This window comes from Platichthys flesus, chromosome 3 (genome assembly GCF_949316205.1).
Source record: "Platichthys flesus chromosome 3, fPlaFle2.1, whole genome shotgun sequence".
In the NCBI taxonomy this organism is placed as follows: Eukaryota; Metazoa; Chordata; class Actinopteri; order Pleuronectiformes; family Pleuronectidae; genus Platichthys; species Platichthys flesus.
Genome location: NC_084947.1, coordinates 9,917,407 through 9,980,082, shown reverse-complemented (window position 1 = coordinate 9,980,082; position 62,676 = coordinate 9,917,407). Strand labels below are relative to the sequence as shown.

General features: G+C 42.3%; 4 protein-coding genes and 1 non-coding gene across 7 annotated transcripts; 2 read left to right on the top strand and 3 right to left on the bottom strand.

The window, feature by feature from the left end:
* Positions 1-12,987: 12,987 nt before the first annotated feature.
* On the bottom strand, positions 12,988-21,122 carry fem1c (fem-1 homolog c). The gene is made up of 6 exons (XM_062381803.1): positions 19,806-21,122; positions 16,952-17,121; positions 16,649-16,837; positions 15,758-16,269; positions 15,192-15,368; positions 12,988-14,954 (listed from the first exon to the last, which is right to left on the bottom strand). Exons 1-6 carry the CDS (start codon positions 20,347-20,349, stop codon positions 14,690-14,692), a joined length of 1,857 nt encoding a protein of 618 aa, XP_062237787.1. The 5' UTR covers positions 20,350-21,122; the 3' UTR covers positions 12,988-14,689.
* A 1,074-nt stretch (positions 21,123-22,196) lies between these two features.
* Positions 22,197-25,807, bottom strand: tmed7 (transmembrane p24 trafficking protein 7). Its single transcript, XM_062381802.1, has 4 exons — positions 25,710-25,807; positions 25,202-25,409; positions 24,103-24,348; positions 22,197-23,341 (listed from the first exon to the last, which is right to left on the bottom strand). Exons 2-4 carry the CDS (start codon positions 25,358-25,360, stop codon positions 23,105-23,107), a joined length of 642 nt encoding a protein of 213 aa, XP_062237786.1. The 5' UTR covers positions 25,361-25,409; positions 25,710-25,807; the 3' UTR covers positions 22,197-23,104.
* A 1,510-nt stretch (positions 25,808-27,317) lies between these two features.
* Positions 27,318-35,326, top strand: LOC133942433 (RNA-binding protein MEX3B). Its single transcript, XM_062381801.1, has 5 exons — positions 27,318-28,097; positions 29,194-29,432; positions 29,641-29,686; positions 30,537-31,285; positions 31,561-35,326. Exons 1-5 carry the CDS (start codon positions 27,485-27,487, stop codon positions 31,972-31,974), a joined length of 2,061 nt encoding a protein of 686 aa, XP_062237785.1. The 5' UTR covers positions 27,318-27,484; the 3' UTR covers positions 31,975-35,326.
* A 466-nt stretch (positions 35,327-35,792) lies between these two features.
* Positions 35,793-46,039, bottom strand: smad4b (SMAD family member 4b). 3 transcript variants are annotated; one of them, XM_062381798.1, is made up of 10 exons: positions 45,954-46,039; positions 42,919-43,298; positions 42,549-42,723; positions 42,195-42,449; positions 41,881-41,988; positions 41,738-41,788; positions 40,713-40,896; positions 40,103-40,271; positions 39,657-39,795; positions 35,793-39,116 (listed from the first exon to the last, which is right to left on the bottom strand). In XM_062381798.1, exons 2-10 carry the CDS (start codon positions 43,156-43,158, stop codon positions 38,905-38,907), a joined length of 1,533 nt encoding a protein of 510 aa, XP_062237782.1. In that variant the 5' UTR covers positions 43,159-43,298; positions 45,954-46,039; the 3' UTR covers positions 35,793-38,904. The 3 variants fall into 3 exon arrangements, with proteins under 3 accessions (XP_062237782.1, XP_062237784.1, XP_062237781.1); XM_062381800.1 differs by lacking the exon at positions 45,954-46,039 and adding an exon at positions 45,793-45,887; XM_062381797.1 differs by lacking the exon at positions 45,954-46,039 and adding an exon at positions 44,564-44,725.
* An 846-nt stretch (positions 46,040-46,885) lies between these two features.
* trnae-uuc (transfer RNA glutamic acid (anticodon UUC)) lies at positions 46,886-46,957 on the top strand. Its single transcript has one exon. It is a non-coding gene; the product is annotated as a tRNA-Glu (tRNA).
* Positions 46,958-62,676: the final 15,719 nt, after the last annotated feature.

The following is a 62,676-nucleotide window of genomic DNA, read 5'->3' as shown; positions in this document are numbered from 1 at the left end:
AAAAAAAAACTTTATTTATAAACTAGGGTTGCGAAGCAGCGCTGCGCGTGTTGCGTGCTTCACTTCCGGTGTCCCTCACGCAATGTTGAATACTCCATTAATAACGCATTACGGTCCACGTCATCAAGTGACGACCACGCGTTTAAAAAATGTCTTGCAAATCGAATTAAAGTTGTAAAAAAAGGCTTACTTCATTTTGGCAGTAGGTGGCGCTGTCAGGACAAACAGACTGAGATCTGTTCAGGTCAAATCTCTGTCTGGTTTCAGATCGTATACATCTTTCACATTTGCAACAGTCTAAGACATCGAAGGAATCACCACCACTGAAAATGACGTTAAAGCAAACTGACAAGGAATTCTTTGATTAATGAATCCTTGGAAGTGTTATTTTAAATAAAGCCTGGGTTGAGTTGTATAGTAACTCACAAATACCTGAACAACTTAACTCAACAGGAAACTAAATTGAGGAAAAGACCATTATGGTCTTTTTTATAAATATCTGTGTGTCTGGTCATGATCCACAGGTGTCTTGGTTTTTGTGAAGATCGGTGAAAGGTAACAGAGGGGCTCTCCCGAGATGGCGCTGCCGAGCCATTTTGTCACGCCCATTTCAATTTACTCCAGATTTCATTTACTTTTTGGGCTTTTGAATTTCCTGCCAACTGTGGTTACAATTTGAGCATTTGAGCGCTGAAAAAGATCCAAAAGGGAAATCAAAATCCTTTGAAACACAATAGGGCCTCCCACCTCCCTAAAAAGGAAAAACAGCACACATACAAAGATCCTGTAGTTCACGACTGACACCAGCAGTGGTCGCTGTGCACCACGAATCAGTTAAATGTAACAACTTGAGAGACTCAGTCTGGATCATGAACTGAAGATGAATTGTCGATTAGATGATTTGACAGTATATTTACTTCCTGATTTTACATTTTGTAAATCATTACTAATATGTTTTCTGTCTTTTAAGGTTTTTTTCAAATGGATATTGCTTTTTAATATTTGTGATTCCTCAATTTGTGCTGTGCCAATGATTTCAGGGATCAAACCGTTGACCCTATGGTTAGTGGACAACCCGCTCATTCTCCCCGATCAAGTGGCTACATTTTGGACAACTCATGAATTGTAATTGTGAGCCAAAAAAAAAGCCAAGACGTCCCAGAGAAGAGATTCTCAAATGTGAATAATTGCTAGTTTGTCGGAAATTCTACTTCAGAGATTCAGAAACAAGGTCAAAATCCCAAAACCAACTATAAATGTCACGGTCTTGAAAGTACAAGACTGAGTATGAGAGAAACATTGATAACATTGTACTTGAAACTCTAAATAAATTATCATTATGTTGACCCAGTTATTATGAAGTAAATTGCAACTCTCAGTGAATTTCACACTTTGGTAATCCAACCCAACAGACCTTATGTAAGTGTGTAAGAGTGCTTACACCCATAAAATCCCCAGAATGCATTTACACAAGTACATATCTGTTACCTTACTCCAAATTGATTAACTCCCAAATTTTCTTTAAAAAAACTCCCTTCATGACCTTTCAGTGTCCTCGGAGGCCACTGTAGTTCAACAGCACTCTGTGTTTTAAGCTGTTTCTACTTGAAAAAGACATGTGATATACTTTCTGCAGCCGAGACACAGAAACGTCTCCCTGCGACTTGCGTCAGCTCGGTGGTTAGAGTTACCTACGCATCTCACTCTCACATAACTGCCTATCTCTTCTGCAGAGGCCTTGGTTATTTCTGTAGCAGCCTTTTTTTTTTCTATGAAGAGCAGCAGCTATAATTATTATGAGAGCTGGCCAAGTGACAGTCAGAGAGGAAAAAAGGAGCGAGACAGAGAGGGAGTAAGAGGGAAGTATAAATAGAAAGCCGAGTCCATTATTGAGAGCAGATATCGGGGATGGTCTTTCCCGTGGGTGCAGAGGCAGAGTTGTGGCGACACAAATAGCAGCCGCTCTCCCTGATGAAGAGTGTAACAATTTCTGTCTTCAGCCAAGGGACTCACTTAATTTGATAAATGAGACGATCGGATGAGACACCGGTCGGTTGGCAAAACAGAGCTGAGAAACACGCTGCTACACAGAACAGCACTTCCATACCAGCCAGGAGTATATGGAGACAAAAGTATAAAGGACAAGGAGTTTTGATGTTGTAAATAGAATATAATTGTCGTAACATGAGGGAAAATAACGTTGACGTCCTATCTGTAAAAAAAACAACCGCTTTCACTTACGTGTCTTTTTTGTAGTAACATGAAAGTGTAAAAAATAATCAATTTAAAACTTAATTATATATAAAAAGATATACGATTACAGTTGCGATTAAATTAAAGCCCAGCCTTGTTCTGTATCTCTTGTGTCTCATTGTACATTATACTCAAGGACTTGAACAAGACTCAAGTTTAATCCACATAATGAAGCTCCAAAGACACAAGATAGAGTTCTGGAAATACTGTAACAAGAAAATGAATCTTGATTTTCAAATTTTGTGTAGAATTAATAATTGATATGGTTCTTTTTGATAATTTCTCTCAAAAGAGCAGAGTTTTTCCCTAATAAAGAAAAGAGACTGAGGTGAGACATCTATTTCAGAATTGGTCTTAAAAGTGACGTTACAGTGTGTAAATTAATAGCTTTCATGCTTTTATTAAATCTTGAGTTGAAACAGTACATCCTTGATCAGGTGAGTCAGATGGAAATTTGCTTAAACAAGCGAGAGAGAAAGAAAGTCGTGACCTTTGACCTCCCCCTAGCAGCTTTTTAGAAATGTTATGAGACATGATCCTGGTAAACTGAGAGGTCAGTTTCACATTCATGGACAGTGAAAGTCTGAGCTTCCCCCCGGACAGTTCTATGAATTAGACATGTTGATTTATGGCACCTGCCATTTATGTTTGTTTCAGTGTGTGTGTGTGCATGTGCGTGTGCACGTTTTCAGTGCGTCAGTGGTGTTCTCTATGTCACACCACAGGGAGTGTGTTTATGTGTGTAAACCTTGTGTCCCCGTGGCCGTTAATAAACGGGAGTATTTTCAGTAAACCTGTCTTCTGTAACGAGGGTTAACAACGTGGACACACACACACACACACACAAACTGACTTGTGCTGTAATTGTATATGGCAGAAAAAAGCAACAGCATCTGGCTACGTCCTGCACATGTTGTGCTTGTTAGGCGTTAGACACATGCATATGCATGTGCAACAGCGTGTGTGTGTGAGCGTGAGAGGCAAGTGGCAAGGGATCAGTTTAAGGGCTCTTCCTGCTGTGCCTCAGATGGGAGTCTGCTCTCTCTTTCTGTTTGTCTCTGTGACGTCAACACATCAACATTTCTCTCAACATCATTTTTCGGTCTGACTGAACGTGCCTCGTGCAACTCATGCTTTGACTTAATTATCGTAGGCACTGTTGTTAGTGTCATGAGACAAAGATGTGTCTGTTTGACTTGGTTTCCTGGTGGGGGGGGACAGAACTAGAAAGAAATAACTCTGTAGCGTTTGAACAGACTTCTGTGAATATTGGGCAGAGAGACTTCAATGGTGAGAGTTTGAAACCTGATTAGACGACGTCTGTGATACTCTGAACTTTCATCTAACACCAGGTCACACACACACACACACACACACACACATACACACACACGCGAGCGCAAACACAGTCGTGTCACCATGAGGGCATTGACCTAACGTTAATGCTAGCAATTAACATTCACATAAACTTTACCTTAACCTATACCATAATCTTAACCTTAACCATACATTAACCTATCCTTAACCTAACCCAACCTTAACCATACATTAACCTATCCTTAACCTAACCTAACCTAACACACACCCATACATTGCTACTATTTGGGTAATAATGCTGATATGATTGAACATTAGATAAATCCACAATCTCAGCCTTGATTCCTCTTACCTTTCACATTGAAACTTAATTAAAAATCTCTATATTGGATTATACATCTAAAGAGAGAGCTGTACTGAAGTGCTGTAGTGCTGTAACAGCACTTCAGCTAAATTAGTAGAAGCCTGAGAGGGTTAAAAAGCCCTCAATGTCACTGGTGTTGTGATTATCTGAGAGTGAGTCACATCTCCGGTCATATGATGTGTGATTGGTTGATTTGAGCAGGAAGACTATAGATTCAGATTATCATGAGAAACACCATAAATCTGACAGCAACTCAGCAGCTCTTTCTCTGTCTCAATCTGACGTTCTTATCTGGAATGACTCTCATCAACATGATGATCTAAACTGCTGTTCTCATACGACTGCTCCTCTCCTCACAGACGAGAGAGAGAGAAAGAGAGAGAGAGCGAGAGAGAGAGAGACTGAGAGAGAAGTCAAACTCATAATGTGTTTTATTACTTAACTTAGAACTACTTTATCAGTGAATCCTGGAACTATTTCTGTCCTTACATGAATAGTCACATTGTATCAAGTGTGTCATGTGACATTTTTTGTCTGGCTGTGTGTGTGTGTGCGTGCGTGTGTGTGTATATGTGTGCGTGAGAGAGTGAGAGAAAGTGATAAAGTTACAGAAATGACCTGTGGGGGTTAAGTGAGGAGTCGACTGCAGTCTTGACTCTCACCCTGATGTTATAAACGAGCCCCTTTTCCTAGAGACTCCCAAGTTCAACCCCTCTTCATGACAACTCTTCAAAGCAGCCGAGTATAAGACTACAACAACTTTTAAATGTCTGTTTTGAAATATGAAAAACTTCCCTTCTCACCTTTATGTGTCTTTAGAACTCGACTGCAGGCAGCCGTTTGCTCCTGTACCTGCTGTGTTCGTGGAGGAAGCTCTTTGGTAAGTCTGTGCCTTCTCTTATGCCTCAAGGGTTTTTCACGCTTAGAGGATTTTCTGAAACATCGGCCACAGAAAAAATGTAAATCATTGGGAGGTGCTTTGACTGTCAGGAGCTTTGATTGGCAAACTGGGATTTCTGCTTCCTGACATGTCAGCAAATGAGCTCTTGTTTATTCCCCTCCCACTGCCAGGCCAGTGATTCTCCCTCTGACCTTTTGTGTCTGTGAGAAAAGAGACAGAGAACTAACCCATCTTGACCACTGCAATTTGGTGCTTCACCCTTGATAATTGTGTATGGTGAAGAAAACCTCTGAGAAGCTCCCTACGTGTGATACATCGTCTGCATGGAAGGCCTTGTTCAGTCAGTAGCCTGTCAACCTGAGATGATGGACTAACTCTTGTGTTATCTAAAAATATCAACATGAGTAGAAAGTAGAATCAGATATTTGCTGTTATATAGTGGAGTTAAATGGAAATATATCTGAAAATGTGTATTTCTACGTCCACTGTTGATGTAGTGTTTCACAAATCTATCAGCGTCTTGCCCACAATAAACAATAATCAACGCAGCCGATCTTAACAAATATTTCTTTATTCAAGTGATTCCCCGATCTTGATAAAAACAAACAAACAAAAAACTGGGGCCTACATAATCTAGAATTCTACTTGAGCAAGTCGGTGCTCAACCAGCCCCAAGCAGAGGTGAGGAGGCTGCAGAGGTGTGATAACCTCACTTCCTACTGTAACTGTACATCTCTGAGAGAGACTTTACATATATGTAGTAAAACATCATAAACCTGAAAACTTGATGTGTTTGTCCATACAGGTAAAACACACTCAAAAAGAAAACAAAAGGATAATGAATAAAGAATAATGCTGGATCTGTCTCTGGCAGCTCAGAACCACAAACACTGTCGTCGCTCTTTGTGTAAATTATCAACCGCTGATGGTGTATGTGTGTGTGTGTGTGTGTGTGTGTGTGTGTGTGTGTGTGTGCTCTTGTACAGCTATCTCTGTGAGGTCCATCTTGAGCCTACAACAATTTGGAGACCTTTTTGGCCGGTCCTCACTTTGTGATCCACCTTTAATGAATTGTTTGGGGGTTAAGACTTGGTCTTAGCCTTAGAGTTAGAATTACGTTTAGGTTTAGGTTAGGGTTAGGGTTAGGGTAAGGGACTAGGGAATGCACTATGCCTAAAAGTGTCCTCACTAAGATAAAATTACAAACATGTGTGTGTGTGTGTGTGTGTGTATGTGTGTGTTTGCGTGTGTGTGTGTGTGTGTGTGTGTGTGTGTGTGTGTGTGTGTGTGTGTGTGTTTGTGTGTGACATAAATAGTAAAATGTCTGGATTAGGAAAGGAGAGGGGAGAAGAGGAGAGAAGAGAAGAGGAGAGATAGTTTATCAATAAGCTTTGACAGAAATCTACATTATGTGTTTAAACGTGTGTTGCAATGCTTCAGTTTAAGCCGTGACTGCTCTTTTATCTGCACTAACACTTTGCGCCCACGCTCTCAGGTCTGTGTTTGATTCAGCGCTGCAGAGCCACAGTGAGATACCGTGGAAGGTACAGCGCCAATGATTAGACAGAGAGGGAGGAACCTTGTGGAAATCATGGATTCTCAAAAGAGCGCAGGCGGGCCTGGTGAGTCAGAGCTGCTTTGTCGCAGATGGTTTGGCATTGGCAGCAAATGTGGGCACAGCCAAACATTCACAGTGATCAATAGGAATTGTTGTTGCACTAGGCACATTTGGAGTTTGAAAAAAGAGAATCCAATCGTGTTTTTACATCCTGGTCGAGAATCAAACATGTTCTTCTCGACCTGATGAATTTCATTGGAAAGAAAAGGAAAATATATATATATATAAGGTGGAGTTTTATGTTTTATTCAGTTTCCTTTCACATTGCTAAGTTAAAGTTAAATGATAATTTAATTATTATGATGTAATTTTGTGTATTTTGACATTGAGAAAGTCATTATAAAGGAACTTTGAAAGGTATTTGGGGATAATGAACACTAATCAACACATCAATGTATGAGTACTGATGTCGATACACTTTCAAATCTCAGCAAGCATTTGCTAATTCTTCTTTACATTTACAAATCTGATCAGGCACTGATTGATTCAGATATAGTTACACAGCTCTCCACACAGACACACACACACACACACACACACACACACAGAGACACAAACACTAATATACACACCCACACTGGATGTCCTGTCACACTCGGTTCTCAGGCTGGTACGCCAGGGATGATGAGCGCACCCTCTATTTGAGGACCATAGGTACAGTATTGGAATATAGGGGGTTGAGGAGATTGAGCAGATATACTTGGGGGGCCAGGGCATTGAGGGATATGTAGGTGAGGGGGAAATGTAGGTCGAAGTTTGCCTCTTGTAAACTCTCACTGTGATTATGTGGTTAAGTGGTATTTCACTAAATGTGTGTCAGGGAAACCCTAGGTTCAGATAAATCAAAGAAGATTCATGTCGGATTTATTTCTGATATAAAACCTCCGCTCTAGTAGCCATGGTTGACTCTAACAAGTCTGTGAGATACAAAACAGTCATGCCACGGTCGTGGATTACATAAACACACAATTTTAAACGGAACTCCTGAGCTTCACACACTGTAAATGAGCAGCACCTGTTTTCTGGATCGTAAAGTAGCAGATTCCTGATTAATCCGGGTGTGAAACGGCCACTGTGGCTGCTGCCAACAAACCAGACGGCCTCAGTCACAGGACGGCCACCTCGGTGTGGGTTTGTGTCTGGACTGGGACCACGCACCAGCTGCCCAGGTTACCCTGAATGCCCCGTGTGGCTACAGAGCAGCAGAAGAAGAAGAGCCATCTTGGTTTACTATCGCCTGAGCTGACTGAGGTATCTTGAGTAGAGAGGTGGCGACACCCTGTTGATTTGCATTCATCAGTATGAAAAGTATCCATGGCTCATAGGAGATCAAATCAGGCTGCAGAGGTGTTAGCGGTTGATCTGTCCTTACGGTTACATACTAATTCAGAGAAATTGACCTTTTATTCAAACTTTGATTGTGGCTCGTAAAGATTAAGATATGTTTATTTATACCAAACACATGCACAACACACTCATGCAATGGTAGGTAAATTTAACCTCTGTATTTAACCCATCTGTGTGCAGGACACACAGAGCAGTGAGCGACCATGTACGACACTCGGGGAGCAGATGTTGGGGGAGTAAGGTGCCTTGCTCAGGGGCACTAGACAGGGTAGGGAGAGTCTTGGATTTTTGGACCGATCAATCCAGGTTCGTCTTTTGTTGTCTCTCCGTGGAGTCGAACCAGAGACGAACCAGAGACCTTCTCTGCCCATAGTCCAAGTTTCTGCCACTAGACCACCGCCTCTCCCTAAAGTTATTGATAAAGAGAAATATACTAACAGACACGTTGCACAATAAACCAACTTTGATCCCAATCTTTATATTGGACATTTTGGAAAACACGGCTTATAGTGTAATTTATACTTTATTGTCTATTTTATTTATATTTTCCCTCATATTTGTATCCTTACTTTATTTCCCCTTTGTTCTGCTACTTCCTTGTGCTGCTGTGTCAATTGAGAATTTCCTCTATTGAGGATCGATACAGGTGCATCATATCTTTATTTAAATTATAATCTTACTATCACATGTAATTTTTCTCTTTTACAGTAGGAAAACAATAAAGTGGTAGAACTTCTCTGTCCGTCTGAATCATGTTCCAGATTGTATTAATTAGCTCCGGTGTCCGTCAAATGTCTGTAGAAGATGATCTGAGTGTGTGTGTTGTTGTTTGCATGTATGTGTGTTCAATGTGTGTATTTGTTGTTATAATCACTGCCATGCCAGCTAATTCTCCCTCTATTTATACGACTGTTGTTTAGACAGCTGACCGAAAGTGGAAAGTCTCTGGGCCAGCGTGTGTGTGTGTGTTTGAGACAGAAAGAGTGAGGTGCGAGGCAGTGGCTGTGGTGTCCAGTCCCAACCAGTATCAGATTCGGACCACAGTGATCCCCGTGTTAATACCTTGCCTTATCTATTTTAGCCGTAGGGTCTCTTATGTAATCAGTCACGTTCTCCCAGCAACGCTATCTCAGTCACCAGCTTCTTAGTTTACATCCAGCAGGTGTTTCACTCGTCCAGAGCGATGCACTCTCAGGGCATCAAAGGGCCGGAGCGTTGTCCGTGGAGCAAAGAGCACGGGCAACGGGTTCCGCCCTGAGTTACACGTAGAAATGTATTTGAGCTGGAGAGTTGTACGAACTGGATCCTCTTTCAAATTAAAGTGAGGCGAGAGAGTGTTTTTTCAGGAATAAGATCATTGTACAGTAAACAGCTGTATACTGTTCAGCTATCCAGCTATATATAGAGAGAGAGAGCTGTTTACTCTGATATAAGGAGACAGATGTTGGCTTCTGACAGCTGTAGACGTTATAAATGCTTGGAGCAGCAACAAAAGGAAGAACAAATAAATAACTGTCACAATGTAATTAGGATGGAACTAATGTATGTGTGAGTATTTCTCATTGGTGATTTATATGCCATTTTTTCTAATGCATTGATTCCTTGTTAAGCTTATGAAATAAATAATTTTGAGACACAAATGTCACAGAACTTATTTTGTGCAACCAACAGAGAACTCTAAAGAAAATCAATCCAGTTAATAGTGATATAACATTTGAATTGAAGAAACTAGAATCAGAGAATGGTAAACTTATGTTATAGATTTTCACAAGATTTGTACTGTTGGATAAACTTAATTCACTTATATTTCTCCATACCATAAATATCAGGTCCAAAGGGAATTAGTTTGTTAAAATTACATTTTTCAAAATCAACATCATAAATTCGATATTTATTATATTTCATGGCTGGACTTTGAATTTTGGTATAACGACAAGGTCAAAAACATCTTCCTTTCTTATAAAAACATTCCTCTCTTCTTCATCGTTGTACGTTTGCTGCTGAATGTAAAAATAAAGATGATTTAGTTTAGTTTGTTGAGTCGTGAGCAAATTAATTCATCCATGAAGAGAAATCTAATTCTTAAGTGTTTGAGCTGACGACCGTTTCTCCTGCTGTCGAGGATGTAGAGAGAGAGCGAGAGAGGAAGACTGAAGAGGAGAAAAGAAATAGAGAGTGAGGAGGTGGAGACTGACAAGCAGCAGACGATAACAAAGAGATAAAGGTAGAGAGACAGAGTCATGAAACATTGAAGGAGACTATAGGCCTCATGTCTTATTCATAATTGTCTACTTCCTCCCTGGTCTTGGGACTGTGCTGCAGCGTCGTGTCAGACACAAACTGATGTGGGCTGAGATCGACTGAGTTTTGCACGTGGAGACAGACGGGGGGGATGAGGAGAGGAGAAGGAGACTGAGGCGAGTTCACCTGCAAATATTCAGAGGAGCTCACTTAATGTGGGACAGCTTTCCAACAGGGCATTATTCCGACCTATATATAGACAGTGCCGAAGTAGGCTGAGCTGAACACTCTGCCAAAAGACCAGAAATATACGACATGAGGTTTGCGTAAAGGCGATATCAAGTGTCTTTTCATATTGTCCGGTAGAGATGTGTCAGGTGTGGTTTCATCAGTTGTTCATTGACCCTTTGACCTTTGTGTGTAGTTCTTTCTACCCGCTCATAGTTGACATGTAAACATTAGGGTTAAATGTATTTTCTCATAGTTCTGAATTTATTCAAATTCCAATATGTGGAAAAAATACTGAGGTGGCGATTCTTTCCAAAAAGACCTTGACCGTGCAAATACAAAATCTGAATCTAGTGAATTCAAATGTGGCTTCATAAGAGGACTCTTGGACATGTGTGCTCTATTGAGTGACCAATAGTTCTATTTTGCTCCCATCACTTTCACTGAAATTGCTTTAGGAGGAGATGTGGGCGCAAAACTGTGACACTATGCATCAGATATGTTCTTAGAGGATCCTAAACTAATCGCATGGGTTCGCACACCTTCCCGCCTCTGTCCATTTTACAACACAACAACAAATAATTACTCACCGAAAACCCTATTGACGCACTACACCACTTCCCTGCTGAGCTGAATATCAAGCTTTTGTTCACACACTCTTCTGACAAACACACCTTCCTCACGTGGCACAGATCTCCCTCCAGTTGTTCTCCCTTCACTTTCTCTGCTCTACTTTCAGTCTCTCCCTCATTATGCAAATATCTAGTCCGACACAGAGCTGACGTGCACCGTTAACCTCCAGTTTAAATGGAGCGGTGCCTCATGGACACTCACATGTTTTACACTGTGCCGTGACAAGCCCGGACTTGTTCCAGGTACGGAGACCCAGAAACACCTATGTTATAACACTTCACATTCATCCTCAGTGAGAGATGCTCACTTTACTGCCGGAGCGGACCTCGGTTAACTGAGCTGACAGAATAAAACTGAGGCCGGAGAGAATGAAGCTTAAGACGCAAGGTCGTAGTCGGGCTGATTTTCCAACTGATATCGTTGCCCCTCGTAAGACAGTCCCCACACTATGAATAAATAAATAAATAAATAACCACGTGTCCCCTTTAACTTCATAAAAACCTTTGCTATTTAGAGCAGCTATAATCCTGGGTGTGGTTATGATAAAGCCAAACAGCACAGGTCAATGACACTCCTCAGAAGTGGCTCTGCCTATAAACCGCCCAGACTCATTGTCTGTGGGAAACACACAAAAACATTTACACTCCTATATCTCTCTGGCCTTCTTTCCATCTAGTTGTCTCAGGTCGGAAGATGTAAGATCCAAAACTAGAAGACTGAGACGTTCTTTTTTTTTTTGCCAGCGATTAATGAATTACACTCTGGGAAAACTGCAAAAATGACTAAAACGATATATCGCAATGTTAAGAAAGTGAAAAAACATTCCTTGATCAAATCCCTGATCCACACTGCATCCGTTCAACAAGTTTCGGGATTTTTTGCGTCATCTTGTTCACAAGCAAACAAATTAACCAACAAACTGACGGATGGGAGTGAAAACTTAACCTCCTCTGCAGAGGTAACATATTGTTGTCCTGTTTCTGTTGTGTACTGTAAGAGTGACAGCAATGGTTTCAAATGGCTGCTTGTTGTAAAATGTATTCTACATTGTTCTGTTCAACACACAATCGTACATGCTTGAAAATGATCTACCCAAACCTGCTCCACTCGCCCTCTACTACCCCGTGCGCCTACATCAATGCTGACTCACTGAGAAATCCCCGCTCCCTGCTGGCGGTGACTCATCGCAGAACTTCCAGGAAAGGTGTGAGATTCTGGGGCCGACTGTCGCTGCGAGGGACCAAACAGGTGGCGGGAGCGAGGAAGGAGGAGGTCATCTTTTCTTTTAAATTCATTAATGATCAAGAGGTATTTCCATTAGTTTTCATGAAAACTATATTAATGAATAAATACTTTAGACAACCTCCTTTTCAGCTACTGAAGCAGATGAAATTGGTTGATGGGATGGTTCTATGTTTAACAAAGCTGAGGTTTGTGTTGCATGTTTGGATCGTTCATATGACTGAACGTGTAAATAAGTCAATAAACCGGTCATCAACGCAAAACAGTCCAAGATCTCTGCAGAGCCTCCAGTCAGACACGGTTGTTGCACTGCTTCTTCAAGCAACAGGGATTGAGCAAAACAAGCCATAAAAGGCCGGTTTTAATTTGGGACATACAAGTCTAGGCAAAACACGAGTGAGGCCTCATCAACGTCAAAGGTTTCTCTGGTGACATTCCAGTCCAGAGGCGTCCTCAGTGCACCCGCTGGCACTGCAGATATGGAGCAGAGGACTCAAGTGCTGAGTTTAAGCTGCAGGAGCAGGAGATTCAGTAAAGTGGCAAAACCAACTGGTAACTTTGAGGCAGTCATAGTATTTTTGCAAGGTTGCAACTCAAATATTCACAAAGCTATTCTGTAATCCACTTTCAATGTATTTTTGTATTTGTTTCAGTCAGGATTCAAAGCAGCGTTTTCTCTATGAAATACTTTTTTCTGATGGGAAGGATACAGTCTTTAATTTCAACGTGAAATTGAATCAAATTTGGACATCTACCCAGAACTATAAACAGCTTTGTTAAAACGCCATCGGCAGAGCTAACACAAATTTACAAAATGAGGAAAAAAGACATTTGGACAAGAACACAAGTGCAACATGGGTTTATTGTCAAATTGGTTATGAACTTGATTAATGCCATATCAAATCTTAAACTCCGCTGTAGTAAAGTGCAGATTCAAATCAAGTTGCCCTGGGAGTCCTTACATTTTCTATATCCGGTTTTAAACTGTCAGGTTAAATAAACTGCAATATGAAATCCTACATGTTATGAAAAGCCCTTTTTTCCTCTCATCCCACACATCTACAGCTAATGTGCAAACATGATAATTCACAAAGCTTTACTATTCTGTACGTGGACACATCCTCCCACTCGTCCATGTCTTCACGTCTCATACAATTGGACGACAGTTGTACAAAAGCAGAACAGGCCTTGCTCTAGTCGAGGTCGGCGTCTAAGAGTTCTCGTGAAAGGTTTTTCTGCAATGGTTGGTTGTCGATAATGTTGCTGCTGCACATGCAGTGGGCAAAGTTGGTAATTTACCCAGATATTTTTCCTTTTTGATTAAAAGAATGATGGCAATTAAAAAAAAAAAGGTCGGCCATGTATGAACGAAGGTCACGTCTTTGTACAGGCCTGCACACTTTCAGAGGGTTGTAGACAGTTATTTTGGCCGCAGTGGTGTCTAGTGGCAGTCGTGCATTATGGAATCTCCATGAGTGCCACTTCACCAAACTCTTGTCCTCAATAACTTTTGTGAGCTCAAAAACACTCCACATACAAGAAGCATGCCTTGTGGCACTCCCAGTCACACACAAAATCATTCGCTCTTCAACAATCAGTTCAATGGTTTTGTATCCCCCGCCACTGAAGTAAGCGAGAGATACTGAAGGAAACGGCAGCAATGAGGTAAACACAAAAACTCATGAGAGATATTGCACAGACAAGTGCCGGCACAGAATACAACAGTCTCTCTTTCCAACAGCCTAGCCTGTGCATAGGAAGAATAAAGCACTTACGGTGTTCACACAGACACATTAACCCTTCTTGTAAAGCTTTTTTTTAATACACTGAGGTGGGAACAACAAGTCCAGAATCCACAACCCATCTTGGCATTACCAGATTTGCAGATGACATAAGTACAAAAAAATGAAAAATTTTAAACCCAATGATGACTGAGGGAAGGTCCATGACTGTTGGCAACAGTGATGGGACAAACCAACAAAACAAAAAAAAAAATGTATATAACCTGAAGTCCCAGCATATGAAGAAACGCCTCAATCTTGCTTTGATAAGAGAATCAGGCAAAGTTGAGGCTGGGTTTAGAGCCAGCATGGAGAAAAATCTCTCAAGTTTCATTCAATAAATAGCATTGTGGAATATGCAAAAAAAAAAAAAATCCATGTTTTATAAAGCAAAAATACATAAACCCTTTGCTCAGTTCAATCCAATCCAATCCTAACACATCTCCACAGATCAGGCTGTGGCCGGTCAGAGCTGGGGTTCCATGAAACAGCAATGGAGGAAAGCGTCACTCACTCCTTCCGTTTACGCTAAACGTTTTTTTTTTTTTTTTTAAAGATCGTCCCAGTTGAATGAGGACGTCTTTGTGCACAGAGACGATGAAGTTCATACTCTCCCAAGGCCTTAACCTACTAAATGAAATTGTTCAGCTCCTTGAACAGAGAGTGGATCAGGTGTTGAACCGTAATGCTCGGCCGTTTCGTCCTTTCCACTCGATGTTACCACAGCTCCTCTTCTTTTCACCCCCCCACCCCTTTCACGATCATTATCTGTGGAGCAAGACGAAGGCCTCTAGTTTCTCTGGGATGTTTCCCCGGTAGACAAGGCCGTGCTTGACAATGGCCCTGGCGGCTAGGCACTGCAGCGTGGTGTGGTTTATGGGCTGGATGACATTCCTGGCCAGCTCCTTTTCGTCCAGGAGGTCACAGGCCGTTTGCTGGAAGGCGTTGGTGCTGTCGAAGTGAGTCCCGCAGGAAATGAGCAGGTTCATGATGTCGGGGTGACCATTGGATGCAGCTATGTGAAGGGGGCTGGAGGGGGGCATAGATATTAGATGCTTATACTGCACAATGAATATGTCCACATAAACTGATCTGGTCTGAATGTTTTGATAGTATTCTCTCTTTATTTTCATTTACCTTCTCGGTTTAAAAAGAAATATAAAACCACGTTCATGTTTTACTGATAAATTCAGCTAAAGCCTAAAACCATGAGCGAATAAAGCAGCAGTGAAACATATAAAAGATTTAAAAAAAACTAAAACAGACCTGTTGTCATCCTCATCTCGGCTGTTAACATCAGCCCCGCACTCGAGAAGGATGGAGGCGACAGTGAGGGAGGGGAACTTGCAGACGGGGTAGCGGCCCACGCAGGTGGTGTTGCGGTCGACGGCCAGGTGAAGTGGACTGTAGCCGTTCTTACCACATGGCTGGAGCTTCAGGAATCTGAAGATATGGAGACATGTTTCATTTAGAAGAGTTAACAAGGCGACATCATGTATCAGCACAGGTGAGCGCAAGACAATTTTCCAGCTAAGGAGGAGGTATGGAAGAACTACGACACGGCCATATTTACATACGAGATTATTTGGCATACTCACTAAAGGCCTGTGGCAGAGGCATCTGTAAATATGAGACCTCGGCTGGAACAGGTTCACATTACCAAAGCAGATACTAAGAATGTGACGTCAAAGAAAATCACCAACAAAATAATTTAACCCCCCCCCCCCTCAACTTTTATTTTACACACATGCATTTGCACAAAGATGGCTTCCACTAACATTTAAACATGGCAGGGTATATCTTTAATGCAATTCATTTTAAGAGAAACTCACTTATAGATGGTTTCCTTCTTGAAGTGGTCCTGCTCCGCACTACAAGGCACCTTCTCCAAAAGACAAATGAGGTGCAGGATGATTGACAGGGCCTTGCTGAGCTGGGCAGGGTCAGGAGGCATCGGTCCATTTTGTCTCACTGCCCGCTCAATTTCCAACACACTCTTGGACAGGATCCCCATTAAGTCCTCGAATGACACTGAAGTCCCCAGCAGCCCCTTGGCTCTGTCCTGTAGCATGAAGGAGAAGAGCTCAGCAAAGGACAGAAGGCTGGAGGCCGTCATGGGGCTGAGGGGGTCCAGGTTGCTCTGCTGCATGTCCAGCGCATATTTCCACAGATTGATGCAGCGCTCAAAGTTCCCAGAGTCAGCGTAGACAGCGCCTCTGTAACGGATGTAGTAGGATGTGTCTGGATGTTGTGGGCCGAGGATTCTCTCACGGATGAGCAGAGCCTGCATTCGCATCTCATCCGGGTCAGATATCAGCCCGTCCAGCTCTTCTCCATTAGTGACCTAGAGAAGACGATTCAAAGGATGGAGACATTCAGGGAGATTTCCCATGAATATGCAATGAATGTCAGATTTATCCGAAGCCAACAAAACCAAGCCAGGAATTCGGAGTGCTGCGGTAATGTAAGGTGATGGTTTTCTGTGCCTGAAATACATTTCTTCAAAGGCAGCATGCCCCTAAATGCATTTATCCTGGTTCTGTCCCTTCAAAAGCGACATGCACAGTTTTGTGGCCCGCTTCTAAGGTCGCTAAAGATCGCAACTTCCGAGGTTTTCCCTGCCCGGTCAATTGAACGCAGTCACCCCATTGGAATCTGTCCTACTGTCTTTTTTTCTAGAGACTTAAATAGAGTGCAGAAAAAAAATGAAAGGACAGACTCACCTCCCTGGCATAGTCGTACGCCATGATCAGCTGCTTGGGTTCTGGTTTATGGACAATGATGTTACTGTCCATGCACCTGAGGTCCATGGCTCGCTTCCAGTATTTCAAAGCTCCAAGCAGATCTCTCTTTTTGTCCACAAATGTGGCTCCCAAGAGCTCCAGGGCGTCAATTCGTTCCGTGTGCCTTGTCTGCAGAGAGGAGAAGATTATTTACTCATTTCTTCTGGTTTAATATTCCAGATTTTAAACATTATAGTAATCTATGAAGAAGAAATCATTTAAAAAAGGGTCACAAAGCCTGACCTGGTGATGCGTTGTCAGGTAGTCTACGATGTTAGTGTGGCCTGTGACGCTGGCGGATAGAAGGGGTGTCATGCCATAGCCATCCTGCTCCATAGAAGCTCCAAACTGAAGCAACATCTGCATGATCTCTAAACTGCCCGACTCTGCACAGTCATGAAGTGCTGTGTTGCCTGTGAACAGAGAGAACACACACATCTTACAATAGTTTTCTTTTTCAAAAAGGTACAGATGATAGAGATAAGCTGGATTTCAGGGGCAAATAGTCATTAAATGCTGGGCCTATTTTTAACATTACCTTGATCAAATACCCCTGGGGTAAACGTTATGGGCAATAGTTTATCTACATGTGTAGCGAGCAGAAACAAGCAGAGAACATGTAAAGACGTGCAGATAATTTGTACTGATGTTTGCCAGAGAAAGAGGTCATTGAGGACTTTGCTTTCAGTCAACAAACAAACCCACAGCCCTTTTATAAAGATGGAGAAAATAAAACTGTTTTGGGGAGTCATCACACGCCATACAAAATTTGAGAGTCTAATTTGAAGAATCTGAAGTTTCATTACCGTTTCTAAATAAAGCTGTACACAGGGTTACACAAGTGCAACTATTCACTGCCCTTTTACTTTGAAGATGTTCAAAACGCAGATCAGCTGACGCCAGGCTTACTGTGGATGAGCCCAGCGAGCCACTTGTGTGCAGATCATGTTGTCTATAGCTCCAGCTAAACTTTGAATGAGCCCAATGAAAGGAATCTTTCCAGTAGATCTTGGCTCAACCAATGCAAACTGGGGCCAATGTAGTGCCAAAAATCAGAAACAATGATTTACAACTTCCCTTTTGTTAAGCTTTACTCTCCACATAATCTGTTGCTTGTTTATGTATCCAAACAACGCACTGCGGGTACACGATTCAATCGCAGATAGCTGAAGGACATGCATGCAAGTTGTCAACTGAATTCACAAGATCAAGCTTGTGTTGCTGATCGTCAAGATTTCAAGATTCAAGATTTTTTTTATTTGTCAAATGCACAACAATAACATTAAGCAGTCGCTGGCAGTGAAATGTTTGAGTCTCCGGCTCTCTTCTAACAATGCTCAAGTAATTACACACTATATAATAAAATAAGAGAAATAGTATAAAATAGAATAGCAAAATAGGAAATAATGTATATATATCTAAATATATATGAACAGCTGAGGAGAAAATAAAACAACAGAAGTGCAAATATGCAAACATGTCACGGTGCTAGTTTGATAGAGTTATGCAGTTCAGAGGAGTTTAAAAGTCGTATGGCCTACTTCTTGCACAGCCTCAGAACTCCATGTAAACAAAATGTTTCCAGATCTGGTTCCTCCTGAAGTTAAGTGATTAAACATATGTATGTACATGTTCCAGGAGAGCCCGAATTGATTCTATTAATCTAAAAACAAAACCAAAGTCAATGTGTATTAACAATTCATGTCCATCCTGACCCACCGATCTAGTGTATAAAGATATTCTCTAGTGACTTGAAAATGTTTGTCATGCTGCTTTGCCATTACTCTAGTCTGAATTAGACTGACAAGGTAAGATGGTTTAACATTGTGAAATTTTTATAACAATGGTGTTTTGGTCTTTGTTTGGCTAAATAGTTCCAAATGGACACTTCTAAAGTTTATGTTTCAATATTTATTACTTCCGACAAGGAGGTTATTTTTTTTTGTTGACACAAGATTTTTAGAAGGACTACTCGAATTGTACTTAAACGATTTTCATGACATTTTGTGGAGAGGTGGAGCATGACTCAATTTAACCAATGACGTTTAGGAACAGATCTGGATAAATGGGCAGATTTAGAAAATGTCCTTCTTCTTTAACAAGGTGAGATAGGGTGATAACCGAGTTTAAAAAAACATTTCCAGGATAAGGTTAGGATTATTACTAAATATGAGAGCAGGGCACCTCACTGGTAGATCTTGTGCTGAAGAAATTGGGAAGTGTTGATTCATCTGGTGAGGAAAATAAGCTGACTCCAGCTCATTTATTTTTAAACATCCGATCAGCTGTGACTCTTCACACTTGTATGTCTTGCTTCTTTGTTTGTGGAAAATTGCCACCTCATATATCATTTATCATTCTCTCCTTCCTGTTGTTAAACAGATACTGGAATAGCAACAATTTTAAGGATGGGCTGGAAAGAACTCTTCCCGCTAAAGCATCACACATGATGCTGTCAAGTCTGCTTGCAGGCATGTGCAGTGGTTTGTGCAACCGACTCCTGCTCGTCTACTAGTCAGGAGAACCATGTGCCTAGACTTAAATGTTTTGGACATTGGTTAAGTGAATGTAGTCAAAGGGGGTTTACCTGGCAATAAAAAGGAGAGAAAAAGTGGACTATAGTTCAAGACGTTTCAATAAGTTGTCAAATGTTCCCTTTTTAAATCCACTCTTATAAAGAATTTAGGTTTTTAATGCAAATATGTGATCTGATGACGACAATATTGTATAATATGATGGACACTGACCTTTCAGACATTCTAGGCTTCAAAACCGTCAATTGAGAGTCATTCCAAATGGAAATGGAGCATGCAAATGATTGAGTTATCTCATGGTGTACTTCCCTGCTGGTTAAAGCCAAGAATGCATTTGGATCTTAGTATAATCCCCTGTGATGTATGTGGGTATTAGGCTGTTAACAATATAATCCTTATCCTTTGGTTTCTGCCATTTGTCTTACAACATTACTGCGTTTAAACTTTGATATGTACAAATCTACACCAGCAATCAGTTTCTCATGTCATGGTTAGAGATCCTGTGGATAAAGGATATGAGAGTGTGTCATTTGCTTGTTCCTGTGTGTGCGCTGCCCACTCACCTTTTACACTTTTCCTGTTGACATCTGCGCCTTTCTCCAGCAGGTACTGCGCTATCTCCCAGTGGCCCTTGTAGCAGGAGATCATGAGACACGTGTGGCCGTGTCTGTTGGCTACTTCCAGGTCGGCTTTGTGCTCCACCAGGTACTTCACAATGTCCAGGTGACCGTCGAAGCAGGCTGCCCTCAGGGGTGTGGAGTTGGTCAGGGTGGTGCTGTTTACAGAAGCCCCGTGGCCCAGCAGGGACTGGACAACCTTCAGGTGACCGGCCGCCGAGGCAGCCCAGAGCGGCGGGGCCCCCTCGATTGTCTCCCCGTCAAAGTTCACGGAGCCGCCGGCCTCCACGGGAGCGCAGCAGCACTCCAGCAGGTACTCCACCAGGTCCAGGTGGCCGTAGCGGGAGGCCATCAGGAGCGGCGTGGCCCCGTTCGTCTTCTCGCCCATCAACTTTGTCACCTCGTGTCCATCTTTGTTCTCCAAGAGTTTCTGGAGCAGCCGGAGCTTACCGTCCCTGGCTGCGTTAAACACCGCCGTCTTTAAATCCATGTCTGCGAGTTCGTCTCACTGACCAACGGACAGACAGCGATGTCCCAGACCCGATCTGCGGGGGCTACCTGGAGCGCTGCACACAGCAGGTGGAGCTCGGGACCCTTTGTTTACACCAGGCACTGACTTCCTAAGCTAACCGTCACGTTTGGGTTAAAATCAAGCGGCAATTCGCTACGTTTACATCTACACTCCAACTTTTAAATAAAAGAATGACACGAGCCACCAGTCGTGTGGGTAAATCACTCACTCTGACGCTTGAGTGTCCAGCCACAAATTTGTCGCCGAGCTAGCAAGCTGGCTATTCAACTTCCTCGATCCGTGTAGCTAGCTGCCTAGCTCCGCTTAGCATGAACCACTTTTACACGTCAAACCGTTTTGAGAGAAACTCTTCCGCCGACACGTCTTCCCCTCCGATGAGCTCTCCCCCATCACACCGGTCTCCTGCGCTTGTCATGGCTCCAAGACATCCTCCTCGGACGCTTTTACTGTTCACTTCCCGAGGGCCGACACGTAAGGAATCCACCCCCAACCGCTAGGCTGCTGCTGCTAGCTTTAGCCTGGAAGACGACGCTCGGTGTTCGGCTCGGGGATACCCCCCCTCTCCTTCGGGATCCGTGCCGCTCTTACTTCACCCACCACGTCGACAACCAACGGACAGAAAACTGCTACTAACAGCCGTCCACTGGGGCCAGGCGGCGGAGGCTGGCGGCGGGTAATCGCGGTGAAGAGGAAGATAAATAGGGAAGGTTCGTCCACCCACGTCTCCACCGGACGATCACGACTCGGTTTCTGTCAAATCACAAACGCAACGCAGTCTGTTTTCGCCACTACGGCGGGTGATTGACGGGTCAACAGCCAATCACGGAGCGGGGTTACTGATACGTAACCAATCAAAACACAACAAAAACATGAAAGGCTCCTCTCTGCCCCCGCAGGACTTTTCCTGTGTGGAAAATGTACACACCGCAAAATAAGATAATTAAATTAAAGTATTTTATATTTCCTATGTATCTCTAGGTAAAGCATAGTCTAAAATGATGCATGTTCACATCATTGACTGTGATGGCCTTGGTTATATCACTCCCTACAGGTTAGAAGCGTGAAAAGCATCCGGACATTTCCCCCCTCATTGGAATAAGTGTTTATTGATGGTGGTTGAATAAATTCACATCCTGATGTTATAGCAGCCATCCTAATAACTAAACAATTACACAGAATGCCTCATAACTGATTTTAAGTCAACAATGACCCCAAAAAGTGCACAAACCTAGAAATGAGCCAAAACAGAGGAGAAACATGTCGAGAGGGAAAGACAAGACGAAGCAAAGTCAATCTAGAAATTATAAATGGTTATTACTTATTTGAATCAGTTAGTGGTCTCTGGAGTCAGTTCTGACCGAGATACACAGCTAGTTTAGGTTTAATAAAGTATTACATCTTGGTATCTTTCAGTTGATTGGGTGTAGAAACATTTATCTAACATTACAACTTCGATATTATCTTTTAGCTCTATTCTTCAAGAGGGGATCTGGACTCATACACATTCACAGATGTTTTGTAATGCAAAAATACTTGCTGATCTTCAAAATGGCCAAATCGGCCATTCTTTTTCTTTTGGAAATTCACTCAATAGTCGGTGAGTGATCATCTCAAAATACAACTTCAACTCAAGGTACTAGAATGAACTTTAGTAGTACTGCATAAAAACCGAGCCTACCAGCCCAACACATACAACAGTTGTTGCTCTTTAAATAACAAGGGCAGTACTAGATATAATATTGGGAGGGAACCAGTGAAAGACAACGTTGGTGTATTTAAAACTGTTGGAATAAAGAAAACATGTCTATAAGCACACAAAATGTTTAATTTTCAAACACAATAATCGTACTAGGGGTTTCCCCCCAACAAATATGTATAATGACAACAGTGATGGTTCACCAAAATGAGGTCAAACTGAAGCATGACTTAACATTGATGTGTAAAAAAAAACCCAAATACAAACTGTGTTGTGCTTCAAGCTTGTATTAAATTAAAGGAGGACTTACTCTATGTACAGCAAACTCCCTTCAAATAACTTACTTAAAATGCCAAAGCCGATAAAAGCAAACACAAAGAATATTTTTTCTAACGTAATTCAGTGAACTTTAATAAACAAAGAAAAAGTTTAACACTTTTTTTTCATAACCAAATGCAATCTTTGCTTTACTGTGGTTTTAAAGACCCAATGTTTTGCAGATAAAGAAAGAAATCCAAAACACCCCAACATTTTGAGTTAATTAAGTTACAACAACTTCCACTCCCTTGATTATTTCAGTGCAAAGTTTGGGCTGAAAAATGGAACATATCATGGAGAGAGGGTACGAGATAACAGGGGGCAAAAGGACAATTAAAATAAAAACACATTTAGAAATAAATTCAAATATTCAAAGTATGTAAAGTTTGCTTTAACTATATGACCAGGTGCTTGAACTGCCTCAAATCCAGATATTTACAAGCAACACAATCATGCCTTTCTTCATGTTTTGTCTTTCTCGCCTCGAAAACATTTTTAACCACATAATCTTCTTGTTCAAGACTTATTTGCATAAAGTTGGTAAGGACCGCGGTGCTGAATGTGGATGACGTGTCAGATTGCATGACCTGGCAGTTTGATGTGATCAGATCTCAGATCAGCACTGCTATTCTAACCAACTCTATGCACACAAGCCCAGGTAAAGAAAGATTAATAGAATCCGAGAGCTCTGAGAAACTGTTATGATCCGACGCGTGTTGTAGTGGTTTTCCTGTCGGAGAAGAAGCTTCTCAGCAGGACCACCTGGCTGATGCTGACCACCAGAAGGATAATGGCCTCTCCGATGGACCAGAATGCAACACGAGTGTTGAGGTCCTCTGCCCGACTGCGGCCCTGAGCCTCACGGAGGCGGAAATGTGTCTGGTAGTCGATGACTGACTTCAGGGCCTCGTGGATGGACACACAGGCTGATTCCATCTAGAAATTATCGAAAAAGAGAAGCCAAGACAAATGTATGATATTTAGACTGTGGCTAGAAATCAACAACCAAATAAATGTTGGGGGAATTTAAGGAACAAGATAACTAACATCTTAAAACATCCCCCAACTTGTCAATGAATTCACTTTAAGTCTGAAATCATATGTGTTTTGAGATTATTGATCAAAAAATTAATTTATTGGTGGATGTAGTTTCATGTTCACCATATTCATGAGAATTTCCTGTTATTCCGTCAGCAGTAGAACATCTTTGATGATGTAATGGGCATGACAAAACATTATATATTGTGTTAAGCAAGAAAATCCAATAAATACAGGTAAATTATTGACAGATGTGGACTCAAAATGACTCTGTGGTTGCTAAATAAAACCATGTCAATCTTAGTTAAAACTATGAATGCTAGAACAGTAGATAACTAACACTGAGAACAGCCGGCGGAGATTTTGCAGCCTGTTAAACCTCTTTTAAAGTTAAGTTGGTTGGAGCTATGCTGGGAATTTCCTGCGATCAAAAATATGACAAGGATTTCAAGTTCCCCTGCTTTAACAGGTTTGATTAAATCCAGATGTAGAGAGGTTTATCATCTCGTGTTGCACCACTTGCTGTCTAGAAAACAAGCCCATTCTTTCTGTGTAATGTAAAAATCAGATTTTGTCTTATGTTAGTTTTATGTAAAGTGTTAGTTTCCCTAGCTTACACACAAATACATATGTATGCATGTCTGCACACACAAACTCACCTGGGTAAGAGCTGTGACTCTGTTCTCATTGGGGAACAGTGGGGGGTCATCGCCGACCTGGAAGTCAAAATAAACGGTCTTGTGCGTGAAGGTGGAGAACTCATTACTGAAGCAGAACTTATAGGTGCCATTCTTGGATGCTGTGAAGGTAAAGCTGTCATATTGCTTCTTCATCTCCTTGTACAGTGTGTTGCCCTCTGGGTCCTCCAAACGACAGTCCACATCATAGTGACCACCCGTCACCACCTGGGAAGACATAATGCCAGAGGGAACCATTTATTAGGTAACATAATAATGCAATTTTCTTTTAAATATTTTACTCAGAAACATACAAAGAAGAGGGGGGGACAATATATATGTATCCTATCCTTTTTTAGATTTTAAGATTTCTCATTATACTCACAATACATTTCTACATCGATGTAATAAAGACGCATCTCCAAAGCATATGACATACATTTTACACTATCCTCAAGTCTAAAAAATTTAATTATTAGGCTACATATAATTAAACATATGTATGCATTATATAGAAGAAATAATATACCAATTCAGTCTATCAAGTGCCAGCAAAGTTTATCCTTACCCAACGGACATTTCAACACGCATACCGTTCTTTACACTGTTTCCACAAAATTATAATATTGCTGTGGTGAAATTACGCACCTCCCCTAGAGTAGGTTGACGTTCCATTATGAGGGCGTGTATATTTCCCAATGCTTGAATATAAACTTCTTTAATAGAACTGTTGTAAAAATAATAATCCCACTCAGTGGATAAGTCACCATGTTCAGGGAAATTTCCAATAATATAAATTAATAGATTAAAGCCAAATGATGTCTCCTGTATCATTACTCACAGATTCTCTTTATCAAAATATGTATCTGAAACTTCCACATTTGACTACAGTATGTATCCCTGCATCTGTAGTTCCACCTTTGAAGCGTTTACCCAATATATTTTGATGACATATGTTACTTGATCTCTTGTACAGTGGGTTTTGTCTCCAATGGGACAGTGTGGGCTGTATTCAAAGCCTTGAAACATTAATACGACACAGGGGGCTAAGGGTAAGGGCTGCACAATGAGACCCACGCACCTGAAACTCCAGTGTACACTTGGTGCCGATGATGATGTCCTCGTAGAAACACTGCTTGGCGTTATCCGGCAGCTCGAACGTGAGCTCGGAGCCCAGCACCCAGCCCCACGGCAGCAGGGCGCACAGCACCTGCAGCAGCACCCGGAAGGATCCGCACATCCTGGACACTTAGAGCCGACAGCTTCCAAAACAAAAAACCTCCACGGACCTGCCGAGATAAACGTGAACGGACACGGAAATTGAATCAACACGTCAGCTGTTGAACAGGAAAAAATGGGGACATAGCCAACCCGGACATCGATACCAGCGACATGTAATTAGCTTGATGCTAACTAGCTAGCTGGCTACTCTTCACATTCTAAAGTCGAAACGCCACTTGTGATTTCTAACGTGTGTGTATCTTCAGTGTATCCGTGTTTTATCGTCTCATTCGTGTTCATACGAGTTAAAGTAAAGTCAAACATGTGAATGTCTTATTTCATTGTTTCAGTCAGCGTTAGCCACTCACCTCAGAAATGCTCACCAGGATAATCCTACGCAACGCGTCGCAAGCGTGACACGGCATTGGCTGTCGTGTGACAAAACCCGCCCCCTGTGCTCTTTCTCATTGGTCAGAAATAGACAGGAAGTGTGCGTATGAGATCACGTGTTCCACGTCGACATGGCAGGAGGCGTGTGTTCCTTTTTTTGTGTCAATGTTCTCCAACGTGGCTGATACTGTAACAATACACTACAGTTATGTAAAAGACTGACATAAAGAAAATGATATGAATAAACAAGAATGATCGTAGTTGAGTCCAGAATGATGATCATCATCATTCATTGCATAGTCTCAATCTAAACCCAAGATTATTTTGTTTTGTTTATTTATTTTTGCCTGTGCTCCTTAAATGTTATGCTTTCTTTAGATTGCATTTTATTACGATACATGTTTTTGGCCATGAGTATGTTCATGGATGTTTATTCTCTATGTCTGACTTACAGTATTGTGAATGATACTGATTAAAATAGCCTCAGGAAGTGTGTAGAACCATGATCTACATACATCGTACAATAATGAGGGCTCACTGTATATGAAGCATCAGCCTCAAAGGACCCTTCCCCACCTTTTTTATTCACCTGTTGTCGCAGGAGAAAAAAAACAACCAACTCAACAACAACACTTTATTTAAAGTCTGAACAATCTGAAATACCAGCATATTCAGTGACAGAGACCCATCTTAATGTGATGAACTATATTGCATAAAAAAAACTATATGAAATATATCAAACTCTCTTATTCTCTTTTGGAAATTTGTTACAGACCTGCTTCTCTACCTCTGGAAATCCTTTTCTCTGTTGGTTATGTGTAACCACAGGATTGGACTAAACCATGTATGAGATGTATTATTGTTGTAAATAAATGGAATTGTATGTTAAAGAATGTAACAGTTTATTTAAAATGGTAATAATGTTAACGTTATGTAGTGACAAAACACCCCAAACCGACCCTTATTGAGTAAGTGGACTTAAGTAAACTCTGAGAGTGGACCACCACTGTTTCACCCCTGATCTCCTTCAAATAGTCTATCAAACACTGCTGGCTATATTCTGTTTGCACATGAGATGCCTCTGGCTAAGCAGAGCAATGTGTAGATAGTGAACGGTTGCTTCCTTCACAAGATCAGTGAAACAGCATCAATTCCTCCAGCTTGTTGACCGAGTTGGATTGCGACTTGTATGTAAGAATGGACAAAGTTTGCTCAGTATTACTTTTTTTTTTTAAACCGTAAAGTTCTGATACTACGTGTTCTTTACAAACCAATATCTTGTTTCAAACAGTTGTACAGCATCTCTGGACACTTCCTATGTCCTGAGCATAAAGCCATGGTAGTTGGTAAGAGAACAAACTATGACTTCAATCTAACCTTATTTATTTCTGCTTGATTTCAAATACAAATGCCACAATACTTCTATTCTGATTCCACAACGAGTCATGGCGGCAGAGCACGTACAGATGTTTGCATGCATTGTTCTCGTCTCCGTCCCTGCACGATGCGTCTTGTGTGTTTGTGTCTACTTGACTGAATCCACGCCCGCCTGACCGAAGGCAAAGTCTCGCGTGGAAAATCGGGATCTCAGAGGAAGGAGCGCTACATGGGAGCTGGAGAGACAAAACAAAAGCTGCACATTTCAACCAACAGGCGCTGGTCGCTTCTTTTCTTTTAATGTAAAACAAAAACCAAATCGACTCCGTCCCCATCTGACTTCTGTTCTACGGCAATATTACACAAGTTCTGCACCATGCCCAGTAGCACGTCTTTGCTGGAGGCCGACGAGGGAGAGTCCGAGGTCCCACCGCCGCTAGTACACGCTTTCGCCGGTATGGGCCTCGACGAGCACCACGGTTCCCAGAGCCAGACCCCCGAACAAGGGGACGAAACCCTATCCTTTCACCACCACCACCACAACCAGCTCCCCCTGGTGCCTCACTTCAGCCTCCTCGGTACGGTGTTGGACCTGAAGCCCCTGCCTCTGCACCGGCCGCCCTCGGGAGACACTGCGAAGACGGCGCATGAGGACGAGGAGCCGGAGATGTCTGCAGCCATCGAATCGTCCTCGGGCAGCTCGTTGCGAGCACAGGCCCAACGCCACCACCACCTCCCGTCGTCGGGCCCGGGTGGCTCCGCGGTGCCGTCCAGGATGGAGCACGTCGAGACGGTGTTGCTGTACAACGGAGGCGAGCACGACGACACGACGGTTGGCGGCAGCATGGAGAACCTGCAGCCCGGCTTGTACGGGGAGCCTGGATACGAGGCCGAATCCTCGCTGTTGGCCCGGCGAAAGAGTGTCAACACGACAGAGTGTGTGGCCGTGCCGAGCTCCGAGCACGTCGCGGAGATCGTGGGCAGGCAGGGTGAGTGGGTTCGTTGTCTGTGCCTGGTGGGTTTAGCTTCAGGAGCTAACGTTGCTAATGAGGGAGTTGGGGCTAGAACTTGGATGACTAAATAACACAGGCAGCAGAAAAGTAGATGTAAGCGAGAGTAAAAAAAGTAAGTCAACCGATATTCAACTGTGGACACGTTAGGAAAGTTGCTACATAACGTGTTGCTGAATTGGAGCCTGCTTTGTGAGGAGATACGTTAGCTACCTTGTCACATGCATTAGCATCGACGAGCGGCCGCTGCCATACATAAGTTTCCTATAAGCGGCCAGTGTCGTGTTTTTGAACACGTGTCTGTTAGTTTTGTGTTTGATTGATATACAGTGGTTTATCATCCCGAGCTACAGTTGTTACCGTTAGCTGCAGCCCAGCTAGCTTAGAACACGCTCCTATCTGGGTCAACACCACCCTCGCCCAACATCCTCAACAAAAGTTTACATCACAACTTTTGAACGAAGCGTCTCTGTGTCCTCTCGTTTCGGCGGCTCGCCCGTGACGTGCTTGTGTTCTTTGTCTGTGGCTAGTCTGTCCTCGGCCGTGCTGAACCGGGCTGGGCTTTGTCTCGAGCGCGGTGAGCAGCGGTGGTCACCATTGCTCTGCCACATCAGCTGTGGGTTATGGTCAGCTCCGTGACGCATCCAAGAGCTCCACCAAACACCTCCGACTTTCCTCACGCATCCACCTTTTCCACCTGCTTCTTGCACGCGGACTGTTCGATCAAAGCGGTGTAATGGGTTTGGTAAATAGTGAGATGTCGCTTTTCAAAGGAGAGGAGGGGGGGGGGGGGGGGGGTACACAGGCTGCTGTGTTGACAACAACAGGAAATGGCTCTGGTAATGATGCCGGACTCTCAACCGCTGCTGAAAGGAATATTTAATTTATAAGCTTGTGTAACTTTTCAAATGGTATCAGGAAGTGGAAAGGGAAATTGTGCAGTCATTTTCTGTAAGCTCAATTTGGAGCGGTTGAGAATCCAGTTTGTTGTAATATGTTCATGGAAATGTGGTAGATTTAAAAAACAAAAAACGGGGACTAATCACACTCTCCGCTATCTTTCTGCTTTTCACAGGCTGTAAGATTAAGGCACTCCGAGCCAAGACCAACACCTACATCAAGACGCCGGTGCGCGGGGACCAGCCCGTCTTTGTCGTGACCGGGCGCAAAGAAGACGTGGCCATGGCCAAGCGGGAGATCCTGTCGGCGGCCGAGCACTTCTCCCTCATCAGAGCCTCCAGGAACAAGACGGGCCCTCCCTCCACAGCGACCGGCCCCGGGGTGCCCACTCTACCTGGACAGACGACCATTCAGGTCAGCAAGCACGTGATTAGGAGTCACAGTGGCGTTTAGAGTGAAAGACGGGTCAGACGTTCTTAAGAAGTGAACCATAGAACGTGTTGTGTATCTTAACCATTAAAGCACATTGGTTTCTTGGAAATTTAACTCTGCTTCTGTCATTTTTCTTTGTGTTTTTTATTTAAAATGTATGTACTTACTTCTTGTTGTTGCAACCCTACAGGTGCGGGTACCCTACCGTGTAGTCGGGCTGGTTGTGGGTCCCAAAGGTGAGTCTCGAATCCGGTCTATATTCAGATAAGTTGTTTGTGTTGTTTGAGAGTCTTCACAAGATTTCTCATTGGGGAATTCGTTTTTTTTTCAATCTGAGAATAAAAATAACCATGTACGTGTGGACAAATGTGCACCAACAAAGCCGACTTGTAATGTAAGGCACATGATGTGTTTCATGAAAGCAGAACAAGTCTCACTTCATCGGTCTGATTTATGGTGATAGTGAAAAGGAACACAGATTTCAGTGAACATTTCCAATAAGTCAACCGGTTGACTTGAGCTGCGGGGGACAGGAACTTCCCAAAAAGTAAAATATCCTTCTCTAATCCTCATGAGCATTCACATGAAATTTATAAATGGATTCCAGCGTTTGTCATGATTTGCTTGGAGCTTATTTTTCTGCTCAGCCTGAGAAGGTTACATTTAGTACTCAGAGTCTTTTAACCCATTGCCCTGTAGACTTTACCATCTCGGTGTCAGAAAGCCTTGGGGTTGGTTTGTAAATTGCACTGCAGCGGTTCTCAACCATGTGTCATTCGACTGGAGGGACTGAGGTAGCAATTACAAATATTAGCACAAACAGAAGCTGTACCACTTAGAAACAAGTGGCACTGTGGAACTTTGATATTTTTGTCAAAACAAATTCTCGGCTAATTTATTCAGGACGATTAATCCATAACTGTTCTTTTCTTCGCTCCCTTATGCCATTTGTTTATGCTGGGATGTATATCTTTTCCAGTATGGTCACGCTGAATGTGTGTCAAACTGATTTCAGTGGGGCACATTGATGTAGCCCTGTGACCGTGTGTTAAAGTATGAGAATCTCTGTCTGCTCATATCTTTCAGGGGCAACCATCAAACGCATTCAGCAACAGACCCACACCTACATCGTGACACCGAGTCGAGACAAAGAGCCCGTGTTCGAGGTCACCGGGATGCCGGAGAATGTGGACCGGGCGAGAGAGGAGATAGAGGCGCACATTGCCCTCCGCACTGGGACCGGCGCGGTGGGTATCGAGGCTCCAGGTGCAGACAACAACGACTTTCAATACAACGGGACAGACGTCAGCTTTGAGCATTCCGCTGCAGCAGCCGGGTTGGGAAAGGCCGGTTGGCTTAATGCAAGTGCATCAGCATCGGGGGGCGGCGCTGGCGGTGGCGGCAGCAGTAGCTTGGTGTCGTTGAGCGTCAACGGTACTCAGCAAATCAATAGCAATATCAACAGTGGCGTCAGGATGTCTTCCAACTACCGCAATGACAGCTCCAGTTCGCTGGGCAGCGGCTCCAGCTCGGCCGATTCGTTCTATGGCAACGGTAACAGGATGGCAGATTTCAGCCCCACCTGTCAGTTTAATGCCAACGCTAACAACAACAACAGCAGTAATGCTGGCAGCACGGCCCTATGGTTCGGCGAGAGCCTTCTCCCTGTGGGGTCTGAGGACCTGGTCAGCCTGGGAGTTGGTGGCAGCTCCTCAGGATTCGACGCATTAACCATATCCACTGCCCAAGTGTCGCACCCTGCTGCACAGCCTCCCATCTGGAGCTCCTTTGTGGACCAGCAACCCCTGCAGGCCTTCGACGTCCTTCAGTCGCAGGTAGGTGACACTCAACAGAAACGTATTAGAACCAAGTGAAAAGAAAAACTAATACACGTGAGTTTTTACCTTTTTTATCCTTTATTGCGTGTTTTTGGTATGAAATAGAGGGATGATATTAAAAATACAGATATACCAATTTACTTTCCAATTGATACAAATATTAAAAATGATATTTTTTATCTTTGCATCAATTGGAAGGTAAATTGTGTTGAGACCTAAATAGGAAGTCATGATCTAAGAAATGTAATATCTGTTGTCATTGATGTTTCCAGACCAGTCAGCCTGGGACGCCCCGGCTCTCCCCGACCTTCTCTGGGACAGAAGCCTTGGAGCACCCTCAAGCCCAGCGCGTCCACCGGGGGCCCTTGGGCTTGGCCGGTACCTTGGACGCCCAGAGGTTCCCCTCTTACAGCTCAGCCTTCTCCTCCTCCAGTGAAAGCACCGCCTCCTCTTCCTCCCCCCCTGACTCCTCCCTCCTCTATCGACCAGGGCTGGGGGCAGTGGCTGGGAGGGGACCGGAGATATGTATTCACTGTATGGATAACCAGGTTGTCGCTGCCTTGGTTCCCTGTGGCCATAACCTCTTCTGTCTAGATTGTGCCAGCCAGATATGCCAGGGTCCAGAAGCTGTGTGCCCCGTGTGCCTGTCCGCGGTCACACAGGCCATTCAGCTCCGCAACATCTGATTTTAATTTTTTTTTATCAATTTGCCTGGATGGCTGAGGAGGAATCAGACCTCCCCCAACACTACCAACTCATATGTGTGGGGAAATTACAAAACTGACCCGATTCAGCTTCTAGGTTTGTCCTCGCCAAGCTGGTGTTGACAGGTGAGGAAGAGTAGGTGGAATAAGGAATGATATGTATTTAGGGCATGGGTTTGGCTCGTGAGTCCGTTCATGTGCCTGTTTTTGTGAAGTCTTCTTCCTTGAGTGATTGATCAACTCGTTGGTCGGGAGCCCTCTTAGCATCGTGTAGCATCGGGTGGGATAAGTATATGAATATTATTTTTCTCATCTTGATTTAAATTTCCTCCTCCCTGAAACATTTAGTGTTCAGTTTTTGCCTACCTACATTTTATATATATTTTTTAATGTTCTTTAAACCCTTTTAAATCTCTATCTTGAACTCTATTATGTTGGCTCTTTGAGTTAAATTTATTTGTCTACATCTCAAAAGATAATTTTTTTAAACTTTTGCTGCTACATTTGTTTTCATGTGCTGAAACATGGCCTAGCCCCGTTGCCTCTAAATTCACTTTGCTCCTGGCAAAAAAAAAGAGGGAAGCATGTTAACATTCAGTGAGTCCCACATATAAATTCATAGTATTCTCTTTTTACCGCAGCATTTGAATGCCGACCACAGTAAACTGGATATGTTCACATTCTCCGTTATTCTACACATGGTCCTCTCTGGCACTGATATTTGTTATCTTTCTTATTATCAGGCTGGTAAATTGTATTTGTTTGACCTTAAATCAGACATGTTTACATGCTACAGATCGTAAACCAGAAGTTTTGATTACCAACATATTGATTCGTGTGTAAACACAGAGCATTTTTAAACCAAGCAGGTTAAAGCCACACCTGTGTAGCGTTCACTCCCCTGTGGCTGTTTCTCGTTGCCACTTTTTCTCTCTCTACCAGATTGGAACCAACAAGAGGGCGACTCCTCTTTTTATTGTAAAGTACCAGGATGTTCCTCCACCTCACCACCGCCACGTTGCTTTCTATTTCTACTAACTGTTTACGGTAAACTTGTGCCTGAATCTGTCCAAAGTAAACAAAAAGAAAACAACTGGTCGAGCGGACCCACAGCGTCGCTCTGTCTTAAAACAAACTTGTGGCCTTTTTTTTTTGGAAAGCCTGTAATTAGCTGACGACGTTACCTATAAATCTAATCCAGATCCTGGCTTGAAAGAACACAAGCAGACAGACTGAAGTCTTAAAGTTCAATCTCTTAAACGCATCTTCGTGGAACAAAGATTATCACCAGGGTGTTTTCTGTTGCTTCCAGTTTTTGTTGAGCCTTTCACACATATTGGCCTAAAACAGCTTCTTTTTCCCTCAACACCAAACACTCCCATTTTCCTATATTTGTCATCTCTCATAGTTTTTTTGGACCTTTTAGTCATATCTTGATTTAATCATGGTTTGGGAAACTATGCGGGTTTGTACCCTTTTAGTAACATTCCTCCTCCTCCCCTGCATTAGTTACTTTATTAGATAGTTACATAATTAATACTTGATCCTCGCCTGGGAGCCAAAAGAGCTGATAATGTATGATATTCTGAAGAGATGTGATGTGAACAAGTCCCTGTACTGTACAGACAGGCTGTATCCTTTTCTTTCACTTGAATGTTTCTCTCGGACTGCGCCACCCTGTGGCCGCCTCGTCACAGCCATTTTGTGTCCTTGTTGGTAAGCAGTCGGCCACAATAATTCCATTTGGATGCACAATTGAAATGGCCGACCCCCTAATCGCATCACTTTAGTCTGTTTTTATTTGGTTAAAGTTTTTTTTGCCATCTACCAGGCCTATGCAAAAAACGTCTCAGTATCTAACCACCGGAGGAAGCACTGGATAAATGAAAGTCCAGAGTTTCTTTACAGAGCTCAAACAAACTTTTCAACCGGTGATTCCCAATCATTTTTTTCTCCTGCATTTCAAACGGGGTTAAAATTCTCGCTTGCTTTACGGCACTAATGAGACGCTTCAGCTCCATGTTTCATCAGCTCCTTCCCTGTTGTCTTTGGCCCAACGAAGAGCAGCCTTCTCCGCGCTATCTGCTATTTGGGACTCTACACACATTGAGAATTTAGTTGTTTCCCTCTTAAACATGTGCGTGTGTCCACTTCTCTTCCTGAAAAGGTACAAATCGGTGGGAATCATCTCAAACTTTAGCTTTAATCTCCACTGTTCCTCTGGACTTTGTTTTTACAGGAGTTAATGAGTTGCTTGGATATTTCACAAAAAGGGGAAGCAGCTGGAAGGATTTTCATCTTGAACTCCACTGACACTACATCAGATCAATATTGTTGCTTTACCGTGTGGACTCTGGACCCGCGGTCCCTCAAGCATTCCAGCTGTGAACAGTTTTTGGGAGCCATTTCATCGCTTAGCTCTGTTTTCGTAAATATCCATCTCTAACACGTTTGATTGAGGTCTCTTAGGGAAACGGAACCCAACGAGTCTGTAAAGTGCAAAACCCCCCCCAGCTTCTGCGCCCTCCTGTCGTCTAGCCGTCCCTTTTCTTCACTCCTCTCTACCAAGGGTCGATCTTCTTTGCTCTCTCTGAGGGAATGCAATATCCCGTCGGCCCCCAGATTCACATGAATCTATTGACAATTTTGTGTATGTATTATATAATATTACTGTTAATGACTGATAAATATACAGAACTTATTTTTATTTTGTTACATTTCAAATATATACATAAATATATCTATATTAAAATGTTTACAATAAGATTTTTTTATTTTTGTTTATTTCTACTTTTTCTCTGAGTGATTCAGCGAGTAGGAAACGTTGCAGGAGAGTGTTAACGCTATCGGATTGTAGTCTAGTTCTTAGTTCACAGTATTGATGATAATATGGATAGCTGCAGTTTTAACCTAGTGGAAAATGGAATGTGCATCACGAGCATGTCTTCATAATGTACCGCCAATGTAAAACGTCACACTGCAACTGTAAAAAGGCCAAGGATTCAAGCTGCCCGTCACGTCTCTGTACGCCATCGAATACTGAACGGTATACTGTAAACTGTATCTTAGTTTATCTATATGAAATGACATTGTTCAGCTGTACCAACAGTTCAAAGTAATTTTACTACACTATTGTTTTGTATATGTGGGGGGAGTCTTATGGCATATAAATTCTTCAAATTGAGTCAGGAGTTTAAAAGCAGACTATATTTTATAACGGCCTTTTAAGTTATTGCGGCCAAAGCACTGATATATATTTGCTGTAAAGAGAATTTAAGAGTTTTATTTTTCTGATATTAAAGTTACTTATTAAAGACTGTTTCATTTAAAGCCACCTCCGACTGCTGTGATTCGTTATGTCAAGTGTTTTCCATGTTCTAATCTGAAGTTTGCAAACGATCCTTTGCGGTGCCCCTGGTACTGACTCCATGTTCTGACTGTGGTTCTTCTAGTGTTAGATTAAAATTCCTCTACCTTTTATTATTTAGTGCCATTTATTGAGTTCAGTTTTCTGGTTGATACAGGATAATATTTAACATCCATTCCAAATACTGGTCAAAGAATTATAGGAAAAAAAGCCAGGACAACGAGGCCTGCATTGTTAGCTTAATACATAAATGTTTTAACATTCCTATAATTTGTAAATATACAAACTAACAGTAATTTATAAAATTAGGAAGTTAACATTGAACCAGAGCAGCAGCAGAGAGCAGATGGATTAAACAAACATGACTAAACTAGAGTAACTTTAAACTGTGTAAACACGTGACCTTGTTGAGAAAATGAACACCACTCAGAGAGAATATCAGGCCATGTTTAATTATAGACTCTCACATAAGAAATACAGTTAAAATTCTTCTGTCATAGTAGTCAACATCAGTTCATCCCAACTGTGTGTTCAGTCTCCTAATAGAAAACCTCTGTCCAGCGCAAAGTCAAACAGGAAATAACAGTTTCTCCAGAGTTCTGCCTCATTTCTTTCAAATACCTCTTCTTTCCACTCGATAAATCAGATGCATAATTATGTGAATAAACCTTAAGCGTAGACTCTTTTCCTCCCTGATGTAGAAACCCCTTGAACAATGCTTTTTTTTTTTTTAGCTTTAGTGAAACAGGAGAATGGAACAGAGGACATGAAGAATCACTCTGCAGGAAACAAACATAAATGTCCTCTGATGAAAAGACCCAAACTTAACCTAGAACAAATCTAAGTCAACAGTGACTTAGGGCCACTTAAAGGGGAAAAACACAGACTTTGAGAATAATATTAGTTATTTTAATAAGTTATTTTTCGAAGATAAAACTAATTGTAGTCATTGTGGAAGTGGAACTCTGGAGAGCCTGAGTTCTCCTCTCTGGGTATTTCCTCTATTGGTAATACAACCTTTTTTCCCTCATTAAGTTAAAACTTTTGTCTCAATCACGACCACTTTCTAGTAAAAGTATTCTCAAAATATCTGAATTTCTTCCCTACGATATGGCCCCAATACTTTGTCGCTCTAACCAACTAAAACAGTGTGCAAAAAAAAATTAAAATCTGTGTAGACTTGGAGTAAAAAATATCGAACATGATCGGATGTTTGCGAGTCTCAACAAGAGGAGAATGAATGAAGCGTTTGTATGTTAATGACACTGTGTATTCTATGAGAGGAGCCTTTAAAAGCAGTGTAACATAGGGTATCACATGCAGCGCAGGGCACTCGTGCTGAAATCAAAATCAAATCTTGTGTCACCCGTGAAAACATCAGCACAGAAAGAGACAATATGTTTGAACTCATTTTACTGAAGGAGCTAATACATTTTTACAAAATTTGATCTTGGGAGACATCTTTTGTAAGAGCTCTGCTGCTAAAAAGTCGAGATTTTATAATAAAATTCAATCATTTACATGAATTGTGGCCATGTAGCTTCGCTCTGTGTTTATGTTCTCTTCACCTCGTCCAGATTCCAGAGTGACGCACCCCATGTCAAATACAGGAGTGGGGATAAAAAGATCGATTTGCGTTTAAAAGTTCATGCAAACATCGACGTGCATTTAAAAAAAAAGTTATTTACATGGATTAAACAGAAAAAAACTGCAAATCAATAAGAAAAATGACAACTCAAAGAATCCCTAAAGATTAGTGTAAATGTCTAGAGTGAAAACTGATTATTTGTATTTTTTTTAAACAATTGCATCACAATGTTGTCGCTGCTAACAATCCTATGTCAACTATACGCCAACTTATTCCCTCCCTTATTATTCATGTCACAAAATAAAGGTTATTTCATTCAAATCAAGAGAAAAAAGTAAAGTGCTACAAAAATATAATGCAATTAATAAAAGTAACAAAAATAAAAACCAATAAAATATATCAATATGCCTGGGAATCTGGTAGAATATCTCACATTGCTGTAAACCAACTAAAACAAGAGACCTGGATCAAGACCGTGGGCTGCACCGATTAAAAACGTATGTGTACAGGCTGTCAGGTGTGCCTGAAGATAAAACTCAATAAAATCTAAACGAATACAAGTAAAAAAATAAAATAAAAATGAGAGAAAACCTACATTTTAACAAACGTTGGATAAACTCCAGCAGCGGACTGGACGAGACAATTGATAAACTGTGTCCCTTGTCCTGTGATACAGCTTCATCCATACTACTACAGCGAAGGCTACGTCATGACCGAAAGGACCCGATCGACAAGCGACTGTGTCAACTGTCCAAACATCACCGTTTCCCCCGACCAGACTGAAACCAGAGTTATCAAACTATAACGGGGTCAGCAGCATTTCTGAACTTCTGTTTTAGCAGCCCGAGCACTCCAGAGTAGTGTGGACGCCTGGTAGCAGAGTTGATGCTTTTTAAAACGAAACCATAGAAATGTGGATGTAACCAGAATCTCAGCCATCTGAGCTCAAATGTCTGTCCTCTTTACTTCACGCTTATTGAGCCAGAAGAATCTCAGCCTTTTCCTTTTCTGCTCTCAGCAGCAAAGGGAGAATAGGCAAAAAGGAATTCAGTGAGAGCCAATGAGATGTATCTTTTGCGACAGCATGACAAAGTGTTTTTCAAAACAGTAACCGCACCTGATGGAAACTGCTTCTATGGGCCTCTTGTCATCGCTCTCTTTTCCCCAGAATGATTTAATCTACATCTTGTCTAATTAAAGAAGAGGATTTGTCAATGGACACCCACCAGGCACTGAAATTAAACAATCTTTTAAAATCCAACCCTTTAAATTGGCAACACCTGACACAGAAAAGCCCCTCGTCTTGACTTGTTTCAGTTTGACGTTAGTGGATGTCTGTGAACGACCTGATCCAGCAGGCTGGTCCTCGGGGGCTGAGAGGCAGCGATCAGCGAGACATCCAGCAGAGATCCCTGCCGCTCAGAGCGCGAGTGATTTTCTGTTCATCCTGACGACATGACTGAACTCGCTCGTCCTCCCAGGTGTAGATCAGTGTGGAACAGCTGAGGAGAGGAGATAGGCAGAAAGGCAGCAGCAGACACTAGATACGAGAGCCTCTGTGTGCGGCGTCTCAGCTGCACAGTGCTCACATGTTCCTGTTGTTCATTGACTCCTATACCTGTCAGTCGTTGATGGTTTTGACTACTGGGACGATGATTAGTCTGTGTAACATCCCAGTTTTAATGGGACCTGCAGGTCTTCTATGTGCATGCTGGGGTGCTTTAGGATTGCAGCTACTTGTGATATCTTATCCACTCTCACAATCACAACTCAAAGCCATCTATCAGAAATATAGGTGGACATATCTGTCATATATGGCTTTGCTGTGACTGGATTTACTTTTCCTCCCAGAGCCTCAAACACACCTCAAAAGGATTTTTCTCATGTGGGACAGTTTCAGGGTCACAGCTTCACGGCTCTTACACTGGTTCAGTACACTGCTGCAGTTAGAAACAGTTTAGTCCAGAGGTTGAGGGTCTGCTATAGGCATCGTGTGCAGAACCTCGTCCAGTAACTGGAGAGCTCTGTGCAGGTGGATCTCGATCCAGCATGGGGTCTCCTTGATGCTCTGGCGGGGGTAGTCTGGTCCCCAGCCCTTAACAAAACTCATCCTCAGGATGCACAGCCTACGCAGGTCGTCTACCCCTATACCGGCCGCCGCTGACAAACCTGAGCGGGGGGGAGAGGAGAGAGAGAGTCACAATCCGGACATGTGATGCAGTATATGTGATAAACCTAACACCAGATGAGCCAGTCATATATATTTAAGGGACTATTCAAGTAAATGTGAGTAAATGAAGACCACTTTAAGCACCATTTCAAGAGATTGTCTTTCAAAACAATCTGCTAAATATTTTCGGGTTCACGCTTCTCAAATGTACATTTTGCTTACTTCTACAAGAAACTATACAAATGGAATATGGTTTTATGGATATTGTTGTTAATGGACTGTTGGGCAAGACAAAACAAGCTATTTTAATATGTCAAATTGTGCTTCAGCAAGCTGTGCTGGGTATTTCTCAATGGTTGCCCTGCTCCAATAAAAACATGGTCTCCGTGAAAGTAACAACTTTGGAGCAATGACGGCAGCTATCTGATTGTACATTACTCACTGGCAGTAATTAAGATCCTGACTGCATCATAAGCCTTATAAATATCCCACTGTCTGTGTGTGAATGTGTATCTGTATGTGCAGTCTCTGTATCATACTAATAGCTGGAGCGATGCCTCCAACTGATCCAGGTCCTGGTATATTTCCAGCCACAGCTGCTGCCTGAGCTGCAGCTGCTGCTTGAGCTGTGGCCGCCTGCTGCTGCATCTGTCTGTGGCACTGTCGAAGGTCAAACACCTGGCAGGAGAGAAGACGCTTTAAATACTGTACATGGAGCAGCAATTAGCCCCCTGCACAGGAGCAAGGTGTTGTAAATACCAGCAGAGGCTGTGAAGCAGGGAGAAAGGCACGACGACAGCTCAAGTATATTATCAGAAACAGTTGGAGTGTGTGAGTAGATGGAGTAGAAAGTGATGTCAGCTGCTTCCCACGAGACAAATAAACATTTTATGAGATGTCAACCCTGAGCGATGTCCTCTTTTTACAGTCCAGGGAGATTGTAACAGAATAAATCTTGTACGAGGAGTGAAACCCACGTTCCTACCTTGATGTATGCGCTGGGGTAGATTTTGTGAACAGCGTCTCCGGGGGCCCGGCCCGCTTCTCTGTCCAGGTAGTAACTCTGGACAAACACAGCGTGGTCACTGAGGCATCGCACCCACACGTCTCCCTCGCCTTTACACTCCAGCTGGACCCCTTTACCGATGTGAAGCCTGTGAACATGCGGAGAGTATTATTGTTCTAAAAGCACCAGTAGTACAATTAAAACAAACTACATTAGCTCATCTTTAGATAAACAGAACGTAGTGTAAAGGAGGAGTGAATAGAAAGTAAGTAAGAAATTCCTGAGGATAAAATATAAATACAAATGAACATCTTGTCTGCATTGCTTATTCTTAAATTCATAAATGCAGATGTTTGTGAAGGTCTCAATTTGAAAGATTTTTATCGACCCACCTATAAATCGGTCACGTCCTAGTTAAGACACACCATAACAGATGGAAGTGGTGATTTACTGTCAGATAATATTACCTGGATGTGACTACAAGCTTCACCTAACAATGTCAAGTGTTACCAAATCCGTCTGCCTGCATTAGGGATTGTTCTGCTTTTAAATTCAAATCATTTTGACAGTCGGAGCTTGTGTCACCCACCTGGCTCTTTCGATGGCCTCAGTGCGATGTACGTTACTGAGCTGACCCAAACAGAACCGGTCGCCTCCCGACGGGTCCACATAACCGTCCACTGTCACGATGGGGCAAGAAGAGGGAACTTTAAACGTCTCCCCCACCTGAACGTCCATCTCAAAATAGGCAATGGAACACCAGTAGTCAGGAGCTGAAACAGAGGGAAGAAGCTGATGTGAGAAATCATTAATGGAAACGAACAGTGTTTCCCCTTGGTCTGCTTGAAAAACATCTTATTAAATTTTATGACCTATGTTTTCTAATCATTTTTATATAAGCAACATTTCAGATGTACTAAAGATCTACAAGTTGACAGTTGACCAAAACAATTTAGCTTTCTCTACTGCTGGATGTGATATCTTGCTGGGAGCGGGTGGTGGTGGTCGAAGGCAATGAGCTGCAGCCATCATTGCATTTACAAGACATGAGGTTATAATGCATCATCTGAACCAGCACTGCTTTTTCAGGCCAGACTGGACACTTCTATGACTTTCAATTGCAAAGTGGTGAGATCAGTGAGCCGGCCTGTGGCTAGCTGGTTAGCATGCCAACCAGCCAGTCAATTGAAAAGAATTGCAGTAGAAATGGGAGCAAAACAAGAGTGAACATCGCCTCTGCTCTCCACTGCTGGCAACAGCTTTTGATGAGTAAAAGAAAAGAGTTCTACACTTAACTTACAACGAGTCTCTCCGTAGCGATATCAAAATACATTACATGTAGCTTCTTTAAGTGATTTAGTATTTCGAAGTCCTGCAAAGCTTTTTCAACCATACTTGCTATAACATAAAAATAACTTGTAAATATAATATTGTGCCAAACAGGAATTGCCATCAGAGTGAGCATATCTATCGCAAATAATACCAAACGTCATACCTAAATCAACAAGGGTACTTTGTTGATAAACTAAGAGTGGATCAGAAATGTGCTGCACTGTTTGTCAGATCTGTTGGTTTTGTACACGGTTCATGTCCCAGAGGACTGTGAGGTCTCACCTGGATGATTGGATATAGGAGGCTGAAAGGCGAGCTCGTTGTGCACCGGCCCTGAGAGAAACAAACACAACAGTGATCATCAGCTTAAAAAAGAAGTGTGTATGTTTTCTATTAATGTACAGGTGGCGTAACAGTGTACTTACAATAGTGTGTTGGATTTGGCATAGGAGGGTGGTGCTGTAGATGACCGTTGGTATGGTGCGGCGTGTTGGGGGTGAAACTGCTGCCCCTGGACCAGGTGGAGCTGGCACCTGACGACAAAGAGAAAAGAGAAGTAGGGGGATGAACAGATGATTAGAGATCACAAACACAAATAAACTGTTGTCGTCTGCGTGAAGTCTGACAGCAGCAATTCACAAAACAGAAGTAGAACCGAACCTTTAAAGTCTTACATTGATAAATTACAGACATGTTTTGCACAGATAAATATGCAGGAGGTTTTTCAACTGTCTCTTACCGCCTGACCCAGCAGCGATGGCAGGGAAGGACGATGATGAGGCGGACGTGGAGGCCTCAGCAGGAGGGAGCAGGTTTGGGGATGCAAACGCCTCAGAGGGGACCGGCCGGCTGGCTGATGGGGGGTGCTGGATGGTCTGGAAGGAGTGCCCCCCGTCGAGGGAGGGAAAACTCGGCTGTCCGTCAAAATCGTACTCATCCTTTACTATCATTCCTGAGCTGGATCCAGAATTGTTCAGGGTCAGTCCTGACAAGTCTGTGGGCCAAGGAAAGAAAGACGTGGAGCAGGTTACTGACAATCCAAATGTCTTATCACTATTTAAAGACGCCCACTGAAAACCTCTCTGTTACTCACCTATGCTTGGAGACACCACTCTCTCATAGTGATAGGGGTTGACACACACACTGTCACACTTGAGGTCAAAGGCAAACTGGCAGTATTTGACGTGCTTCAGTTCATTCTTATGCAGGTCGGGCCATCTCCACAGCCGGGCATAGATGACATGCGGGAACCCTTTTCGTCCTGCCACCTGTGGACAGACACAGGGCAAACAAGGACAATTAATGTGAACTCGCTGTCCTCAGAGCTGAGGTCAAACATGAGGTTAAATAGATTACTGGAAGACTGAGGATACAGCTTGTTTATTACTGAACAGGATGACCGGTTCCTCCATCTGGACAAATACAAACGCTGGTCAGATGGTCTTAAACAATTTAATTCCTACCTGCAGCCTTCCGTCTAGCGTTCTCTGGATGGTCACACACTTGCTGGGATGGGCCCCGTTGGTGGTGATGGCGGTGATGAGAGAGTCCAGCTCATCTTTTTTCTCCTTCAGCTTTTTCACCAGGCTCTCGATGGCCCGCTTGGCGAACGTCTCGCTCTCGCCACCCTGCCTGTGACACATCAGGCTGTGCACGATGCTCAGGCAGGCATCGTTGCTGGTGGGAGTGCTGGCGATAGACATCTTGGTTTGTGTCCCTGAATAGACTTTCTGAGAGTTTGTGTGTTGTTGGCTCAGTTTCACATCATCAGGAAGAAACACTATTCAGCTGTACGGCAGGTAGATCACAAACTTCTCATCATCGGAGCGAGAAGAGGCAAAATCTGAAAGTAGATAACAGAGACATTTTTAATATTACTGTTTTACAGAGTGTGTATAGTGTAATTCTGAAAAGTCCTTATATTATATCACAATCTCATTTGTTAATTCTGTCTTTGGGTTGAGACTGACTGTAACTTCATGTTAGTATTGTATTGTTAAGCAAATCAAGATGAGCTGTCAACAGTGGAGGAAAGTAAGTAAAGACATTTACTTAAGACTGAGGTGCTGTTACTTATTCAAACTTTTAGGTACTTGTATCTCTTGTATCCCTTTGTAACTTTATAGATTTCGACATGCAGAGCTAATGAGCCACTTATACAAATTATGTTTTGGTTGAATTAAACAATCCAACAGCATATAGAAGGACAACTGACACAATAAGCTGACAGGCAGAAAATCACTTGTCAACTTTAACAAACAATTCATGGCTTCGGATTTGCAGCGTTGCTGGATATTTGCTGCCGACTATTCTTGTGACAACACAAGCATTGTCAAGTTCCAGAGGAAATGTGACAGGCACTTACTGAATTTTGACTAACTTGACAAGAATAGCACTCAGAGGAGAACATTAATCTGTTTAGAACGTAAGGTTTTCTTTGAATGAACGAAGTCTCAGATGTCAACTATATATATAGTTATATGTTTTTCAATATTTACACATTATGTCACCAGAAATTGAGAAAATATTGACATTTTGAAAAAAGCTAAATATTTATAAAACAGAAACCAGATGGAAACCGGGACCTGCACTACAATGTAGTGGGTTCTTCCCTGAAGTGGTGCCCCCATCATTCCCCCAGAACTATTCACTACTTCCATCAAACAAACAAACAGACATGGGTGAAACATGACCGCATTGGCTGAGGTAATAATGAATCAAGTAATCGGGGTAAGTAATTTTTGGCCTTATGAAAAGCCTTACAAAATACTTTCACATCAGCCAAACAACAGTTAAATGATATGAACACAATACGGCATGAGTAATACTGATCTAATTATATACTGAGCACATATTCAAGGCTAGTAAACGAAATACTTTACTTAAATCATCTAATTATACCGTCATACTAGTATGAGTACTATTGTGAATGCATGTCTCTAACTTGGAATTAAATACATTTACCATCTATTCCTCAGTGTATTTACAGTGTGTGGACACTTCAGCGGTTCAGAGTCTGTTTGGCAGAAACGCATGAACAACAAACACTCACGTTTTACCGAACTTAGTCTGCGTTTAATGGGAATATAACAAATATCTGCAGCTTACCAGCGACCTGCTTCTGATCTGGATGTTTCTCGCGTGCAGCTGAGTTTAGAAAAACACGGGACTGTTCGTGCTGCAGTAAAATCGGGTAGAAGTTGTCCGTGTCTGCCTCGTTAGCTTAGCGGCGCCAGTCTGGCTGCAGTTTGTTCATCCAACTGTGTCAAGTTACTGTGAGTGACCTAAAACCACCGGAAAAGGAACTTGATACCTTCAAAATAAAAGCAAAGGCTGCTGACTAACAGCACATTGTGGTCAGTGTTTATCTTGAGGCACGTGGCAAACTTCAGATACCAATTTCAGTTTGGGTAGGAGACATCAGCCGAGCAGGCAGCTCTACAAAGTTGACCAGCACACATTTGTGATCTGACTGCTATAAAAATGTGTGCATCCGGAACCTCTGAGTTCACACCCGAACTTAAAGATCTGGGATCACCTGATTCTGATGTTAATACCAGGTCTGAACAGCGCCGTTCCTCTAGCAGTGTGCAGGTGATAATGTTGTCATTTAAATAAGGAAGCTTTGACTCAGCTGATGTCCTTGCCATCCTTATTACTCATGTTCTCAAATGGTGTAAACTAGGTTCGTCTATGATGTCTGAACGTTTTGGAATAGAAATTGTTCAAATTAAAGATCAACAGATATTTGAATTGGAAAATGTTTAATAATTGGTTTAATGTTTCAGTCTTTTACGGAGTCGATTTGGTCGCTGTTGGTTGAAGGAAAAAAATACGAGTGATTGAACAATTTCCTCACTTATTATAGAGAAAACGAATCTGTGACACAATTAAATGAATCTGAGATGAGAATAATCATCAATTGCAGCCCTGTATCCTACAACTACTAAATCTAATATTCATGTGTATTGGAGTATTTTTTGAATCACTCACTCACTCATGTGACGTGAGCTGCTCACGCACAATTTTACTTTGTAGGATCTAACCGGAAATACTAGTTGTCGCTGAAATAACGTGACACTGGATTTATTTAGCTACCTGCTACTAAAAAACATCAGCTAGCACCGAGGGCTCGCTAACGTGCTAGCATGCTATCAGGCTGTTTTTTCGCTTCGTTCAGTTCCGCTGCGCATTAATGTCTGAACCGCTTTCCTCTGGTAGGGAGCAGCTGGAAAACTCAGCACAACGGTGATACACGCGGTTTGATAGTCGGCGGTTGTGTGGTTTTAAAGTGCGGACTGATTCAAGCCAAGTAAACAGTTAGCACGTTAGGCTACCTGGAGTTAGCTGGTGTGGCGGCTAGCGAGAGGGAGAGGGGGGCGAGGGAGCCCAGCCTCTGACCCGGGTGACTGCACCAGTCTCGGGGCCGAGCCGGACCGTAGCTCCGGTCCTGGAACACACCCAGAGAAATAAGCAGATATTGGTTGCAAATACTTACTGTGTCCAGGCTGTGGCGTCACATCCCCGGAAAAACACGAGTGAAGCTTCTTATCAGGTTCGCCTCAGCTGCTCACTGCGCATGCGCCGCACGAGAAACGAGCTCATACTCATTAGATCCTTAAATACAATTACAATGAGCTTGATCATTATGATATAAATAATACATAATGTAATTATAAATATATAACTTACTTGACATTTATTGGGATAATTGCTAGGGATGCAACGATATGGAAATTCTTGGCCGATAGCGATGTTTAAAACAACAATCTAGCCGATAGCCAATACCGATATTTGTGTATTTTGTTTTTGTTGTTATTCACTCACATTTTTGTGCCAGGAAAATAATTGAATCGTTATTTAAAAAAAACTATTTTTAATTATTTCAACTCTTTATAACTCTTATCTTTTAATGAGCACAAATTCACTCAGATTTATGATAGAATCTTTGATTTAACTAACGCTACCGATGCACGGCCGATACATCGGTGCACCACTAAAAATTACTGATATTAAATTCAACTTTATGGTAAATTCTGCTATGAACAGCACAAGGACCGGATTGAAATGCTGTTTCTCTCAGATCCCTGGTGTAAACATATCATTTTACAGCATAGGACTACATGCTGAATATCCCTTGTACGTTTGAAGGTCTTATGCACCAGCCAACTTCAGATGTTAGCAGGTGTTCAGTAACCATTCAAAACAAAATGGTCAGACGCTCCAAATCCCTGCAAACCAGAAGTGGTGGAGGAACCAGTCTAAATCTAGACAGTTCTAAAGCACAAGTTAGATACATTACATCATTTATAAAACACGTGGCAAGCCAATAAGCCAAACTGGTTTCTACTACTTCTAATTTTTAAATAGTTTTTTTTAAATCATATCGTGATTTGATGTCATGTCATGTCATGTTCTCAAGGAAAGTTGTCCCATATGGTCTAGCGGTTAGGATTCCTGGTTTTCACCCAGGTGGCCCGGGTTCAACTCCCGGTATGGGAATAACATATTATATATAACTCCGATGGTAACAATACAGTCAGACAATATTACACAAACTGGTTCATATTGACTCATGACAGCAGTTCAAGAAAAAGAGTGTCAGAACATCATCTGCACAGAAAACAGTAGCAACACTTTCCTGATCCAATCAAGATTAGGAATTGCAAGTTACAAAAGTACAAAGTTTTGCTTCTGTTTCTGAAGTGTGTCGATGGCTCAGTCATCACCATCGAGAAACGTCTGCAAAAAGCTGTGGAGAAGAAGCAACCAGCTGCAGCAGAGCTGACCTTCAGACTGCTCGTTATTGACTGTTCTCTTATCCCTTAGAATTAGATTACTTCCACTATAGCAGCAATGCTGGACTGTATATTACAGTATAACTTTATATGAAATAAATTAAATGAAATTTTATATAAACTTTGCTTTAATCTCTCCTGTCATTTGGTCTTTTGAAACCATTCAAGTGGTAGAACATATTACCTGTAAACAGCACAGACTCTGATATAACAGCCTTGGATATAAAGAATATTTCTAACTCATTATTTTATTTTTAAACTGAATACATCATTCTGTATATCTATGACGCCATGGCTGTTTAGCTCACACTTGAGTTTATGTTTTTTGTGTTTAGTAAGTTGATAATCGATGAGGTGAAATCTTCTGCACACACATGCACACACAAACACACAAACACACACACACACCCACACACGTTTCAAATGCACCACTGGTTTACAATTTGTTCCCCAAATTGTGAATATTACCCAGTGACAAGCCGCACATTCATGATTAATTATCTGCTTTGGTGGCTAATCTGTTTGGGATGCTCACATAATTTCACTTTAATTGTTTCTCGTCTTTCGCTCTCCTCATTCCTCTTTTCTCATCGCTGCCTCTTTCTGCCAACACACTCTTTCTCTTTCCACACTCATTGGTTGAAAACACAAATAAATAACCTTGTAAGACATTTATAAATCCCCCCTCTCGAGGTTCACACTCATCTAGTCTCTCACCAGGTTGTATGCACAAGAATTATCTACATTTACCAGCAGAGGCCAGTAACCACCAGTCTATAAATCCATTGTGCAATAACGTCAGGATGACTTCTGTGGGCGATTAGGTGAGAAAAATATATGAATACATTTTTTGTCTTCATCAGATTCAGGTCATGAGTTGCTACCGAAGTTAAATCACAACTGAATGAATGAAGTATACCAACATGGCCTTTAGCCAAAAAATAGCCAGCAAACGCATGGTACCTAATGGGCATATCAGATAAAGACCTGAAATAATGCACCTCAAACATTTAGAAAATTTCTCTATCAAATACATAAACTACTTTTTTTAATATATATATATATTAAAAAATATATATATATATATATTAAAATATATATATTGAAATGGAGTTATTTAAAAACATATTTATAAAAGTTATTTATTTCATTCTTGACACACTCTCTCTCTTCAGTTTCTACTGAGAACAGAGATCCATTCAATTCATCCGTAGCCAACAGATAATTGATTTTTAAGGCTTAAGACTCTGAATTATTCCTGAAACACAACATTTTTAAAAACTAAAATGATTCATGTTACTATTGAAACATTTGGTAACGTCCACACAGACACTGAGGTTTTCCCGGTCTTTTCTTCACACTGTTCTACTTATTTTTATGATCTTGCTTTTTATTAATTCAACCTTGGGCTTTACTGTAATCTTAATCCTGCTTTAACCTTAATATCATATCGTTTTATGCTATTTCAATATGTTTGTTTTTAAGCTTCTGTTGCTCTTTTTTATGCGAAGCACATTGAGCTGCATTTTATACAATGAAAAGTGCTACATAAATAGGGCTTTAATTATCATTATGACTAATGCTCAGGTGCTGCACTTCCATTATATCCAGATATCCAGTTAATGTTTTCACCCGGAGGCAGATTCAGATCCATGTAGAACTTAAATGAATGGCTCCACTTTCTGGTGAGAGCCTTACAAATTGAATTTCACTCATCTTTTAGCCCGGAGCGGGCTTAATGATAATGAACGACATTCACAGAAGCAGCCGTGACATGCGCTTCGCATTTTGGACGAAACACAGATGTGGAATTCTTGCTGTGTGGAAATGATGAAGTTTAATGTGTCTGTTGTCCTCGTGACTGGTGAGTTAGAGGCAGAGGATCAGATTCAGCAGATGTTTGTCTGGCGGTAGCTGCAGCTGTCATTACCACAGCAGAATAATATCCCATGAAAAAAAACTGAAACTTGAATGGGAAGTTTATCTTATCCCTCCCACAGACGACATACATAACTGATGAAACATCAGCTGCTGCCAGGTTATTCACACACTTTCCTGATTTTCTTCAGTGTCTTCAAAGTACTTCTGCTGAGGTTGATCAGACAATTTTATACATTTATCACCTGGACCACCACCTCTAGAGGCAAGACACACGACTGCTCTGTGTGTGTCTGTGTGTGTGTGTGTGTGTGTTTGTGTGTTTGTGTTTGAGTGTGTCAACCTACCTAAGTTCTCTCACACTACACCGCTCCTCCACTCCCTCCACTGGCTACCAGTGGCTGCCCGTATCCGCTTCAAGACACCAGTACTTGCTTACCGTCCTGCGAAGGGATCGGGTTGACATAGAATGAGATTGGTAGAGAAATGGGGGTACGTCCCTGGACAGGTCTCCAGTGTATCACAGGGCGGACATGAGCTCTGTCCAAATTCAGGGGCCACCACCTTCAGAGGACACGGCCTGCGAAGAGGAGCCCTTCGTGGGTGGGCCACGTAGACCGTGAAGGCTGATCCGAAATGAGACTTTCCATTATTTGCATGACCAACTTTCTGCCCCTACCAGCGCTGCAGTTTGGACACAATGAGAAGGTTTTAATGCCCCCCCTTGTTTTTTTAGCTGTTGAGTTGAGCCTAAGACTTTGGATGCGTTGTTCAAATACAACCAATATATGACAACATTCTTCATACACACAAGTATTTTAACCATGTAATTAGAATTAGGTGTTTGCCTCTTTATCGCCTCAGTCATTACAGCTATTGGACTGACTGAGGAAAACATTTAATACAAATATTCATGGTCCATGGAGGATGAACCTAAAATAAAATTTGGTGATCGTCTTTTCCCTCCATTGTCATCAATAGGTCTGATTTTTTAATTATCTTCTAAAATGATTGTTGATGATTAAAGACGATTGGTAAACAATTGTGTACAGACAGGCTTAGTCCCCAGAGGATGAATCCTGGTAACTTTGACCTTGGTTGCCAAAGTGGTTACAGCACATGTTCTACACCTCGGTGACATGTAACACCCCCTTTTCTCTTACTGTCACTTTCTCCAGTAATTTAGTTTATAACCAAAAACCTGCAACACTAACATCCTCATCAACTGTATTTAGTGTTATTTAATTTGACCATACTACTGTATCACATAAGCACTGTTATTTAACAGCATGTTGTTTTACGTTGCAAGAGAAACTGCTTTTGTGATGAAGGTCAGACAATATTTTGATCAACATTTGCCACCTTGAGTTATGTTTCCATCCATCTCCTCTTCCTTCAACTTTCCTCACACCTTCTGATCCTTCCCTCCTTTCTCCTTTCTTTCTCTTTGAACCTCTTGGCCCTTCCTCTGAAGCCCGGGCACATCACAATTGGGGGATGTATTAAATCTGAAATCTTTCCACTTCAGTGGGATTCAGGAAATTGTCTACCCCGCGGGAAGTAAATGCAGATGGAGGGATAGACGCAGGGAGAGACGGCGGCGGCTGCAAAAAAAAGGGTAAAATGGACTGGGTAGGTATTTTGGAAGATAGATGGATTGGTTGTGAGCGCGGGAGAGACAGAGGGGGCATGGAGGGATAGATGGGGAGAGGGAGGTGTGGGAGAGGAGATGGGCGAGCTGTCTGTTTGAAGATAAATCAGAGAGGCAGCGTAGTGAGGAGGTCTATATCCATAAACACACACACACAAACAGATGTGTGTGCACACTCACGCTTGAACTCACACACATGCAAACACACACACACACACAAACAAAAATACACATCGTCGCTTACTCGCTTGTGCACACTCTGGCCCACGGCGAGGTGGTAAAAGGCCACGGCTGATTGGATGCTGCAGGCTGGTTTGATCCCCGAGTGGCAGAGTAGTGCATGTTGGGATGTTTGGATACAAATGCAGTCATCCATGAAGGCATGAGGTAGGTCACTCCTCTGCTCCCCTCATCTCTCTCTTCCCTCCTTTTAACATCTCTTTACTCTTCCCTTAGATCATCTTTTTCTCATCTTGTCTCTCCGGCTCTGTTGTCTTTCTTTTTTTAATCCAGGCTCTTATGGATAATTTATAACTATTTCCCCCCCACACACAGGGTTTTTCACTAAAACATCCCCAAATCTGCCCTTTTCTCCACTCCTATCAATCCATCTTACACACAGGGAATGTATCCTCTCTGGGTATTAACATTAGCTCTCCATCCTCCACTCTTTGTCCATCTCTCTTGCCCTATTTTTTCTGGCGCAATTCATATCCATTTGTCTTCCATCTCTCCTTTTAAAAAAAACATATTTTCTTGTAGTTTAACTCTCCCTCCATCTTTCCTCCCCCCCTGCAGTTCTGTTTGCTGACACACACACACACACACAAACCTTGTATCCCTGCAGTGTAGCGCGCTAACAGAATAATTAGTCGTGCTTGATGTGTCTGACAGTCCTAATCCTTCTAAATGGCCACCACATGTCTTCCCTCATCAGCCCAGGGCCACACACACACACACACACACACAGACACACACACACAAACACACACACACACACACACACACACACACACACACACAGACTCATAAATGCACACAGAAATACACTTGCACCACGTAAGGTAAGACATATTTTCAAATGAGATGCATCTGTGTTCAGAGCACTTTTGAGAGGCTTAAATCCATTACACAAGTTAACTGATCATGGCTGCAGAGAGCCAGCTTCTTAACCATTCAGGTTTAACTGAGAATGATGAGCTAGTTGTCTCTGACAGGTTCCTGTAATTAATCTCCGGCTCTGGTTGTTGGTGTGTGACGTTTGGTTGTTATGTTCCAGCACGGTACACCAGTGTTACACAGTGCAGTTGTCCAGGGGGCGCTGTGGCCGTGAAATACATGACTATCTCCCCATTATAAGTTTTTGTACCATCCACATTATTTTAAAGCTTTTATTTTAAGCTATAAGTAAGTCGTTGAGCCAATTATTAAGACTAAAGCGATGTGGTTGATGTAATTTGCCAATTCTTCATTATAACACATTTGACTGGATAATACAATGTGTTAACTCTTCACTAGAGGTTGATGGCACAACAGGTGGATCAGTGTTCCTCCCTCTCCACGGCCGCGAAAGAGAATGATTCCCATTTTCTTTCATTTACATGGAGTTATGTAAGCCCTATATGCACCATTTTTATTTGGATAGTTTTATACCTTACGCGTTTGAATAAAGCTCAACTCATCTGGTCTGAGCAGATATTTTCTCCATATGGCCTGAAGCCACTGGATTTAACTCAGGACTGTGAGAGCTTTACACCTGAGCAAAGATACTGTATGTGTGTTTGTTTGATGGCTTGTGTGTATTCGTTTGTTAACCCCATATATGTGTCTGTATCTCTTTAGTTTGACTCTATTTATATGTGTGTGTACTTCTATAGACTCTATTGAATAGATCATATGGAGTGAGGATATTGTTGGGACAGTGAGGACAGTTCTTGCCAATTCAAAGGCCTGTTTGACGGTGTAAATTTGTTTTGTTGTTAATGTTGTGATGGTTCAAGTGAGGGTAAAGAGTGTCCTCACAATGATAGAGATACGGATGTGTTTGTGTTTGTGTGTGTGTGTTTGCGACTAAGCTCATTTCTCCCAGTGGAACACGACAAGCATCATTACAGTGTTGCTCAGAGTCAACATGGAATAAATACAAACAGATAGATGTATTCTCTCTGTTTCGCTCTGTTACACACACACAAACACGCTGCTGTGATGTAAGCCTTTGATATAATGTGTGTGTGTTATCTGCGTCTTTGTGTTATTGCCTGGCTGTGGGCTGTGAGTGTGCTCTCTCAGTGCACAGTGAATCCTGTAAGACCACGATAGAAAACAGGAGCACAGTCATGTGGGGGGGGGGGTTGCAGCTTTGTACAGCTCCTCTGTGAGATTTCCCCCGAGAAAAGACAATCAGCACCAGAGAGAGAGAGAGAGAGAGAAAGGAGGCGATATCAAAGGAGAGAAAAAGAGAGAAACAGGGAAAGGTAAAGCTGCAGGAAGGGACACATCAGGTAGACCGTAAAAGAGAGTGCAAAAGAAAAAGGTGTGAGGAAGACAGACGAATGAACTTGACAAAAAAAAGAGTCATATAAAGAAAGTTCAAAATAAGATGGAAAGACAAAAAGAAAAGTAACGAACAAGCTCTTAAAGGAGTATTTAAAAAATGTTCTGTTTCTGTGCATGATGAGTTAACATCTGTTCTGCCTCTCATGTGAAGCTAAAACATGATTGGATAAATTTTTACTGGATTCTTGATGTAATGACCTGATGATAAAAACTATTTATTACATCATCTTAAGTTCGTGCATATGGCTATTTCCTGGAAGCAGTGTGTTGCAGTGATAGATGAGTCTCTTCACTTTTTGATGACCACTTTTGATGAAACAGAAGAGAGAAAATCCAGCACATGCACTACTATGTGCACACAAATTCCCATCGTTGTACACACACACGGACACACACACGCACTCACACACACTCCCATCCTCAAAAACATGTGTTTTATTTCAGATACACAGTCACATGTGTCCAGTGTGACTATGTTGTCGACCACACGTCATCATCCTTATTATCAGTGACTGCAACGTTCAAAACTCCAAAATAAATCTTCTTCAGATTCACGTCGGTACTTGAGGCCACATGTGGGGACATGAACATAAACATACTTCTCCATCTCGGCCTGAATGAAGCACTCAGGAGTGTGTGGGACACTCAGTAATGATAAACAGACATTTTTAGAAGAAAGGCTACTTATTTCCATGTGTTGTGTTTGTGGGAACTAAATACAGATGGTCACATAATGGACAAATTACTGTGTTGATGAATTGTTATTGTTTGAATTCTAACCTAAACGCATCTTACAACATATAAATATAATACTTTTTAATATTAATATTTATTTTGTACAGTGGAGTGAAATAAAGAAAAGTTTTCTATTCACACTTTCAGAGTAGTTTGATCCTTTTCCATGCCATTCAACTGCAGGCAAATAACCCCAGACTGGTAGTTGTGTAGAGCTCAGAATGACTGTGTGAGTGTGTTTGTGAGTGGGTGTGTGTGTGTGTGTGTGTGTGTGTGTGTGTGTGAGACCATTAACCCATCACATGTGTAAAGTGAATGTGTGACCACACACACCGTGAGCCCCTTTGTGACTCAGAGCTTGTAGAGATCAAACACCGGTGCTGTCATATGGTTTGAATTAGGGTTAGTATTCATGTTTCACCATAAAACTTCAATAAAGCAAGACTCTAACAACACACACACACACACACACACACACACACACACACACACACAGACACACATGCTCACCATGTCAGGGTGTTTGGTTTATGGAGATTGTTTGTTATGTTGTGTGTCACACGATCGGGCTGTTTTTTCAGCTCGGTGTTTCTGTATATATATTTTGTGCGTTGTGGTTGGTTAGGGTGCGTCTGTGATTGTGCGCGTGTGTACTTGTGCGTGTATGCGGTTGTGGTTCGGAATTTTTTTTCCAAAACCGCTGACCCAAATGCTATGAGAGGTTGTGGGTTAATGGGCCCACCCTCAATCAGGAAACATACATATGCAGACACGCACACAGACACACACACCTGCACACACATACACATCTGATTAATGTTTTTTTTTGCAGAAAATTTACAAAGTGACTTTATTTAGTTTGTAATAGATGAGAAGTTTTGCCTGGTTTGTGTGACTTTGCAGCTTTGCTTTAGTGTTTAACAAGAAACATTTGTTGCTATTATGTTCAGATAATGCACATAATGTCTCTTCTCCTTTTTTTTAAACGAGAGGGTCAGACGGAGAGCTCATCATCAGTATTATCAAAACTGCTTCTGTAGCCTGCAAGTCACTTTTGAGCAGAACTTTAAAAAGGAGAAAAAGCCATTTCTTTAGGTAAATACTAAAAGTGCAGTGGCCCTGAAGTGCAAAACAAAGATTGATAAATAAGTAAACTCAAAGACAAATTCAGAAACACAGCATAAATGTCAGTAGTTTACATGATGTGACTTATGTATGTCGATGTCATGCCAACATGTCGTCAGTATGTCAGCATTTCAGTTTCAACATTGTTTATTCATCTCATTCTCTAACTCTTCAATTCATTTCAATATGATGGGTGTACACGTGTATATCTGCTTTTATACTTTGAATTGTTTGAATAGTATTTCCCTTTGAAAGTACGCCTGGGGTTCAGACCTTGGTGGCTTCCAATAGACAGAACTGAGCTCCATAAAGGATTTGCCAGCTGGGACGCCAAAATGTTAATCCTCAATACGGCACGGACACCCCCCCGAACTCATAATTTGACGCTAACAATTTGTCAGCGCTAGGATGGTGATTTCTGTCATGCTCGGCCATTCAGTTGTCTGAGCAACGACTTTCTTTTTGACACGCTTTTGGTTTTGGAAAAACAATTTCACTGATGTGGTGTTTAAACTCAGCACCACTGGTGTCACATGCATCATTGCTAACCACCCGGCCATCCAACCCCTCTAAAGTGCTTTCAGCTATCAGATTGTGGGCTGAGAATTGTGGGTTTTGCTCGTCACAGTCGCTCCGGGTTTTTTTGCAAAAGAATGGTTGATTCTTATTTTCCTCCTCTGAAGTTCCTACTTGAGTTCAGGATGAGAACGGGGGGGAGAATCTGCATTCTACGGGCAAAGAAAGTCATAAGTATGTTGTCACACTACCACACAGTCTGCCCGGGAGTGTCTGCCTTTCATTACAGGGTGATTCCCCCAGGAGTGTTATATACACACACACACACAGACACACACACACACACACACACACACACACACACACACACACACACACAAACACACAAAGCCCCACTTGATGCATCAGCAGTGTTTGCTCCCGTTCTCTTGGCCACTGTACTGCTTTGTTGTCAACACAGAAAGTCTCCTGCCGCAAGTGCAACAGTTACACACACACACACACACACACACACACACACACACACACACACACACACACACACACACACACACACCGCCCCAGCTGTTGGTTCAGATCATGATAAGAGCATTAATAAAAAGGCTGCTGTAAAAGGGAAGAGACATCCCAAGTGGTCACTCAAGACGGATGAAGCTTCTACCTGAAATACAAAGTCATCTCTCTGTGTCCTTGTTAGTGCTCGTGTGGTTGTGGTGTCAGTCGGACGCAGCACATCAGCACGCTGCCGTTCCTTCAACACAGCGTGCAGTGAAATTCACCCCAGGGACCCTTCGCTGTGAGTCTTTGTTCCTTGTGTCGGTCCTCAGAAATAAAACCGGGGCTCTCCATTTACTCTTGAGTGGATTCTGGGAGCTGAGTCCCACTGCTTTGACACACTCCTCGGCAGCTGCACTTTGCCTTCAGCCACCGAGAACAACGACTGCGTTTGTTGGCGCTAGCATCTGATGCTTTTCTACGTCCGTGGCTTTGAAAATGGGTATTTACAGTATTACTGGAAGCAAAAAACACCAGAGTCATCAGTAACCTCTCAGGAACAGCAGACACACCAAGACTATTTGTGCTCTTGTCATGTCATGAAGATAATGCGGCGTAAAAAATCCCTGTTGGGCATTAATAATCATCTTTTTCCACTTTGACCAGTCCTTCACTGGGTTTTTGACTTCGCGCGTTTCAAGTGTGGCTTTCAAATGACACTGTGCATGGTAAACATCAAGTCATGGGGATCAGATTAAGCAAGATAAAGCAAGATTTAGTGCGAGTACTGTGTATGAATGTGCTTAAAGGATCTTATTCATTCCTTTTAGCAGTACACTATTCGTTAAGCATCACACTTTAAACATGAATAATGGCAACTGCTACTCATAAGCTACTGGAAGTTTGATACAATTAGAAGTAAACAAAAAAAACGTACAAGCCGTTTTTAGAGGTGAATATGAAAAATGTAATTTTTCACCTTGTTTTGTAAAGTAACTAAATTAAGTAAACTAATCCGTGCTCCTCAGCGTGCTCTATCAAAACCGTGTCTTCTCCGTAGTTCTTGCTTGGTCACACTAAATGATTGCTACGCTGATTGTGAGTCTGATCCTAGAATTTCAGCCTGTCAAATAGATTATGTAGCGTGTAAGAGCTCAACATTTGACATATTGGCCATCGTAGGTCCTGATGTCTGGCTGAAGTGTTGGCTTTGAAAATGTTACATTAGATTACAGTCATTTGGCGTTTTTATGTTTTCTCGACAAGGGCTCAACAAACGCATCACCGTTGCTAACTTTACACCCGTATCCACACTACAGGTTTCAAGCACCTAGATTGAAGAAGTTTGGAAATCTGCTCGCCCTGATTAGTTTGAAAACTGTGGAACCGACGGGCAAAAACTGAGATGTTTGGAAACAATCATACATTCACCCACATTAGAGTTCTAATTGGATCTTATCAGTCACTCCTCAACTGCCAGAGGTGAGGGTAAAGCGCTGTTAGCACTTACGTACAGTTACAATCAGTGTCCTTGTAGACGGACTGAACTTGGGGATCATATCACCAAACTTGATCATGACAATGAAAAAGTAAACCCTCAATGATAAGGTGTGCATATGTTGACGCAAGACAAAATCAAATTTAGCCGGAAGTTTAGCATGATAACATTTTACATGTGCTTAGTCATGACTTAAAGTGCATATTGAAATGTTGACCTCATGATCTGACTAGATTTTACCAAATGCCACGTGGCTCTACCAATAACTGTCGTAACATTTGACTAAGAACCACAAACGTCAACTTGGTAATGTCACACTAAATAAACAATCCTCTGGGAACCATGGATGTTTGCACCACTTTGTGCCGATCCTTCTTGTAAATGTTTCACTCAATATCAGACCGGATGGTGGCACTAGTGGTAAAGCTGTGGATAACCAGAGTTCATTATGGATTCATGCATCTGCCTCACATTTGTTGCGATCCATCAAAGAGCTGCTGGAGACATTTTAGTGGAGGACCAAAGTTGTGGACCCGCCGACACTGACGTCCCCGGAGTCTGGCTTAAAACATTGAATTAACCAAAGCCTTCCTCCCAGGTTGTTTAAACTTCATGAGAACCCCCCCCCCCCACACACACACACACACACACACTCACACACACACCCTCCCAAGTCTCCCTGTGGCTGTTACTGTAAATACTAACGTGCTGTCAGTTAACTGCTCTGGTTAAAAAAAAGGGCTGAAAATTTGGACTGTGGTTTTCCATTCAAAAACCACAAAGCTGCTGAAGTCTCTCCTTTTCTCTTTTCTCCCCCTCGCGTCTCTCCTTCCCCGTCCATCTCTCATTCCTCCACATTAAAGACACGCTGCTAATTCAGAAAAGGCCCAGGAGTGTGTTAAGGCTAGTGTGTGTGGGACTGGGGAATTTCTCTTATCCGTCAGATTTTGTGTGTCACCTTTGAGCTACTTATATGTATCGTCCTGTCAGTTTGACTCCTCTCACCTCTGTTCTCACTGCTGTTGTCATGTGACCTTATCCAGGCTATAATTGCCCCACATGCACTGACCTTGTTAAAGTGTCCTCGGTTTTATAATGGTTTTCAGCGCTGGCTGTGGCGGGTCTAAAGCCAATAGTGGCATTAGCACTAGTCTGTATCTACACCTGAGATCCCAACAGATACAGGACTAGCCATTACACACTGCTGCTAATCTGTCCTAATAGATTTAGCATTGATCTGCGAGGCTGTAAAGCGTTTAGCAAGGTTCACCAAAGGTCAGAGAAGAGAGCCGCTCCGGTGAGTAGGTGGTTAACTGAGGCCTTAGTGTTACTCTCAACATGACCTCATTCTATACGTGCGCTCTGTGGCCACCAGTGGCCTAATCTGCTTAAATAAGATCAGACTGAAAAATTCCACAATGTCTGGAGTGTTTGCTCATTTCCTGTTTTATCCGTTGTTTTGTTCTCCTTAATTGTGATGCTCTCTTAAATTGATTTCTACATTACATTTCCTTTCCTGCTGTCAACCAAAGTTTGCCTTGCTAAAGTTGGACTAAACTTGTCTGATGTCTTGTTGTTTTGCTCTTCAGACGTTTTTCAGTCGAGAACTCCGGAAAATGTCCAGATGATTGGGTCTGGACTTTCCCAAGACAGACGTTCTATCACTGAAAGCGCTGGAATCCCGTTGTCTTTCCCCGTTGACAATTTCATATCGTCTTCTACGTGTATTGCCCATCTGTCAAGTTCTTTTGAGTTTTGCGGCTCTTGCTTGTTACAAACATCTTCAAAACAACCGTAACAGACACAGACATAATCCTGCTCTGTTCTCACGCGGGCACACCAGGACATTCCCCAGGGTTTTACCAGAGGGCTGGCAGGGAAAGTTCTGTTTAATGTTGAGAGCAATTGACTCAGGCATGTGCATGCTCACATACAGCCCCTCCGGAGTTCAGTCTGTATTTGGAGTTCAGTGCATGTCTGAAAGCAGCTACTATATAAAATACGTTTTGCTGGCTGGATCCTATCCTTATTTACAGCTCAAGAATGTGATATATTCTGTTTTCAGATGTGGAATATAAAGTAATGACCATTGTATAAATGTTCATCAAGGATTTGACAGAAGACAAAAGACAGAAGAAAAACAGAAAACTCACTGAGACAGAGTAAATCATCTTTCAGTTTCACGTGTACTGGGGTTGAAAAGAGTTCTGGATAATTCTACTAAAGTAAAAGTACTGGCACAACAAAAACAAGCAGACAGTAACAAGAGTGAATATAACTCATTAAAGGAGAAGTGGTATATCCAGGGAATCTTCAAGGACAGGACCCCCATGTGGTTCCTACAGCAGAGGTTCAGCCATGTTCCAGACATCCTCCTGAAAGAAGGGATGTGTGTAACCACGCACATGTCTGAGTCAGCTGCTCCGAACATTCTCCAGCGTTTTATCCTACCGACCTATAAACTGTCTGTCGAATGCTGGAGGGAGCCCACATGAGAATACAGCTGGATAATGGACAGCATGTGAGCAGGCGTGCTGATTCCAGATTCAAGAGCTTTTGGTCATTAAAGCCGAGGCTAGTGTGAATAGGCTTTAAACAAAAACATGTGATTTAGGTTGAGAAGGTGTCTGACCCGGAAATCCTCCTGTTGCATTCTTTATAGTGGAAAATTAAACTCTAGAAAATGTTTTCCGGAATTCATGTTTGAGATATACGTATGTGCAGTATGTGTGTGTGTGTGTGTGTGTGTGTGTGTGTGTGTGTGTGTGTGTGTGTGTGTGTGTGTGTGTGTGTGTGCGTGCGTGTGTGTGTGTGTGTGTGTGTTTGTGTGTGTGTGTGTGCATGTGCGTGCGTGTGTGTGTGTTTGTGGGAGCGATCTGGTATTATAAGCCTCTTTTACATCAGTGTTGAATAACTCGGTTAGAGTAAATCTTCTAAGTCCCCTCTCATCAACCGCCTTCATCTGTCTTTACCACTCTGCCTCCTCCTCTATCCTCACCCACTCCATCCCTCCTTCATCCCTCTCCTCTTTTTTTCTGTCACTGCATCACCCTATCCTTGTCTCTCCGAATGGCATTCCCCTTTTCCTCACGCTATCTTACCCTCACCCCAAACCAAAAATATATACAAAGAGTCGTGGACTTGAACACGCTCACCTCGTAATTACTCTAATAACCAAACAACGAGAAAGATAGGCTCTTTTGCGGTTCAAAGAAAATGAAGGGGAAGAAAAAAACATCTTGGTGGTTCTCGGAGAAAAGAGGGATAGAAGAGGGGTTAAAATTAGGACAGAGAATTCACTTTAATTTCTCAACAGTGGAAATGGGGATTTGTTTTGAACGAGAGGGTTGTGGTTTTTCCCCGGAATGAATCCAGGAAAACAAATTCTTTATTGTTAAGCAAAAGATTTGGTTTTCCAGTTGACTTGGCTGAGGTAAAACATTCTCCTTGTGTTCCACCTGATGGTTTTGTGTAACAGATTTTGATCTACAGGTAATGGAAACTATAAAGTATATTGTTATGGAAATGTTTTAAGTCTTCAGGGGAACTTACCTCCTAAACCATTTCCTTCATAATAATATTGTTGTATTATGTACAGATACAAATCTTACTCCAACATCCCTGACATAACCCGCAGAGGATCCAAGTCTTGTGGGAGGACCCGAAGTGGATGCCTGTGTCATGAGGCCTCAGACCCTCTTTGTTCTCCTTGCACCTGATTGGCTTTTGACTCAAAGGTCCTTGAAGCGCACATGTTCAAAACCGCTGCTGCCACAACTGAGAGGCCTGTTTTTTTTTAATATGCAAGAGTTCTATTAGAGGCTCATACTCGATATGTGCATGTGTATGTAGAAGTGTGTTTGTGTGTGTGTGTGGGGGGGTGGGGGGGGGGGGGGGAGCTGAGTGCACACACCAAAGCCTCTTCTATCTTTATCTGCTCTCTCAGTGTGTGTAAGAGCTCAGTTGTGGTTTAACGGTATTAGTGCTTACTTAAGGGGTCGCAAGAGTCTTAGTGTCTAAGCCTGTCTCTTGGATTAGCACGACAGCCGAGGAGCGACTGTGCATGCACAAACACACACATACGCACGGACACACACACGGCGCCACGCATGCACTCTTCTATTTGCATTTCTTTGTATGCAGTAATCATTGTCACACAAACTGTGTGCAAATTATTGAAACAAGCTGACTTTAACGTCAATACATCTTGTAGAAATGTGCCAGTGCTGGTTATAAAACTGCACACACCCCTTAAACACACACGCACTCTCACTTCTATTTGCATTCCCATGACCATAACGAGCCTTTGATTATCACTCGTGGTGGGCATTTCCCTCAAGCCCATTTGCATGGCTGTTAAACAAACTGGGTGTTGGTGTATCAAGAGAGGCATCTTTGTTCCTTTTTTTAGAGCCGTCAATGAACAGCTCCCATTCCCACACAATTGTCTCATAGTTCTTGGCAAGAAAACGTCTGATGACCATAAATACACTCCTGGCACCTCCAAGAGGGCAGCCTCGCATTAACTTTACACACATATAATGAAATGTGCGCACGGACAGGGTTATTCAGGCATACACACACAAACACACACACGCACAACAGAGAGAATGCATTTAAACCGGTCAATTTCTGAATTTCTTCTACATATTCTGAGACTGCAGAAGTGGATCCACTTTATCTTTCACTCTACACTCGACATAAAAGACCTCGTGTTTTTCGTGCCTGGCCGAGTTGGCAGCTACAATTCTGCTTTCTGTTTTATCCTCGTTAAAGTGAAGAGGAAAACGAGAGAAGAGAGCTTCAAAAAGAATAGACAGATCAAACACGCAGATCAAAAAGGCAGATCAAAATACCCCAGCGGTATCAAAGTTTGACTCTCTGTTTTAGACTTTGAACATTCCTAGCTGCTGTGAAACCATGAGATGCTATATGGAATGCAATGAGGTGAACATTGATCTGTACGATG

Bases quoted from the DNA above. Each gene is read 5' to 3' on its own strand.
- fem1c (XM_062381803.1), bottom strand. From the start codon at position 20,349: ATGGATTTAAAGACGGCGGTGTTTAACGCAGCCAGGGACGGTAAGCTC. The intron at 16,270-16,648 runs GTGAGTCTGTCC...CGTCTTCTCTAG, and splicing joins CGTACGACTATGCCAGGGAG to GTCACTAATGGAGAAGAGCT. The intron at 14,955-15,191 runs GTCTGTTTTAGT...GCCCCCCTCCAG, and splicing joins CGAGATGAGGATGACAACAG to CCCCCTTCACATAGCTGCAT.
- tmed7 (XM_062381802.1), bottom strand. From the start codon at position 25,360: ATGTGCGGATCCTTCCGGGTGCTGCTGCAGGTGCTGTGCGCCCTGCTG. The intron at 24,349-25,201 runs GTGCGTGGGTCT...ATGTCTTCCCAG, and splicing joins AGTGTACACTGGAGTTTCAG to GTGGTGACGGGTGGTCACTA. The intron at 23,342-24,102 runs GTGAGTTTGTGT...GATAATTTCTAG, and splicing joins GAGTCACAGCTCTTACCCAG to ATGGAATCAGCCTGTGTGTC.
- LOC133942433 (XM_062381801.1), top strand. From the start codon at position 27,485: ATGCCCAGTAGCACGTCTTTGCTGGAGGCCGACGAGGGAGAGTCCGAG. The intron at 29,433-29,640 runs GTCAGCAAGCAC...GCAACCCTACAG, and splicing joins CTGGACAGACGACCATTCAG to GTGCGGGTACCCTACCGTGT. The intron at 31,286-31,560 runs GTAGGTGACACT...TGATGTTTCCAG, and splicing joins TCGACGTCCTTCAGTCGCAG to ACCAGTCAGCCTGGGACGCC.
- smad4b (XM_062381798.1), bottom strand. From the start codon at position 43,158: ATGTCTATCGCCAGCACTCCCACCAGCAACGATGCCTGCCTGAGCATC. The intron at 41,989-42,194 runs GTAAGAGACAGT...CTTTGTCGTCAG, and splicing joins CATCGCTGCTGGGTCAGGCG to GTGCCAGCTCCACCTGGTCC. The intron at 40,272-40,712 runs GTGGGTGACACA...GCATGTTCACAG, and splicing joins GAGGCCATCGAAAGAGCCAG to GCTTCACATCGGTAAAGGGG.